This window comes from Primulina eburnea, chromosome 5, assembly GCF_022965805.1.
Source record: "Primulina eburnea isolate SZY01 chromosome 5, ASM2296580v1, whole genome shotgun sequence".
Classification (NCBI taxonomy): Eukaryota; Viridiplantae; Streptophyta; class Magnoliopsida; order Lamiales; family Gesneriaceae; genus Primulina; species Primulina eburnea.
The window spans coordinates 8,084,632-8,156,720 of record NC_133105.1 but is presented as its reverse complement, the minus strand read 5'-3'; the positions used below and the strand labels follow the sequence as shown (position 1 = coordinate 8,156,720).

The following is a 72,089-nucleotide window of genomic DNA, read 5'->3' as shown; positions in this document are numbered from 1 at the left end:
TGAGTGTATTTCTTCTTCTTCTCTGTATCTTGACTATTGAAATAGTCTACCCCTATAAAATGTGCTTTAAATAAGGTAGCCATTTTTCCAGCGATCTCACTAAGAGATTCTCCAGCTAGGACTGACTCCTTCATGTCTAATGAAGTCATTTCCCAAGCAATTTTCACTGATCCCATCAGACTCATTTCCAACAGTTTAATGAATCCTTCTTTGTTAAGATCGAGTGTTCCTGCTGCAATTCTCATAGCAGATGTCCAATCATCTATGAGATCTTCTCTGTTTTTGAAGTCTAATACATCAAGGTTAAGCATAACCCCGTAAGGATGTATAGGATCCAAAACAGTTTTCCCATAGGTTGTTTGGTGCAAAGGAATTTGATTTCTCCTTGCCCTTGTCCCTGCTGGGTGTGATCCTCCACCAGTATGAAAATCAGATTGAGATTCTCTCATGTTTACATTCTGAGATCCCACACTTTCCCTTGGTGGTTCTTGTGTAGATGACCAGGTGATAGCAGGTGGTGTTTCACCTACTGCTGTGTTCATCTTTAGATCTACTACTTTGAGATTTGCGAAAGATTCCGCAAGCTCTTGTAGATCCTCTAAACCAATCCTTTCTAAAGTTGTCATCAGATAAATTTCTTTTCTGAGACAGACTTGATTAGATTGATCATCTTTTCTTCTTCAGTCAAAGGTTTTGACACCACTTTGGCCTTCCCTTGTTGATGTAACAAAGGTTCAGTAACAAAGGATGGTGGTAACCAACCTCCTGAAGTTCTTCTACTGGAACTGGGTTGTTGTTCCAGTTTCTGAATTCTTGTTTGTAGGTCCTTCAAAGTTACATGAATTTCTTCTTGTTTCTCTAGGACTTTCTCAATTCGTTGAGGTACATAATATAGCATATTGCCATAATTTTGTACTGTCTTCTGAATTTCTCTAAGATCTGAAGAGAGCTTAGAAGAATCTAGAACTATCTCCAGAAACTTATTATTTTGAATCATAAGTTTACCTGAGATTTTACCTGAGGGTGCAGTAGCTTCCCTTTTTGTTTCTGATAACTAACAATAGTTAGATGACCTTGTTTATATTCCACGATATTGGAATATTCTTTGTAAATTATTTTTCTCGAACCGTAGTTCGGATTCATAATTTTTTCAAAATTCTCCTTCTCATACAATTAGTTACTAGTAATAATAAAATTGTATTTGAAATAAATCAACCTTTCGCTCTGATATCATTTTCGAAAGCGCGGGATCAATTAAGATTTAAATAGGGCTAAGGGTATTTTTGGGTTTTAAAATTTGTTTTTATCTCTCCAGAGAACTAGGACCAAACCTAGTTTGGTTTGGGGCTGACCACCAATTCTCCCGAATTAATACTCAGAAATAAATACTAAAAGAGATGAAATCCTGACCCCGATTGAATTAAATAACATAATAGATTACGTAAAGAAGTTGGTACTACACTACTACATAAAAGTCAATTGAATTAAATAACATAATACACCATATCGGCGCACCGAATTCAGATATTCTACACTATCACCGAGCCTATAAAAAGCCCAAAGCTCTGAGGAGAAATATCATCCGTAGATAATCAGAACATTTATCGGAAATGAGCTCAAATCCTCCTCCTCCTCCTCCTCCCTCTCAAAATTTTAGCGGCAAGCCGCGCACTGATTCACTTGTGAGCAGCATTAATACCTCGCCGCCCACTGCTACCAGCACTAGCACTGGAGGTGCTGCCGCTCGTTTGTTAGGAAATAATCAAGCTTCAACCACTCTGTCATCGACTCGCGGCCGGCACCCCGCCGCTGGAAATGCATCGAGCCTCCTCCGCTGAACTCATTGCCACGATATCATGTTATGTCAGGAGTGTGCGTGTATCTTTGAATTTCATGTGATATTGTAATGTCCTAATCTCCATCCATTTTGATTCAAACTTTTTCAAAACCGCAATACGACGGATTATTTCACCCTAACCCCTACAGGCAGTGCCTGTAGGGGTACATTCAAGGGCCAGAATTTTTTCTGGTCCAATTTTTTTTTTTAAATTTTTTTATTCCCCATGATATGAATCTCAACCCTTGATTTTGGGTGTGGGCACTGTCCCCACACCCAGGATCGAACCTTCCCAATACGACCGACCTGTCTTGCGCCTAGATCGGATCAAAACACACAAAAAAAAATAGTACAAACGGTGTGAAATTTCAATCGGATAAATACTAATTTCTTCTTTACTTGTAAAAGTAGCTTTAATTAAGAACTAATTCGTTAACATATTTTCTTAATATTATATAGATTATAGAGTATAATTTTGTTTTAATTTAATTTACATTTATGTCACCCTATATTATAATAAGTAAACAATGATATTTTCCAAGATTATTTATAGACATTCAATTTTTACATATTGAAACAATTCGAAATCCTGTGTGATCGATATAAATATAATGTAAATAAAAAAGAGATTAATTTGATTTTTTTTTTCAAGTCATTCAACAATGAATTAATTCGAAATCCATAGATTTCAAATGACTCAATCTAAATGGCAATATCGTAGAATTTTAACGGGGTTTGGCAAATTTAGAAAATTGTAGGATTAACTTTTGGAAACTGTTGACCCCTAAAATTTAAAAAATTTGCTCCTCTTTTGTATGTGGACCCTAACATGTGTTTGATCTTAATGATATCATAAGAACAAATTATTATGAGAGGAGAAGAATTATTAACCAATAAACATATTTATTACATCTCTATTATAAGTTTGATTAGGCCCCCAAGGACATAGGCCATGTGGTAAGGGCTTGGAGTGAATCAATGTTGGTGAGGGATCGAGTCTCGACTCCCCCTTTATGGATAATTTCTCCTACCAACCTCTTCTCTGGGTACCTGCTGTCGGTGCATAACCCTGATTTACCTCTCTTCACGCCGGAGCTTGGGGCGGCTCTGTGTGGGGCCCTCGAGGTGGGGTTCACCCTTTTTATTATAAGTTTGATTAGCGCATGCACGTGTAAATTATATTATAACTTCAAAAACCACGAACTAGTAATGAATCATGATTATCCGATTTCGAACAGAAATTGAAAACCCTAAATTTTTAAATTACGTGATCAGAAAACTGAGGTAGATAGGCAATGAAATTAGTTGCAAGTAATGAGTTCGGCGAAGGAGGCTTGCCGCGACGTACGAAGAGTGGTGCCGGCCGCGAGTTGATGATGGAAGTAGTAGTAGTCATAGTAGAATTCATAGCTACGGCTTACAGTAAATACTAGCGAGTCGTGACACATTCAATGTGTGTTATCCAAATAGAAAATTATCTTAAAATAATAATTTCAATTAAACATCAAGTGGGTCAGGGAGAGACGGTGGAATTGGGCCGGGCTAGGGAGGCGACAATTGAAAATGAAATAACTTTTATTAAAAATTGAAGCTGGTTGATCGGAGAGCAAGGCAGAGGTAAGGGAGCGAGTTGTTACTATTAGATTAGGTATAGTTATGACTCAAATTTATTTTCCTATATTTATAGTAGTATCGAGTGTATCTATTTAGGTGATAATAATTAAGTCGGGCTGTTAGGTCAGGAGTCCGGAGATGTTCGTATAATATGTTGATGTTGTCTTATATCCTTTAGATATCAGTCTGATTTTTTTCCTACCGTCGGTATTGTCCCAGCAGAGACTGTATAAATAATAATATTATCAAATTTATTGTCATTCAATCCATTGTAGATGAGAATGGTCATTCTCAATCCTCATTTTCAAATTTATAAAAAAAATTATTATAAATCTATATCTTAATAATAATAATATTTTATTACAATTATAGTTATAAAAAATAAAATACCAAAATAATAATCATGAAAATAATAATATTATCAAAACTAAAAATTGATTGAGGAGTTTTGTTCTTTATGCCACAAGCTTTATTTTGATACCAAACTTTTGCAGAAAGCTCGCGACTCGGTTTGCTGTGCAATTTTCGGTCGTTTTTTCTAGCGAGTTCACCACCTCTTGTCGACGAGCCTAACATTTAGATTCAATTTATAGCCTTGATTTGGCGAGTTCGAAGGTTGTCCGATGGTAGAAATTTAATATTTCGATTTAATTCAATTTTGATCCAAATATCACATTAATATTGATTAATTATTTAGTTATTGTTGTAGGTTTCGAAATTGTACGCGTTTGATATATAATCTGGCGAACATATAATTTATCGTTGAACTAATAATACGATAATTTAATAAAATTATGATACTTTGATAATTATTAGAATTTATAGCAATAATTCGAGTTAATAAAATAATGAAATTCGAATATTGTGAATTTTTTAGATAAAATTAAAAGTTTGGGAAATTAGCAAATTTGGTCACTTGAGTATTGGTTTAACACCATTAAAGCTAAAAATAATATTTTGTGACAAATTGAAATAGAAATGAGCGATTTAAGGCATTTTAACCGAATATTGAGATTTTAGGAATTTAAAATGCTTAAATAGTTGAATTTGAATTTTAGTTGAATTTAAATGGTTGAGTTTGGTATATGATAATAACACTATTTAAATTAATATTCAGGTGATTTATTTGAGTTGGCATTTTCAGGGTTTCGTGAAGATTTAAAATACTGGTAAATTTGTTGGAGTACGTAGAGATCAATTATTTTTCACGATGTCTGACAAAGACATCTGATGATCATGCGTAGGATTTGTTTACTATTTGTTTATTGATGTGATATAATATGTTGATTCACATATTACCAATTGGTAATTGATGTGCAAAATAAAATAAAATATTTTCTTTTGTCCATATACATTTTTATTTTAGTTAGACACATCAATACTACTTAACATATCATATTGAGCTTATCTGTTATTAAGATCCACTTATATTTCGATTGAGATTCGTTATATATGATATGATATGGTGTCATACATGGAGATGTTGGGCTACTTTGATTTGGTTCGGCTTAGGTAGTTGTTGGTTTCGAGGCTAGGCCATATCCCAAGCACGGTCCGCTGAGTCGTGGACCAGCTCGAGCATATATGCATGATTGTTCATATTGATCATTTGACTCATGATATCCTGATATCTTGCACCTATTCGTGCATAGTATCATTTCATTTCTATGTAATATATCGTGGCTTCTTGATGTCTCGTACTAGGGTTTTTAACCACGAGATAGGGTTGTCATGTCTTTTGTGCATGGACATGATAGGTGGTACATGTGGTTCAACCTCAAACGCTCGAGAGGAAGCATCAGAAAGTACCATAGTTCCTTGAGAGTGGGTTCAATCGTATTTAGGTACTGTTTAGTGTTGTCGTCTCTCAAATACATGTATATATATGGAGGATTGTATGATGTTATTATCGAGCCTTGTCAACTCTATGATATTTTTTGTTTGTATATGTCATGATTGTGTCCGACATGTACTTGTTTATGTTGTTGTATTCATTGAAGGCATATGTTGTTTGTTTTTGAGTATTTGATTTACTAGTATGTCTTATTTACAAGAAGGTCATGTCGAAAATTTAATATGTCCAAACGCAAATTTTTAACTCATTTTTTTGTTGTTTATTAGTTAATCAGGATTGCATGATAATAAATCGTGATTAGGATAACGGACCCTCACACAATATTTATAATGTTATTATTTTTTAATAATAACAAAACTTTTTAGTATTTTGAAATTTAATTACAAATTTATTTGACAATTAAAAATAATTTTATTTCATTCATGTTTCATTTTTTATATCAATCTTTTGAATGGAATAAATCTATCATTTCATTTACATTCTTATTCCATTATAAAGTTGATTTCATTTATAATTTATTTCATTTAAGAGGAAGAAATATGTTAAGAAATTATTATTATCCTAAAGTTTTGGTGATTAACAAAATCAAAACAACACTTAACTGTTTCAGAAAAACCACTACTATTTATCTTGTATAACATCAACAATTCAACCGCTTGGATTTGAACTTCTTGCAACAGAAGATTTCCAACCGGCTATTCCAAGATTTAAGATTTCCAATTGGCTGCTCCAAGACAGACTTCAACCGCTTCATTAAAGAGTTATTCATTGTTCACTTAATGAAAGACATTCTATGATCGACTCAGGACATTCAATGGTTTTGCACCGCTACAAGTCAACCATGTCCTGCAGCATAAAGATCTTCATTAATGTCAATCCCAGAATAGAAAGATTGCTTAAACATCCTACAAGTTCTGATGAAGCAAACGGTTACTACAAAGGATTTCAGCAGCAACTCTTCAAAGGAACGAGATTCAAAGATGCACAAGCAAAGAGAACATTAAATGTTTGCTGAAGAACATTTAAACTTGTTCCAGCTAATGTTGACACATCATTCCAATGCTACAGGTTTACGTTACATATTTTTTCGACCATTGGAATTATAGCTTATAAAAGATGGGTTGAAGAATGCAAAACATAGATCGATCGATTAAGCTTTTCAACCGTGCGATTGCTGTATCGTTAAAGCTCGCATACTTGAATATTTTGAGCGCACCTAAAGTTCATATACTTCATCGATCATCAAGCACTCACTCAACAGAAAGATATCCGATTATTCAAAGATCATCTTCATGCTACTAAAGACATATTGTTTTCTTTACATCAGTAACATTTGGTTATTTGATTGATTGTGTTGTATGTTGAACCGATGGTTCTTAAATATCCAGAAGTTTAAAGTGATTCTAAGAGTTCTAAAACAGGCAGTGTGATAAGTCCTGATCAGAGTGGACTGTTGCAATAAGTTTGTAAAGCAAAAGTCTTTTAGTGGAATGCTTCCTAAAGAAGAAGAAATGGTGACATAGGAGTTTTATCTTCGAACATCTATAAAAATCATGTGTCTTTACTTTCCGCGAATACTTATATTTCAAGATGTTTTTTGTTAACAAAACAGCTAACTGAAGCTATCATTAAAAATTTTGAACCGTTTTCGGCCTTTTTCAAGTGGTTCGTATTTCTAATCATTCGAGAAAAATTTTGAACCGCCTAAAAACGATTGAAAACAAATTTTAAAAACAACTATTTTTAAAGAGTTTATTGATCTCCCTCTAAACAATTTCTCAATCCTAACAAAATAACTTATAGAATTTTTTGAGATATGAAAATAGTTTTGAAATAACTTTTCCAAAATCATGGCATAGATTTTGGAAAACGACATTTAAAAAAAAAAAAATCAAAATAGACTAAAAATTTATGAATAAGTTATTCAAATTCAATGCTAAGAATAGCATAATTTCAAATCTCATGGAATCCTTCCAATTTCTGTAGGATTTCACAACATTAAATCAAATTCCTATCAAACGAAATTTCCATTAAAAAAAATTTCCAGCTTTTCAAACCCTAAACCGGCTGGTTTGGGGAAATTGTAAATGGATCAATACTATAAATTGCGTAAATTATAATTTTTGTTTTCATAATTAGTTAAATTTTATTATCAAAGCAATAATTTCACTTCTTATATATATATATAAATATATATATATATATATATATATATATATATATATATATATATATATATTTCATTATTTTTCATCAAAGATTTTGACATGACATCAAAATCAAATATTATTGATTCGGTAATAATAAACTATTATGAGTTAACTGAGCAAGAACCAAAATCAAAATCTTATCTAACTGATAAGATCCTTAAAAAAAAAAAATTTAGGTTATGTTTTAAATACACTTGATGATATCATTTTCTTTAAGAAATAGTTGACCAAAGTTGTTTTACAAAATTTCCGTTCATAATTGGATTATCAAATGTCTTATTACAATTCTACGTATTAATAATTTATATCACATCAATCAAATTATTAAAAAGTAATAAAATTATAATAATATCTAAAATATATTAATCAAATCAAATATATTTTTAAGTCAATGATACTTCAAATCTCACTCTTCTTTCCTCTTATGCACGAGATCTTTACTATTGAGAATATCGTTATGAAAAAAAGACAAAAGAGAAGGTGCGAAACGATTCTATTTAAATCAAAAAGCTAGTTCGATTTGCTTCTGGACGAACTCAGGTGAAATCTTTCATCTTTTTTCCTAGCTAGTGCTAGTAGGGAGTACACTCACTTTTGGTTTAAAAAGAATTTTGTTTAAAAATTAGAATTTCTGGTTTTTTTTTTACTTTTGTTTATATTTTTTAAAAAAAACAAAAATATTTTTTTAACATTTATCCAAAATGTTATAACTCTTTTTGAAATTCATCCTTACCGTTTGATTAATATGAGATAAATAATATGGAGATAAGTAATATTTTTAACAATAAAATATATAAAAGTTATAGTTAATATAATGTTTGATTTGAATGATTAATTATATTAAAGTTGAAATAATATGATATTATCGTTTTGTCCTTTTGAAAATATTAATAAAATATTTATAATACTATTTATTTAGGGTAATATTGTAATTTCAATTCAATGATTTGATTGAAACGGGATAAATGATTGATGATTTGATTGATGTAAGATAAATGATTGGTAGATGGATAAATAGTATGATGTCAAATATGATATTAGATTGAATAAAAATATGGATAAAAATATAGATAAATGAGTATGTCTCTTGTGAGATGGTCTCACGAATCTTTATCTATGAGACGAGTCAACTCTACCAATATTCACAATAATAAGTAATACTCTTAGCATAAAAAGTAATTTTTTAAATGATGACTCAAATAAAGATATGTCATTCTGTCTCATAAAATATGACCCCCGTGAGACGTCTCACACAAGTTTTTGACTAGATAAATAATATAGCTATCCAAACAGTAAGGTTAAAAGAGAGCACCTAATAGTAACTTTTTTCTATAATCAATTCAAAATTGTAAAATAATTAGTTTTACTAATTATTCTGTCTCCTCATCTTTCTAGATTTGTAATATTATATTAATACTAGCTACCGAGGTACACGCATTGCGTGTGTCATGAATATATGAGTTACTAAATTAAACATTCATGATATTACAACAGCATAACAACGAAGCATTTTGTACTTGAATCATGAAAGACAATGAATTCCAAAGCTTAAATAACTCCGTCAAACTCAATTTGTTAACTTACATGATATATGTTTTGATCATAAAAAATAATATTGTTTTGTAGCCGCAATATCATCTCATTTGAAACAATGATAAACTTTAATGTAAAAGAAGTAAACAAATAGTCAAATGATTTTCTAAAAATTATCATAATATTATCGAACTAAAATTTATTGAATAAAAAAACATCAAATTTGTCTCCTAAATTCAGTTAATATATTGAACAAAAACAATTAAACTTGTATTTATCTTTAGGCATTATATGCATAAGTTAAACTCTATCTGTTTTAGCGTAATAATAAAATATTCATTTTATCGAATCATTCCCAAGTACAACATAAATATGCAAAAGAAATAGAACAATCTATTAAAACGTGATATAAAAAATTGACATGACATGACATGACATACCAATAAACCAAGAGTTGTGGGCAATGAATACATCAAAAGAATGGAAATATAAATCTAAAAAACACGTATCCGGGCAGTACCTGAGCAGTATGATTCAAGTACAAAATGGTGTAATACACCAAGATAGCCCGTCTCCACGATCCCCACATCATGATTTTATCAATGAGATACATCCACAATAATATCATAAATTCATTCAAATACCATAACAATATGAAATTTTTGCCTAATTGCTTAGTCTATAACATCTCATAAAATTTCAGTTTACATGCCTTGAGAATGTTTCCTATAACTTAACCAAAACTCACCAAATTTTCATTCTTCTAATTTTGTTGAAAAGCAAACAAATTCTATCACATTTAGTTGTTCAACGCTTAGTGAAATTATTTGATTAACAATGTCGAAAACAACCCATATCATCACACATATGCAAAGCAAAGCAAAATAATTTTCCTCTTCGACACATATTGGTAGGAAGTTGATAACATTCTCATGCTTGATCAAAATCGAGTTATTCCAATTGGAAGTGCAAGACATCTCAAAGTCCAACTCATCATCGTAGAGTTATGCCAAATAAAATCATATAACTGGCCTAAATTTGTCCTCAAGAACATACTTGTAATCTTGTACGCCCTATTTATATGAGAATGCATATTATCTGGGAAATTGGGCAAATATCATTCATCACTAAACCAAATTACGTGATTTCGGTGTCATTTCGATTTTAAAGATAAGACAATTCTCTACAACTTTCATTGGAATCATATTTCCAATGTTCCAGAGTACAATGCTCATTAATTTTTTAAAAAAAAAGTAAGAAATTTGCACTACCACAAGCTTGTTTCTGATGTAGGACCAGTTTCAGTAATATGAGCATATTTCTTTCAATTTTAAACCAAATGATGTTAAAAATTGGCATCAAATCGAAGCAACACAGAGCAGTAGAAGCTTTCTTCAGACCATAACTTCAAATTCCATAAGTAAATAAAAGTTGCAGTAGCATGAAAAAAGACTCAATATGCTCTGTTCCTACTACTACAGAGTATGACTACATGTTTCAGCATAAATTCAAACCATATGCACAAATAAGCTTAGTTTCGAAATATAAATCCAACATTTACCTATATATCTTCAATAATTTCAGGTTTATAAAGACCGATAAGACCACTTAAATCGATCAAAATTAAATTATTTCGTTGATTAATTCCGTCAATCATGAAGTAATGCTCCTGGTATTTTTAATTACAGCATTTGACAGTGTATTTTTATATTCTTTTCATAGAATAATCAACAAACTCCAAACATTATATTCTAACTAATATTGAATTGTTGCAACTATTTTTTAAATTTGAGGCTACATAAAACCTGAACACTGAGGAAAGAAGAATTTCATAAGCGAACCTGTTTCAACTGACGTACTTCGCAATGTTGCACTAAATCTGCAACTCACAATAAAAAAAACACAATCAATAACATTTAAACCAATCATCTAGAAATTTAGTGCAATGAATTACAGAGCACATAGTATCCAAAGGATCACAAAGAAGGTTGATTAAAAGTATGTAAATTGTAGTTATTTACTGCAAAGTAAATATCCAGAGGATCGCAAAGGGGGTTGATTAAAAGTATGTAAATTGATCATATTTACAGCAAAATGTGAAATTTAAAAAGCAATCACGCTAGAGTTAATGAAATACAAAAGTTGCAATTCAGTTCATTGAACCTGTAAGGACCCAAAAAATTATTGAAGTAGATTGACGAAATTAAGCAACCGTAGGGTGTTGCGATGAAGTGGTTTTGGAAGGTGTAAATTATTGACTTTTTTTTATCAAGAAAATAAAATAAAAAGAAATGAAGCACATTATCTGGTGACCAATAAACCAAGAGTTATGGGCAATGATACATCCAAGGAATGGAAATATAATTCAAACAACTCTTAAGAAAACGTATCTAGGCAGTATGATTTACAAAATGGAGTAATACACCAAGATAGTCCGTCTCCACGATCCTCACATCAAACTTTTATCAGTGAGATACATCCATAATAATGTCATAAATTAATTCAAATACCTTAACAACATCAAACTTTTGCCTAATTGCTTAGTCTATAACAATTCATAAAATTTCAGTTTATTATGTGATTTTTTCCCATAACTTGACCAAAACTCACCAAATTTTCATTCTTCGACACATATTGGTAGGAAGTTGATAACATTCTCATGCTTGCTCAAAATCGATTGATTCCAATTGGAAGTGCAAGCCATCTCGAAGTCCAACAATTCGTCATCACAGAGTTATGCCGAATAAAATCATATAACTGGCCTAAATTTGTCCGCAAGAACACGCTTTTAATCTTGTATGCCCTATTTCTTTGAGAATGCATATTATGTGAGCATTATCTCTTTCAATTTTCAACCAAATGATGTTAAAAATTGGTATCAAATCGAAGCAACACAGAGCAGTAGAAGCTTCTTCAGACAATAACTTCAAATTCTTTTAATTTTCAACCAAATGATGTTAAAAATTGGCATCAAATCGAAGCAACACAGAGCAGTAGAAGCTTTCTTCAGACCATAACTTCAAATTCCATATGTAAAAGTAGCATTAACATGAAAAGACCTAATATGCTATGTTTCTACTTGTACAGAGTATGACTAAATGTTTCAGCATAAATTCAAGCCATATGCACAAATAAGCTTAGTTTCGCAACATAAATCCAACATTTACCCATACATCTTCAATAATTTCAAGTTTAAAAAAACTTCAAATTCCATATGTAAAAGTAGCAGTAACATGAAAAAAGACCCAATATGCTATGTTCTTACTGCTACAGAGTATGACTAAATATTTCAGCATAAATTCAAGCCATATGCATAAATAAGCTTAGTTTCGCAACATAAATCCAACATTTACTCATATATCTTCAATAATTTCAAGTTTGAAAAAACTTCAAATTCCATATGTAAAAGTATCAGTAACATGAAAAAAGACCCAATATGCTATGTTCCTACTGCTACAGAGTATGACAATATGTTTCAGCATAAATTCAAGCCATATGCACAAATAAGCTTAGTTTTTAATTCGGCGACTATGTGCCTTCATCTGTGTGTCACAAGTTCTCTTTCGAGTATAATTCTTTTGACAAAGGCTATGGATCCTTGGAAAGAAAGTAAGAAAAGTGAGTATGAGAACTACACTCCGCTTATATTTTCGTTGGATGCAACAGAAGATATTTACGGACAAAAAGATCCATGCAACCACAGCAAAGAACATGGAGGAAAAAAGGGCAAGTTGAGTAGCTGGACTTTGTGAACGAAGTGGGTGAAAAAAATATCATACTACATCAATGAAAAACCCAACTAAAAAGCTACAAAATACATTTCAAAACAGGGAAACCAGAACACTGGATTCAAAATAATGGGGATCTTTGAAATTTGATTTTCTTTATTTTTTTTTTTTTGGTTCTACCAAATGTTTTTATGTCTCTTGGAGGTAGTTGAAGGTGGACTGATCTGTGGCACAGCAAAAGAGTTGTCTTCGCTCAATCTTCTGCTGACTTTGATGCTATTTTTAGTAAATTCCATCGCTTGCTCCTTTAATACATTCCCATTTGGGGCTCCGAATGAAATATCAATTGATTGAAATGATTGATTTTGCGTCTGATGCAAAGATTGGGACACTTGAGGGACCCAAATTCACATTTTTCATGCTGGAAAAGAACACATGCTGCCCTCAAAATCAGTATCCAAGAATGGCAGCACATCGTTTTCCAAGGTCTGAGATTTCAACAAAGTTGAACTATTTTCCCAACTATGCAAATTCATGAAGAAATTAGTTTAAATTTCTATTAGGCGAATATGAGAAGGGGCAGCAAAGCAAACTTTGTCTTCAATAATTTCAAGTTTAAAAAATATAAAACCACTTAAATCGATCAAAATTAAATTATTTCGTCTTATCACACCAACACACACACATAAAAGCGAATAAAAGAAAATAATACGCCGTTATAGCAGTAATCAAACTAAAATAAATTAAAAGAGGAAAAAAATTGAAATCTGTTAGAGAAAATGTGAATAAAATGGAAATGTGGTTGTCCCACATTGGAAGCCTAGAGGAACTTGCTCCTCCTTATTAGTTTTAGTATAGACTAAAGGTTTGGGCCCCAAGGGGTACCAAAGCTTTTAGAAGGGGGGAGACGCTACTAGGCTAGGTCTCGGTGAATTAAACACACATGCGTGCGCCCGCCCAGCTCGGCGCGGTGCGTTGTGATGTGGTCTTTGACCAATATTAATCTTTTTGGACCAAAATTATTTGAAGGAATAAATTTTGTTGTCGTCCGAACAGAAGCTGGTGCGCCCTTGCACGTGTTCATGCGCGGATGCACACGAACAGAAGGCAAAATGATGTATTTTGTGCCACACTTTCTCATTTTGTGCCACACTGGTGCGCCCTTGCACGTGTTCACTTTCTCTATCCAGCCGCGCGCGCCACACTGTTTTTCAGTGTGCGCAGACAGAACAGGGCGCGCGGGTGTGCGCGCCTTGCTGTGCGGAAGAAAAACAAGGCGTTCTTTCACCGAAACAACATGTCAGTTCACCAAAAATTGCACCTTTGTACGAAAGGTTGTGCCCATTCGAGGTAATCTTTGATGCTCTATAAATATCCCTTAATTGCATTCATTTGGACGCTTTTTTTTTCATCGAATTCCTTCTCCATCTTGCTGCAGATTTTCGTTCATACTCACTTGAAAGTTCTTGCATTTCTTTGTTCGACGAAATCGAGAGTTTGTTGTGCTGCTACTCTTGATACAAGTCGTTGTATCTTAGAGACGATTGCCGTTAACGTGAAGCACTTGTATACGGGCAATATCGTCTTGCGGATAAAGGATTTATCCTTGCCTCGACTGAAAGAATCGTTGCTGTTAAGAAGTTTCAGAATCTTAGAGAAGAACATCACTCAACAACAAAATCACCGTAGGGTGTTGCAGCCAAACCACCGTCGCTATGGAGGAGGCGCTGGAGTTGGCGCGTTCGAAGGACAATAAGGAGAGGATGGCTGGCGTCGATCGTCTCAACCAACTGCTCGAAGTGTCGAGGGATACATAAACGGCGTCCGAGGTGACGTCACTCGTGGACGTATGTTTAGATCTTTTGAGAGACAACAATTTTCGAGTTTGTCAGGGTGCTCTATACCAGCGCTAACCTCGACCGTCGTGCTCTCCGGCGACCATTTAAAACTCCACTTCAATGTGGTTGTTTTGGAAGGGAAGAGGCGGAGTCGATGTGACAACAATTTTCGAGTTTGTCAGGGTGCTCTACAGGCGCTGGCCTCGGCCGCCGACTCCACTTCAATGCGATTGTTTTAGAAGGGAAGATGCGACAATTTGAGAGATATATTTCACCTAGATGTGGAAATTGAAGAAATGAAGTTTGTCTTGTTTGGCACTTGTGAGGGAAGAAATAATCTGAAAAAACGTGGAGAGGCGGGGAGGGTAATTTAGATAGATTAAAAAACAGACCACGACACCAGCAGTTACTCTAATAGACTTAACTTTAATAGATAGTAAAAGATAAATAAAATAAAATAAACTCCATTCTCCAACGTGCAACGGCTACAAAACAAAACAAAAGAAGTTTCAAAATTCAAATTTGAAAGGCAGCAAAGAAGAGAGGAGACGAAGAATGGAGGAGAGCAGCGTCAATTTTGTTGCATCAATGGAGCCGATGTTAGATCCAGAGTCTCAGTTTCTGGTGTCGAAGGAAGAGACTGGTCACGAGTGGGAGCTCTTCAAAGAAAATGTCCGCCCTCTGAAGAGAGGTCGCAACGTCAATTTGCTCAACCAAGCCCTAAAATTCCATTCACATTCCCATTTAAAGAAATCCCTACTCCACAATCGAAGGTACGTTGATTGAACCTTGTTTCTTCCCCTTCTTCGCCATCTTCTTGATGATTAGTGTTCACAATTCGACTGGTGTGATCGATTAGGAGGTTGATTGAAGCGATTGACCAGTACGAAGGCGACGATCCACTTCAGCCATGGATCGAGTGAGTATCTTTATTCTATTAATGTTGGTTTCTGGTCTAGCTTTTCTGATGATTTTTGGTCATTTGAGTCATCGTTCCTCGTTGGTCGGACACGGACGAGGCCCTTAAAGAGGAATTTAGCTAACTAGTTGCACGTTTTATTGGGATGTTATAATATTTATTTCTGATTTCATCTTTGAGAAGTGGTTGGTGAGGGATTTAATAGACTGACTGAAGCTTCTATTGTCGTGGAATTGGAATGTCTGATACCCTGATTAGCTTCTCCTTAGTCCTGTATTAGTAATCAGCTGGCTGAACCGCTGAATTGATCCAATTAGTGAATTATGTTATACCCAACAAATGACAAAAAAATCTTTATTTTTTTCTAGCTTCTCTTTAATAAGATGGCGGGCAAACTGTTGAGGAATTTTTTCACAATCGAAAGCAGAACTTGCTTTATCTTATTTGAAGAAGCGTGCAATAGTCCTTAGGTAAATCAAAATTTGTGTTACTGTTAGTTAAAGTGAAAAGGTTAGATGCAATAACTTAAATGAATGCTGTGGATTAATCATATAGGCAATATCATGTGCTCTAGTTGTTGATGCGTATTAGATTTTTGATTCATGCCATGGAAGTTAGGTCAAAGTTGTGCTACTCCCAACTGAAAAGAAACAATGTCACTGTGAAGAAATTTCCTTTTCCTTCTATTTTGGTAACCAAGTTAATTTTAATTGATCCCTTTAAAGGTGCATCAAATGGGTTCAAGAGGCTTTCCCTCCGGGTGGTGACTATTCAGGACTTGTTGTGATTTATGAGCAATGCGTTCGCACTTTTTGGCATGAACATCGGTATAAGGACGATCTTAGATACCTGAAAGTTTGGTTGGAATATGTGAGTTTCTTCATCTTTGCTTCCATTCGCCATTAACTATTTGACTTTACTTATTATGAATTGTTAGAATTGTTTGTTTCATATCCACTTGTTAGTGCCATCATAATCTATCCATGGCATCAAGCTCGTTGAATATTTTAGGAACCGTAATTTCTGCTTCCAACATCATCAAATGTCAAAAAAAAAATATGCATGATTGTGAAGTGTGTACCTAACTGAAATTTGAATGCAATTTAGTACTTTTCACATCCTGGAAATTGGAATGCCTTCGAGTTAATGAAATTGCTTGGAATTCGATTTCAATGTTGTTTAATTGTTGTTGACATAAATTTTTTAGATAAGTATAATCAATGTAATGAGTAGATTGCTAAAGTATTTTTAATTTCTCGAGATTTATGTACGGTGAATAAGAAATCAATATTTATAGTGTAGTGCTTAAAATAGGGAAGTGTTGATTTAACTAGAGATTTAGACAAAATTTGTCACCGAAGGTCTTGAGCTCGCTCAGCACCACTGGAGTGTCAGAGAAAGAGGTCTGATGTTGGTACAAGTTAGGCTGCTGTTTCTTATTTCCAATCCTATTATGCCATGTGTCAATCGCAATGTGACAAGGTGCTTGTAAAGAGATTTCCACATAACCAGTAGGCACAATTACTATTCACCAAAAGCCACTGAGCAGTACATTTCAGATGGCAGCCATGTTACATCCGTTAATTCTGTTGGTTCATAAACATTTTGTGTTGTGAAATACTATTGAGTGAACTAACGAACTAGGAATTCATTTACTTACACACTTACAACTGTAGAGTTTAGAGTTATAGCAATGGAACATTTACAATGTTTGGTAACTATAGGTGCAATTGCTTCAAACTTCCAGACTCTAGTATTCTCGTGTGTCATATGTCGATTTAATGGTACTGACTAATGTGTAATTGTGTATCATGAATATGAAACTAACTTGTGTTAGCAAACACAACTCTGTATCACTTGAATAAACTCTGGTTCAAGTAGGTGGAGCATGCCATGCCAACGCCTCCAATTTTGTTCGATTTTTTTTTTGTGAATTTATCACTTGGTGCATGGACATGAATGATAGTTACTGTACTACTCAAATGGTAAAGCAGGCTGAAAATTGTGTAGATGCTGAAGTCATATACAACTTTTTAGAGGCAAACAAAATTGGACAGACACACGCGCAATTCTACATATCATACGGTTTGCTCATGGAACACAAACATAAAACTAAAACTGCGAATGACATCTACAATCGTGGTCTATCAATGTAAGTTCTTTTTTGGAGTCTATCAGTGCTTTTATCATAAGTAAATATAAATACTTAAACATTCCTTAGCAGTCGTTTGGAGGAAGAATCTTTTTGTGCTTTCTCTTCTTAAAACTTCTTGTTTGTTATGCAACTAGAGAAAATCTTCAATAGGTTTTGTGGCAGGTCATTTTTATAATTATCATGAATATAAAGATGATAATGTAAGGTATGCAACATAGTTCATGATGTATTTGTCAATAAAGCTAATATGTATGGAGACATGATCATCTGTCATAAATAAGGTATATGTGGATAAGGAATTTGATTGTTTAATAATTTCTCAGCATTTTCTCACTGATAATGTAATGTAAGTCACGCAGTTATAGTTTTGTTGATATTTTATGGAGAGTCCTTCTGACTGAATTCATTTTCCTTTAGGATTCTCAATTTACAAACTGCTAGATAGTGAGTTTGAGAAATACTTCCTACTCGAGTTCATTTATTTTGATATTTTAACATTGATAGTTTGATTTTTCTCTTGGTATTTGACATCTTGATTCAAGTCATTTAGTTAGCTGTAGACTTTTTCTGAATCTCGGAAAAGTTGGCACAATCATCCAGTAACTGTAATTAATAGTTTCTGGTCAAGATGACTAGCTACTGAATGCCTTGTTTGTTGCAAATTATAAGTTCCTATAGTTTAACACTGCATAATATTCTTATAAACAAACTTCTAGTTGAAGAAAATTTATCATATTCCTGTTACAATTTCCCTCCCTTTAAATCGATGCTCAGTTCAAGTATGTGATACATTTAAAATGACTCATTATGTGTATGGATAAGAGTTAAGTCAGCTCCTACAATCACTTTATTCCAAGTCCAAAATGATGTTTTTTTTTTGTAGTTATAGTTGTTAACAATTATGGTAATACTTCATTGTTTTTCATTCTGGCTACTAGGAATGCTCAACCAGTTGAAAAATTGAAGGCAGCCTACAAGAAATTTCTCTCTCGTTCAATGAGACAAATGAAAACTAAAGAAGTATGCAAGTCCTTGCCTTTCTTTGTTGTCTGCTTTACTTGGTGCATTTGACAACACAATTCCAATTAATAGGAGGATGCAATGGGAGACCACTTACCAGCTCGGAGTTTTGGAACTGTGTTGGCTAAAGAAGCAAGTAAGATATTTATCTTTCTGACTAGTATAATTCGGGACAGCTTGTTCGGTCTTGCTTGCTTATGTTTTCTTGTGACAGCAGGAAACCAATCTTCAGAGAGTTCTGATCTTTTCAGAAAAAAATTGAAGGTTGACAGGTTTGTACTGAATTTCCATCCTCGAAGGTCTTCATACTAATTTCGATATAGATGCCCAACGACTGCAAGTTAAGTGTGAAAAGAGGATAGCATTAGCAGCACAGCATAATCACTCTAGACTTCCCCATCCCTTCTCTATGATCTTATGATTTTTTCAAACTGGCGTGGAAATGAAGGGCTTAAATTATTCATGAAGAGAAATAAAGCCATTGTTCTAATGACATTCAGTTTCCCAGAACCCCTACTAAAAACAAATTAATATGAATGACACTTGCACAAAATAAAATTTCTTTTGTGGTTGCTGAGAAGCCCTGCCTTTGTGTTTCAAGCTATAGATTCTTCAAAATTTGATGAAACTATAACATGTTGATGCTAGCTTATTATTGTTGTTACAATTTTCGTTTAAAGGGCTCATGGAAACACGCTGTCAATTTACAAAGACAACAGCAGTGGTCCAACATCGGGTCATCAGGTTGAGATATCACATTTAGACATGAAGCAATGGCACTCGCTTGGTCCTCTAGCAGAAAGAAACAAAGAGAACAATGCAATTCCTTCTAAGTGGACATCGAATAAGGTTAATAATGATTTGTGTCTGCTTCATGTATCATGTTATTTAATATCTGTATTTAAATATATCAAGTGATTTTCTACAGATTCCTCAGAAACCTGGTCAAAGAACGGGAAGACCAGCTCCAGGCCCATGCATTGAGATATTTGTGGATGAGGAATGCTTAGAGTAAGACCCAGATATAAAACCTGTACTTTACAAGCACTCAAATAAATCCTTAATCATGAAAATGAAAAAAATTAGTCAGTTGCAAGTCACGAGTATAAAATATTTAGTCCTTGTTCTTGTAGTCTAATCCTTAAAATGATGGTATAGGTTCTTTATTCATTAGTCTCATGTTTGCTGACCCACGAAGTGAACCATCTCTTGCAGACAAAATAAAGCAAACAATGAGAGCGAAAAGTCTTCAGTTCTGCATCTCCAGCCTGGAGATGGTAAAGATCTTAAGAAGTAAGGAGAAGCATGCACTATAACTTTGAATTTGTTATCGCATATGAAAAGACGTGCGAATTTTTCAAAAAAAAAGCTGTCAAGTTTCACCCCCTAAATTCCATGTTCATCCCTACATATACGTATTTTCATACCCATGCACCCACTCCTTTGTATGTGTTGTATGCTGACTTTTGTGTTGCTCTTCTGTTTCAGGGAAACAGAGCTATTGAGGGAGAATCCATTACGCAATTTCCCTCCAAGTTCTCTTCCGCGGTGAGCATTAGCAGTTCATTCATGTATTGTGTTTCTTGTAATTTTATAAGAGCAGCTTACCACTCTAAAGCTTGCTTTGATCTGTATTGTAATTTCCCTATGGTTTCTAGGGAGAAAAGCTTTTATATTTTCTTTTCATCGTTGTATCGAGTGAAACATAAATACATAACTTTCTCGGTTTGTTTTCCATACAATCATGAATTTATTTGATCTCGAATTCGGCTCGTTAATGTGTTTGTTTTGATTTTGATTCTCAAGCTCTAAAAGTCTGAATCTTGGTTGAAGCTTATTTAATAAAATTTATCATGTTTAAGTTTATGCTTAAATTCGATGATTTAGATATACATCAAGTAGCACGTGAGCAGAAAATCTATTGACCGTATTATCAAAATAATAAATTGTATTAATTATAGTTTATATAGACGATTAATTATCTCTTGATAGTTGTATTATTTTATTTTCACCAAATATTTTATGTTCTAACACAGTATGATATTTTAAAATTTAATTTTAAATGTTTGAAAACAATGTTAGGTGCATTGTAAATCATTTATTTATAATTTTATGTTCTAACACGGTATGATATTTTAAAATTTAATTTAAATGTTTGAAAACAATGTTAGGTGCATTGTAAATCATTTATTTATATATTATAAACTTCTTTCAATAAAAGAGTTGATTAAGCCATACGTAAAATAAAAACAGCAATATAATAATAAAGATTATTTATATAAACCGAGTCCGTTCCATTATCACTTGTATGTTTTTCCTTTTATCACATATGGGATCACCATTTAAAATGTTATTTTTATTATTTTCAATTTTGTCAGGTTCAAATCACACGTGCAAAATATTTATTTGGTTATGTTAGTATAAACTATTGTATCGATACACGCGTTTTCGTACAATATTTTTTATAATCAATTTGATTTATATTTAAATGATGATCAAAATATAATTATAAAAATAATGAGAGATGACGCTGTAATTTTGATATATAAATTTAAAAATAAAAAAAAAAAGAAAAAAAAGACTCAGAAAATGAACATGCAACTTGATGCTTAAAAGATAAAGATTTTATCAACTGAATTATAAGCGACTTATATAAAATTTTAGCATTTTATTGATATATATGTATATATATATATATATAATTATTAAAACAACTCAAGTTTAATAAAATAATGAGTAGGTCTTATGTGAGACCGTCTCACGGATCATAATCTGTGAGACGGGTCAACCCTATCCATATTCACAATAAAAATTAATACTATTAGCATAAAAAGTAATATTTTTTCATGGGTGACCCAAATAAGAGATCCGTCTCACAAATACGGCCCGTGAGACCATCTCACCCAAGTTTTTACCTAAAATAATATAAGATTGCATAAAAAACCATTCGACGTAAATTCAGAAAAAATAGAAAACTTTTATATTTTTAGCTTTTAGTATTTAAAAATTAAAATGAAAATAATAGAATTGATTTTGAAAATAAAAAATACTTAAATATAAATAATAATAAAAATAAATTGTAATACAGCGTAGTATTAACCCTAAAGTAAACCCACCCCATCATGTGAATACTGAATGCTGATTGGTTGAGTGATGTTGTTTAGAGGAGAGATAATTATCATATACAATACGGAGCATGTGGTCCAATCTATCAAGATCTACGGGACCAGATCAATCCCCCGTCTGAAGAGGGAGGCAAGTAGAAACGACCGTGAAATTGCCCAAACGCGCCTTCCCGTCTATAAAACGCACCCCCTAAATTCGAATCATGATCAAATTCATGGATTTTGGGTAATTTTTCTTCCCTTCTGGCTCAGCGGGTATGATCGAGACTGGAGTTACCGATAATGAGCTAATTGGTTGGGAAAATTTGTTGGATAACGTCCCAGATGATTTGGGTTTCGATTTGTTTGATGACCCGGGCGCCGCCACCGCCTCAGCTGCAGGTAGTATGGATTCTTGTTTTTCGATCGAGGACATCGAGCAATACCTTATGAATGACGAGTCCAATTCCGATAAACCAGTGGAAGAACGCCACGATGCTTTGACGGATGATTTTTTCTCGGACTTGTTTTTGGTTTCGCCGCATGGGTCCTGGTTTGTGTCGGAGAATCTCTCTAAGGATTCGTCCTCCAGCCCTGAGTCGGTGGTGGCGGAAGAAGAGAGAGAGGACAGCTCCGGTGAGAAAAACAGTTTGTTAGCCAGCCCTGACTCGGAGGTGGTTGAGGCGCGAGAAGAAGAGAGAGAAGAGGATTGCTACCATGAGAAAAATTATACGCAGATCAACGAGGATAAAGGTGGTGATGACGGAGAAACTGACGATCCCGTTGACAAAAAACGCAAAAGGTATTACTTTTCTCTATCGGGCTGAATATGTTTGCCTCTCCTTCTTTTCTGATTTTGATTTAAAAAAAAAAAAACATCGCGTGTATTGTTGCTTGATTATGAACAGTGTGATTATTGTTATTTTTATCTGTACAAAAATCGATGTAGGTTCCGTAATTATGAATGAAACGGATTCATGCTTGTATTCTCTGTGTTCTTCGGCTTCTTCTAGACTTTTTCGTGGAAGTGCTATTGTTTTTCGAGCTCCATCACTCTGTATATTGGAGTGTAACTTGTTGTATTGAAATCCCTAAACTTGGTGTATGTGAATTGTAGGCTAATCAGGAACCGAGATGCGGCAGTGAGATCACGGGAAAGGAAGAAGATGTACCTGAAGGATCTTGAATTGAAGAGTAAGTACTATGAAGCCGAATGTAAGAGGCTTGGAACTTTGCTCCAATGCTGTCTTGCTGAGAATCAAGCATTGCGGCTTTCCTTGCACAACAGTAAGGCATATGATGCTTCCAGGAACAAGCAGGAGTCTGCTGTGCTCTTGTTGGGTGAGGACTTTGAATTCCAATTCTACGATTCTCCTATTTATATTATGATACTGATAGGGCATACTAGTTTCTGGTGATGTCATGCTTTGGTTTTATGTACACCATTAATTGTGTGTTAATTTATGAATTGATGTTTTGCTGTTTGTCTTGCTCTTTGCCTGAATCGGGAGTAAATTGTATTTACCCTCCTCTTTCTTTAAAATGTGACTCTTTACTCCGATTCCTAGTACTAGAATTGTATCATATTTGCTTATCAGAACAAGCTCATTCTGTAATACCAATGCCTTTGATTTGTAGTTCGATCGTATAATAAACCATAGTTATATGTTGAACTGTTTCTTTCCAGGTGTGGTTGCACTGCCCCTTTCCCTCGACCATCAGTTCACTTTTGTGCAAATTTATGTTTTCATCCTGTTTCTTGGATCGTTGGTTGTTATGCTCTGATCATTTGTCTGCTCATATAACTCCTTTCTTAAATTTCATGTCTGTATTTATCCACCCTCTTATAATGGTAGTTATGTTTAATTCTCAACGGTGAATTCTGCAGAATCCCTGCTGTTGGGTTCCCTGCTTGGTTACCTGGGCATCATATACCTTCTAGTTCTGGACAGCCAGTTCCTGACAAATCTGGAAGTGGCTCTTCGCGAAGAAGTGGACGACGAAGAGTTGGAAAGCGTCGTGACAACAAAATTGGTGATGGAGCCGTGTAAAATCCAACTGTTTGATTTATTTATGATGAGCAAAAGATGCAAAGCTTCAAGATCAAGGATGCGGTTAAGGATCATAGAATCCAGCAGTTGCCTTCTATCCAAGACTCCTAGAATTCCTGTTTTTTCACTAGTTAGTTAAACCACCACCTCTCCCCCACTATTCCCACCATTTTCTTCTTAGCTGTAGATAGAAAGTTCACAAATAACTGCTTCTTGTGTGGGTACGTCGGGAAACATGTTTTTGGCCCGTGTTTTTCAGTAGTATGCTCCTTTTTGGTTTTTAAATATGCTTTAGTGATTCGAACCCATGTTTCACTTTTTATCCTCTTGGTTAAATGCTGGTGTTTATCTTTAGTTGACACAGTCCGAACTAGTGGTTTTTCTGCCCTTGAGAATGCTCTCAAACATCGGATGCATTATGCGCATGTCCATCTGTTGATTATTTATTGAAGTTTGATGCATGCTGCCTTCACCCAAATGTGCCAGTCGAGACCGAGCAACGTTTCATTCCATTTGTTGAACAGTGCATGTTAGTTCATAGTTAAGTTTATTTGAAGTATGATGAATTCCTCGGACGTTTGAAATTGTTTCAAGGGTAACCTTGAAGGGATTGTGCCATATTTTAATCATCTGATTATTAGTCAAATGTTCATCTACTACTCCAATTTGAACGTGTCTGGGGCTTTGCCGCAGGCTTCGTACTTTTGTATAACATATAAATATTACATGTTTCTTTTGTATATCTCGTGCTTATTGTATACAAAATTATAACTAAACCAATTATTTATATATAATATATACTACTAAAGATATTATATGATATCATATATATGCATTGCATATGCTTGATAATGATATTAGATAAAATATCATGGGTCCATTGCATTATTATGTGCTTATGATAAGTCTTGTTTTTTTCGTTCAAATTTATCGAATTTTAATGCCACGTGTTTTCTTGTGTGTGTGTGTGTGTGTGGATCAATCAGCAAGAGCCAAGACGTAGACCCTTTGCCGAGGAGACTGAAATTTTCGGCCACAAAATCTTGATATACATTAAAATAAAGTTCTAAAATATTAAAAATGTGTAAAATTAGATATTAATTAAAATAAAATTTGGATCCTAGTGGAGATGGTTTCTGTCTGCAACTGTATACTATAGCGATATATAGAATAGGATGTTAACATACATTAATAATAATTCCTTATCCGTTTGGTATTTTTTACTATAAACAAAATCTTGTGTGCGCGCTACGATTTTCGCAGTCAAACCTTCGATTTTATTGAAACTAATATTCGATGCAAGAGTTATGTTTGTACAGTTTGTTTTTTGTAATTAAAAACAAATAAAGGTAAAAAATAGTTAAATAAAAAAATACATATGTGACGTTTTTGTAAATAAATATCCATCAAATGAAAAAAATTTAAAATGAAATGAAGATGTAATATTTTCGTAACTAAATAATTGTAAGGTCCATAGGCCTACTCCTTTCGGGTCATGCAATCACAGCATTATTGATAGTCCATGACATCCTACTCACAGTCATGGACTATCACGAAAACTGTGATTGTGGGACCCAAAAAGACAGGCTCGGAGCCTTACAATAGTCATCGAATGAAAATAATAATAATAATAATAATAATAAAAGAAAGAAAGAAGTTGTGATATTTTGTAATTAAACAGTATATAAATCCACTGAAAAAATCAAGATGAACTTCTAATAAAACAATGAAAATAGTAATCTTTAAAAATGAAAAATAAAAATATTCTTTTTCGATGTTGTGTGGTCCATTTGTCGAACTTAGAATGGAGATATTTTGATCCTCGAAAAGAAAAAGAATTAAAATATTTTACTTTTTTTAAAAAAATATATTGTGCTTTTCTAAGCATATAATACAATTTATTTATTTTATTGTCTTAATTTTCTGATTTTCTAAAAATTGTAAAAGTCAATGTATGATATTTAATTTACTGCAGTTAATTTTTTTCCCCCATATTTCAAAAATCGATTCGGCGACCATAGAATATTTGAAAACTTTAGTAGACATGTATATAATCTTATCAAGAATTATATATTATCTTATCAAGAATTTGGCATATTCTGTTGGAATTATCCCATTTAATCTATACTATTTTGTTAGTATGTGTGTGTCTATATATATATATATATATATATATATATATATATATATATATATATTATTATTATCTTATAATAGTCCATCATCTCGGAATAACAATTTTTTGGATTCATGGTATAATTTTGAACAAAAATATTTTACTAAAATTTATTTGACTAATTACATAAATGAACTAATATTTCAGAATAGGTTTCTTGTGATACGGTCTCATTAATCTTTATCTATGAGTAGGATCGGCCCTATCGATATTCACAATAAATAGTAATACTCTTAACATAAAAAGTAATATTTTTTCATGGTGACCTAAATAAGATATATGTTTCACAAAATACGATCCGTGAGACCGTCTCACATCAGTTTTTGTCAAATTTTCATCAATAAAATTCGTATTTTGAATCTATAATATCAAACAATTTGTGACAAAAAATAACATATGTTGTGATATTTGCTTTTCGATATTAACATCATTTATATCAAAATATTTTAAATACAAAAATTCATTTGAGACTGTCTCACGAAATAAATTAGTGATATGGACTCCGACCCGACCCGAAAATACTAATGTTCATTTTAAATATGAACCAAGTCGATCGTCTCATATGATACCTACTCACCTCATCGGTTAGCATACATATGCATGTATGTAAGCAGTGGAGACACGAGTGACACCTTTTTATGCCAAAACGTGAAATTTATTACAATATCTTCACAGCACGAGGGAAAAACATGTAAATTATGGTAAAAGTGATTTGCTCGTAAAATATAATTTACATATCGCATAGAAATTAGAGGGAGAAAAGCTAATAAAGTGGTATAATAATTACTTGGAAAAATCATAGATTGATTGAAAAAGGAGATGTGTGGGTCGGTTAAATTAAAATGACTTGAGAAAGTAGATTTGTAAATTCACATGAATTTATGTTTTAAAAACGAGTTTTAAAATTCATTCGGGTTCATGCATATTTACTTTTTTCATCGATCATTATAAAACCGAACACTTGTCGTTTTACCAAAATTTATAGTTGATGGTAACTGTGCAACTCAAATCTTTTAAATTGCACATCAACACAAGCACCGCATTTGATTGTCTAACCAGTAGTGACTCTAATTACACACAATAATCTCTAACTCAATAATTACAATCCTTCCAATCAATGTAAATCGAACTTGTGACTTTGACTATGATATCAATTAAAAGATCGAACGCTTACAGTTTTATCAAAAACTATAACTGGTGGTAAGAGTGCATCTCAAATCTTTTAAATCGTACAAAAACATAAACATCACGTTTCGATTGATATATCTCACACATAGAATTATTGAACCAAACAATCATGTAACTTAGTTTACATAATAGTAGTAATTTAGCCTTAACGGTATCATTACGATTACTAATAAGACATTACTATATCTTATGGTTTATTATTATAATAATAATATAAAAAATCTAATTATATCATAAGATGTATTGATTTAGTTAATTAATATATTAAAAAAATCGACATAAAAAATAATGTTGAGTCGGATATTCGTCTTATAAAATTAAAAAATATGATGTAATAATAAATAAATTGAACATTAAACATCGATTAAATCAAGGGCAATTTTGAGAAAAATACATTTGCATATGATTTACTTAAGATTCAGTACCTATTAGTTTTTTTTTCTATTTTAGTACCTGACAAAAGATCATTTTAGTTTTTACTACATGTTTCATACCTTTTTACCTTTTTACCCTTGTAATTAATAAAAAAAATTATATAAATACCTATTTTTGTTGGTTATCTTCTCTTTTCACTCATCACCAATGTATTTGGATGACATTTATTTTTAATTTAAATATTTTTTATTTAAAATAAATAAATTCGCAACTAATGATTGAACTTTTTGAAATACTTAGTTTTACTTACGAAATACTTAATTTTAATTTTAAAATACTTGATTTAGTAAATGAAATATGCATAATGTGTATTAAAATACTGGATGTTCGAATATGCAACGCAAATTAACTAAATGTTCTCATTTCCATCCAAGATGCATTTGGATGACACATTCATTTCATTTAATTATTTTTTTTATTGTTAAAAAACAAATTGCAACTAAGCATTGAAGTTTTTCAAGTACTTATTTTTACTTGCGAAATACCTAATTTCAATTTTAAAATACTTGATTTGGTAATGAAAAACTCATAATGAATATTAAAATATTGAATATTCGAATATGCAACGTAAGTTCACCAAATGCTCGCATTTCTATTCAAGATGCATTTGGATGACATGTTCATTTCATTTAATTATTTTTTTATTGTAAAAAAAAAAAACAAATTTGTAACTAAGCATTGAATTTTTTCAAATACTTACTTTTACTTGCGAAATACCTAATTTCAATTTTAAAATACTTGATTTGATAAATGAGATATCTATAAAAGTTAATAAAATACTGGATATTTTAGTAGGCAATGTAAGTTCACAAAGTGCGCGCATTTTCATTCAAGATGCATTTGGATGAAATGTACATTTCATTTAAATACTTTTTTATTTAAAAAAAATAAATTCGCAACTAAGCATTGAACTTTTTTCAAGTACTTAGTTTTACTTGCGAAATACTTAATTTCAATTTTAAAATACTTGATTTGGTAAATGAAATACTCAGAATGAGTATTAAAATACTGGATATTAAAATATGCAATGTAAGTTCACCAAATGCTCGCATTTTCATCCAAGATGCATTTGGATGATATGTTCACTTCATTTAATTATTTTTTTATTGTTAAAAAAACAAATTTGTAACTAAGCATTGAACTTTTTCAAGTACTTAGTTTTACTTGCGAAATACCTAATTTCAATTTTAAAATACTTGATTTGGCAAATGAGATACTCAGAATAGGTATTAAAATAATGGATATTCGAATATGCAACGTAAGTTCATCAAGTGCTCGTATTTCCATCCAAGATGCATTTAGATGACATGTTCATTTCATTTAATTATTTTCTTTATTTAAAAAAAAATTGCAACTAAGTATATAACATTTTGAAGTACTTACTTTTATTTGCGAAATACCTAATTTCAATTTTAAAATACTTGATTTGGTAAATGAGATACTCAGAATGCGTATACTGGATATTCGAATATGCAATGTAAGTTCACCAAGTACTCGCATTTCTATCCAAGCTGCATTTGGATGACATGTTCATTTAATTTAATTGTTTTTATTCTAAAAAAACAAATTTGCAACTAAGCATTGAACTTTTTTAAGTACTTAATTTTACTTGCGAAATACCTAATTTCAGTTTTAAAATACTTGATTTGGTAAATGAGATACTCATAATGAGTATTAAAATACTGGATATTTGAATATGCAACGTAAGTTCACAAAGTGCTCGGATTTCCTTCTAAGATGCATTTGGATGACATGTTCCAGAACTTTTCAGCAGCTACAAAGCTTTGAAAGAGAAAAATAAGCTTGAAGCGAATATTTGAAGATTTCCAGACAATGTTCTTCGAGAGAATAGCCTCTGATAGGAACGAGTAGCATAATCCGTGGATTTACAATTTACATAGGAATATAAAGTCGGATACCCGTCGATAGTCATAGTCCAGTAGGTCGAAATAAAACGACATGCAATTCACCCTTGATAAATAATTAAAGAGATTTAATTACTTCATTGAGTTGAATTAGTTTGACATAGCTTGAGAGGGCATGTTCAATTGGATAGGAAATCTCTTTGAAAGAATAGATCATTGTCGAATGAATTAAGTAGATTAGCGAGAAGTAGGTGAACCGAGATTCTCAACAAATTCATTTCTCATTGAACTTTAATCAATCTTTCTAGCTTATTTATTTCATCATTTAATCCTTGAACCATTTCATTGAGTTTTTATTTAATAATTGTAGTAGTAAACAATCATCTGAAGTATCGCTGCTAAAAATTGAATAACTGATAATAATAATAATTGAGAAATACAGTCCTTAAAGGAACTATATTCATACTCTTGTACACTATATTATTACTTGATATCGTGCACTTGCGATTATTTCTACCTTGAATATTATTAATTTTTATTAAGAATTTTACAATAAAAGTTTTGTCCGATCACTAAGCATTGAATATTTTGAAGTACTTACATTTACTTGCGAAATACCTAATTTTAATTTTAAAATACTTGATTTGGTAAATGAGATACTCATAATATGTGATATAATACTGGATATTTGAATATGCAACTTAAATTCAGTCATGGTTGGTTTTTTCAACTAAGATTTATTAGAATACTTATTCATGTCATTTAAAGAAATGAACATAGTTCATTACTGATCCGTGGAGTAAGAGTAAGTTGTTTGTAGATCAAAATAAGCACTTACCTTTAACAAAAATATAGTAGCATACTTGTCCCGTAATAAAAGTAAGTTCTTTCTTTGTATACCGAAATAAATTGTTATTTTTATTTCATGAAGAGTGATGAACAATGTATTTGTTAAAATTTCAAATGCATTGAAATTGCATCATGATGCATATTAGAAATATCAAGTATTTTATTACCTATTCTGAGTATCTCATTTATGAAATCAAGTATTTTGAAACTGAAATTAGGTACTTATCAAGTAAGCTAATTACTTTAAAAGTTTCATGCTTAGTTGAGAATTTGATATATTTTTTTACAAAATAGATATCACATGAGAAGGATATGTCGTCCAAATACATCTTTCAAGGAAAGACCAACACCTGGTGAACTTACGTTGCATATTCGAATATCCAGTATTTTAATACACATTATGAGTATCTCATTTATCAAATCAAGTATTTTAAAATTGAAATTAGGTATTTCGAAAGTAAAAGTAAGTATTTGAAAAAATTCAATGCTTAGTTACGAATTTGTTTTTTTTTTACAATAAAAAAATAATTAAATGAATTGAACATGTCATGCAAATGCATCTTGAATGGAAATGCGAGCATTTGGTGAACTTACGTTGCATATTCGAATATTCAGTATTTTAATATTCATTATGAGTATTTCATTTACTAAATCAAGTATTTTAAAATTGAAATTAGGTATTTCGCAAGTAAAAATAAGTACTTCAAAAAGTTCAATGCTTAGTTGTGAATTTGTTTTTCTTTTAAAAATAAAAAATATTTAAATGAAATGTACATGTCATCCAAATGCATCTTGGATGGAAATGCGAGCATTTGGTGAAATTACATCGCCTACTAGAATATCTAGTATTTTATTAACTTTTATGAGTATCTCAATTACCAAATCAAGTATTTTAATACTGAAATTAGATATTTCGCAAATAAAACTAAGTACTTGAAAAAGTTCAATGCTTAATTGCGAAATTGTTTTTCTTAGATAAAAAAATAATTAAATGAAATGAACAAGTCATCCAAATGGATCTTGGATGAAAATACGAGCACTTGGTGAACTTGAATTGCATATTCGAATATTCAGTATTTTAATACCTATTCGGAGTATCTCATTTACCAAATCAATTATTTTAAAACTGAAATTAGGTATTTCACAAGTAAAACTAAGTACTTGAAAAAGTTCAATGGTTAATTGCGAATTTGTGTTTTTTTTAAAAAAATAATAATTAAATGAAATGAACATGTCATCCAAATAGATCTTGGATGGAAATACGATCACTAGGTGAACTTGCGTTACATTTTCAAATATCCAGTATTTTAATACCAATTTTGAGTATGTCATTTACTAAATCAAGTATTTTAAAATTGAAATTTAGTATTTCTAAGTAAAATAAAATATTTCAAAAAATTCAATACTTAGTTGTGAATTTTTTTTAAAATAAAAAATACTTTAATTCAATGTAGATGTCATCCAAATGTATTCGAGAATGATAAGTGGAAAGATAAGGACCAACAAAAATAGGAATTTAAATAATTTTTTATTAGTTAAAAAGTGTAAAAAAGTAAAAATACTTAAAATATGTAAAAACTAAGTTGATCTTGTGTCAGGTATTAAAATACAAAATAAAACATATGAGTACTGAATCTTAAAAAAAATGACAGATGCATTTTTCACTAAATTACCGGTAAATGGAATATATATGATGATAAATAATATCTTCGTGACATTTTTGTCAGTAGGTTTGGTGAGTGAGTGTTGCGACGCAAGAAAGAAAGAGGAGCAAATGGATTCAGATTTCGGAAACGAGAGAGAACTCTCTGATCTGCAAAAGCTTCGATCTCAGTACCGACCCGAGCTACCCCCTTGCCTTCAGGTCTTAATTCTCTCTGTGTGTTTTGTGTTTTTTTAATAAAAGTTTCGGGGTAGAGATATCATCGATTATTACACTGCAAATGCTACATTTCTGTTTAGTTTATGATTGGACTTTTTGCAGAAAAGTTTGTATTTTTTTGGTTGGTTTGGAGGATTGATTTTGGAGTTGGCGGAGATACTTATGCACGCGCTGGGGATGAATCTAGTCCGAGTTTTAATGTGTTTTCACGAATCTTAACGTCGAGGATATAGATCTATAGTTGGATCTCCTGTACTGTTTTATCTTTTTTTTTTATTTTCTTTTTTTCCGTTCCTGCCTTTTGATGCCATGCGTGTCCTTGATTTTGTGCGGCATCGTTCCCTGAATTTATTTTTGTGTTTGGTTTAAAAAGGACAGTAGTCACTAAAATGCACAATCTTTGAATCCTCAGCGTTTATGCTTCGGTCATTCACTGTAGATCCCAGGAGAACTTTTTTCTTTCCGAGTTTCTCTCTGGTCTATTTTACTGGATAATTTGGAAATTTTAGGTTCAGGGTTTAAATTATTGCCTTCGTAGTGCTGATTCTGTCTGCCTTGTAGTATTTTGTGCCAAGGCTAAGAATTTATGCGGGCGTGTTTCATAACCTTCATAACGCACACATCACTAACAAACATCCCATGTGCAAAGTTATGTCAATATGAACCTTGCTGTTTTCTTCAGTTCATTCATGTGGACATACAACATGCTAACAATAGACTACGAGTAATCTATCTACATATTCCCTGTAAACTATAGATCCACATAGAAAGCACATTTTCTTTGTAAACCACTTGCGCCATCTAGTTGCTGCCTTATTTTGCAGTAATTCTTCTGCATCAGTTTTATTTGCATGCAGAAAAGTTAAGTCGTAGTTTTGTCCTTATATATATGTTTTTTGCTGAATCCCCTTATGCAGATATCGCATGTTACTTTTCTGATTTGTAGATCGTTTCCGTGTGATTTGCCTAATTTTCAGCATCTATCATCTTATTGTGACTTAAACAGGGAACTACGGTGCGTGTAGAGTTTGGTGATGCAACGGCAGCCGCAGACCCCTCAGGCTCTCACACCATTAGTAGGTCATTTCCTCACACTTACGGTCAACCCATAGCTCACTTCTTGAGGGCAACTGCCACGGTCCCTGCTGCTCAAGTAATTACCGACCATCCCGCTACCAGGTATACTGCATCAGTGCATTGGAATTTGGAATTGGTGGTGCTTTCCTGTTAATTAATTTTTTCCTGTGCTTGTCATGTTTTAATTCATTCAAAGTTATCCATAGCGAGCCTCCATCTGCTTAAGCTAAGAGAAAATTGCCATGAGCTAATTTTCTGTAACTTTTTTTCAGGGTTGGAGTGGTTTTCTGTGGTAGACAATCTCCCTGGAGGACATAATGTTATTTGGGGTCTTCTTGATGCTCTAAAAGTTCATAACCCCAAAAGTACTTTGCTTGGTTTTTTAGGTAAGGAGCTTCATTTCTTCCCTAAGACCGATGTTGCTCCCCATCTAAAACTTTTAGGAATGGAATTCTATGCCTTTTGTCTCCTATGATGTATTAATCTCTATCAGCTTAAATTATCTTAGTTTTGATGAGAAAGTGATTTTTTCTATTGTATGAATTGCTGAATCATTCAAGTAGTTATTCTATGTTTCCTTCTTGTCTCATGATGCAATTTGTTTTTTCAGCTGATTCATGTTGGAACCATTTTTGTGTTTTATCAGGTGGTTCTGAAGGTTTGTTTGCTCAGAAAACTTTAGAGGTCACCGATGATATTCTTGCAACCTACAAAAATCAGGGTATGCGAGGGTTATAGGCAAAAAATATCTTCTCACATTATTTTATTCTTGGAATAAATTATATCATAATTGATTTTATTTACCCTTCGAAGGTGGTTATGACTTGCTGGGACGGACGAAAGATCAAATTAGAACTACTGAGCAAGTCAATGCAGCACTCAATGCATGCACAACTTTGAAGTTGGATGGTCTTGTCATCATTGGAGGTATTCTTTTGTTGTCTCTTAAGGTTCCATGGCAATCCAGAATATATGTACTACAGGTTTGCTGATACAACCCCTTTTTTCTTTCGAAGGAGTGACATCAAACACAGATGCTGCCCAACTTGCAGAAACTTTTGCAGAAAGAAAGTGTCCCACGAAGGTATATCACTTGATTGTTGTTTGATCAGTATAATTGCTTGGTCCAGTTTTATTATTTAATTAGTTGCTTTATCCACCTTTCTATGTGTCATGAATCTCTTCTAATGTGATGTTTCGGGTGCATGCACGTTTCTATAAATCTCAAACTGTGTCCTTTCACCTGCTTTTTAATTTTTCTTAAGCATTTCTGATATAAGTGTGATAAAATTCTTCAGGTGGTTGGTATTCCTGTCACCTTAAATGGAGATCTTAAAAACCAATTTGTTGAGACAAATGTGGGCTTTGACACAATATGTAAGGTATTATATTCATCTTCCCCGAATGTAGTGTAGCTTATTGTATCTCTCTGAAGGTTGTGGGGTTCAGCAATGTGATTGTAAAGCGAGCTTGTGGATTTTACCATATATGGTTGTTTTATACGTTTTCTTATCGTTTCAGAGATACTCAAAATATTAGATCTGAACAATTTATCTATTTAATCAAGTGTTAAATGTTGATAGTATGCTGAAAAGTGTGTACTCAATCTCCTCTGCACATGGCATGCGTTCCCTTGAAATTATCTTATTTGTCTGTGACCTTGATGGATAGTTTTATACCTCTATAATATGTGTCAAATCTCTATCTTTGAAATATTTCAATTCTTAAAAGCATACTTATTAGTATGTGAAAAGTATTTCTTCAATTTCCTTACATTATCTCAACTGTTGTGCTCTTCATGGATAGTTTTATACTTTATAATATTGGTTACCTCTTATCTTTGAATTTTTTTCCTTTCATATAAGAAATTTTGAATGACCTTTAATTGTGTTCTCTGATTACAGGTTAATTCACAGCTGATAAGCAATGTCTGCACTGATGCCCTCTCTGCAGAGAAGGTAAATGATTCATTTCATATCCTGCATCCGTTTTTTAGTTTCTATCAGGAAGGTCTATGGAATATTCTTTCTTTTACCTATGAAAAAAGAAATTTTTCGAATATTTCACTCAGTTTTCAAGGATTTTCTTATTAAAATTGTTTTACTTTTTACTTCTTATTCTTCTTTATTGTTCCCACTCTCTTTATTTGCAGTATTATTATTTTATTCGGCTAATGGGGCGGAAAGCATCGCATGTTGCCTTGGAATGCACCCTCCAATCCCATCCCAATATGGTTTGTATTGATTTATTGTCATGTTGATTGAAATTTTTGTCAGAGCAATGCGTTCAATTTTCTTCATGCTTACATCATAGAGCTTTGATCATTCTTTCAGATTATTCTTGGTGAAGAGGTGGCTGCATCAAAGCTTACACTCTTTGATATTACAAAACAAATATGTGATGCAGTTCAAGCCAGGGGTGAACAAGGTAGCATTCATTAGGCATCGTAACGATCAGTTCACATTGCCTGCTAACTGGTTCTTGTTTCAGATAAATTCCATGGTGTTATACTGTTGCCGGAGGGGCTAATAGAAAGCATTCCAGAGGTTTATGCTCTATTGCAGGTCAGGAAAGTTGATTAATTTATTATTATGATATTCTTCTTCTACTCCCTGATCCTGAATCTGCATCAAAATATTGCATCTCCCAGGAAATTCATGGTTTCCTCAAGCAAGGTGTCTCTGCTGATAATATTTTTGCTCAACTGTCACCATGGGCTTCTGCTTTGTTTGAATTCTTGCCACCTTTTATAAGGAAACAGGTACCTCATCATTTTCTTTGTTTAGTTGATTCTTGCAGCTTATTAAATTTTCATCATCTTACTTATACTGAAGTTTATATCATGTAATAGCTTCTTCTCCATCCCGAATCAGATGACTCTGCTCAACTATCTCAGGTTAATTGAACCTGCTCATTTATGTCTTTGCAAGGTGATATCCACAAATTTATTTGGTTTTAATTAATACTGTTATCTTATGTTCATAGATCGAGACAGAAAAGCTGCTGGCTCATCTGGTTGAAGAAGAAATGAACAAGCGATCGGTAAATTGTCTCTGCATTCCTCAATTTTTTGTTATGATAGTTAATATTTGCTGAATGAATTATCAGTCTTGGGCAGCTGTCTCTACATATTTTTATTATTTCTTCATGCTATTATAATTCATCACCAAATTAAATGTTCGTCAGACTGATGAATGTAGAATTTGTGTATGTTCAGGAACAAACCTTGTGATGTTGGCTGTTGTAATTTGCTCATATTTTGTACATTTGTATACAGCTTAATGTATATGTTTAGAATGTTTACACCTGCTTTTCTACAATACTGAACTGTCTCAGGGTCTTATGTTATTCTTATAAGAAAGGATTTGGCTGCATGAATTGTTGATGCCATTCCACACTCAGGCTAGAACTCTTTCTTATAGTCTCTTGTAAATATGGAAATTAATTTGGGATTTCCTTCTCACTTGACATTTTTTTCTTTTTGCGTAAAACCATTATTTCCCAAGTGAGACGATCCTGACACTTAAATCGTGATTAATCCTTTTCTGCCTGAGAAAGTAATATAGTTAATTATTTACTATTTCACTTGTTTGTAGATATAATGGGCTTGTTTATTCCAGAATATCCTACCTAGCAGATTAATTTTTTTATGCCTGTCATTTTGTCTGTACAGAAAGAAGGAACTTATAAGGGAAAGAAGTTCAATGGTATATGCCATTTCTTCGGTTATCAAGCTCGAGGTTCATTACCATCAAAATTTGACTGTGACTATGCCTATGTAAGTATTCAGTGAAATAAATTTAACTATATCCTTGCGTTTATAAGTAGTAGAGGTAAAGCTAAGTCATGAAAATGGTAGTAGTATTAGTGACAAAAACCAGGGCAATTCTTGGACTACGCCACTGCCACATTCCTGTCTGATATGGTGATTGCGTGTCTCTTTACCTACTTTTGAGTCTTGAAATTTGTTACGCAGTGCAGACTTTTGATTTAATTCTAGAGATAATTTTAGGGAGGATAGAAATGTCAGGATGGATTCCTTTTCTGTTGGTTTCACCTCTCATTTTCTCTTCCAATCAAGTTTTTGTATTTTGCAGCCAAAAAGTTGAGAAACTGAACGTCATAATAATGTTATTACAGGTGCTTGGTCATATTTGCTACCACATACTCGCATCTGGATTGAATGGTTATATGGCCACCGTAACAAATTTGAAAAATCCCGTAAACAAATGGCGTTGCGGTGCTGCTCCTATAACTGTAGGTTTCCTATTTCTTCTTCGAGTTATACACACAACCATTATCCAATAATAAATTTACTTCCACCTGGTTTTTTACTTGTCTCCAGGCTATGATGACTGTTAAGCGTTATGGTCGTGGTCATGGGGCTTCAACCCTTGGAAAACCAGCTCTACATCCTGCCACTGTTGATTTGAAGGGAAAGGCCTATGAGTATGTCATATTTTTGTGACAATTTACTTCATGCTTGGTTAAGCCAGATTCGAAATAATTATATTGAATTATCTATTTTGATTTCATTATTCAAATAATTTTTGTTCATTTTCTGTATGGTTGGTAGCTTAGTGGTGCTTTGCTGTTTATCGTTGTTTGTTGTACTTGCCAGGTTGTTGAGACAAAATGCAACCAAGTTTTTAATGGATGACGTATATAGAAACCCAGGACCCTCTCCAATTTGAAGGCCCTGGGGCCGATTCAAAGGCTGTAACCCTTTGTGTTGAAGATCAGGATTACATGGGTCGCATCAAGAAATTGCAGGAATACCTTGACAAGGTCCTATACTACCCCAGCATAGTCATTGAGCTCAAATTGAATCCTTTAATTCATTATCAATTCTTGAACGTTGGTTTGATTGCCCCCCTGCTACTGTTCCAGGTTCGTTCGATAGTGAAACCTGGATGTTCTCAAGATGTTCTTAAAGCTGCTTTGAGTGCAATGGCTTCCGTGACTGACATTCTTTCTGTGATGTCCTCTCCTTCAAGTGGGAATACTCCCTTCTAAAGATCTTTACTTCTAAGATATTTCTCCTGCTGCCGCAACACCACCTCTCCTTCACACCCCTCTATTCTTTTTCCTCCGTCTCGGTGAAATTTTTATGCAGGTTTTAGACGTATAAGACGACTGTGACAAACACAGTTTTGATTTTATTTTTCAGTTTCTTCTGTTGCTTTGTGTAAGATCGAAAAATAAAGCGAGGAATTTCTTTTGCGGCTAATGGGAAAGTTTGGACTTTGTCCTCTTTAACTCGTTCAGAACTTGTTCTGCTTCAGGCTAGTTTCGATGTTCTGTGCATTTAAACCTAAACCCTTCTTCTATATTTATAAATGTATATGAGAACAAAATAATTTGATGTTCTGTTTGGAATTTGGATGTAATGATTTAGATCTAGTGGAGGATTTCAAATCAATCAAACTTCAAATGATTATATTGAGGAGTTGATTTGAAGTTGTAGGAAAAAAATATAATTGAATCATATATGATATTTCAAATCTTTAATGCTACTTTTGAGCCAAATGGACACGTTGAATTTGAGATGTAAATTTCTTTCAATCCAAATACAATTTGAAAGATTTTAGTGATAAATAAAAAAGAGAGCTTTGAATATGTTGCTGTACATAGATTTTGAGATCTCAAAGTAATGGTCTGTGTAAATGAACTGGTAGCACGGTGTGAGGCAATATATATCTACTCCAGTCTTCTATTAAGGAATTATTACTATTATTCTAATAGAAACTAGCTGAAGTAATCATTTTGGTGTATTTGGTACTAAATTTGAACATGCACCAAGGCTTTGGTCTCCACAAAAAACATGAAGAGTCACTAATTTCTGTAATTGAAGAAGGATATTTATGCCATTTTGATATTAGAATTCCTACTAAAATTCTGCATAAAAATATGCCAACATGGTAATTAATACTCTAGCTCCTACAACTGTAAATAATATTGTTGCCATTGCTTACTCCAGCTACGGCCTTGGACGATGAATTTGAGCCCCGAGAAGAAATGCTTATTATTATTTCGTTATTATAGGTTGTAATGGTGGACAAAATCACCCCAAATGCTTCATTTGGTTGGCGCTTGTGCCACTCTTGCCGATTACTATTCCATTCACCAGCCCGAACCATCCATCATGCACGAACTACCGATGCTTCGGTAACAGAACAATGCATGTAAACCCAAAAAGACGAGGTGCGATTTACTGAATCAGTAGCCACAAGAAGAACGTTGACCAAAAAGTTAACGCGACGGAAGCCAACAAATAACACCATAACATAATGACTGAGCATTCTGTCTCTCCAGACCCAAATAACTGGGTTATGGTACCTGAGGCCGTGGAAATCGATAATTAAGCGACTCTTTTAACAATTTGAGTCGACTGTTTTTGTAAATTAAGATAGATATGAGGTTTTTAATAGTTTCTAGGGAAGTGGTAAACTTTAGTTATAAACCACAACGAAAATGAGAAAGGGAATGCTTGAAGATTTGATGTACCTATGTTCATTGCAGGAGGGAGGGCAAACTGCAGCAAGAGAACGAACTGATACAATAGATCATCATGAACTAAACCGAATCGAACTGCCCCTTTAACAACACCAATGCCTATCAGAGGCATCACAGCATATCGAACAACAATAATGCTGAAAATAATAGATTTCTCAATTCCTGAACCTTTTAAGCCTGATAGAAGAACCATGAGTCAGTCTTCAGCAAAGAAAATTTCCAGACAGGATCGAGAAATGATCGACTTTCAATGTTTATCATACATATGACATACCCTTTAAAAGGTTTCCTCCCATGATCAGTGTAACTGCTGGAATGGCTCCATCCCTGCATTTTAGGACCGACCAAAGAGTACACACTATAAGTTTATGAAGAAGGGACAGAAAATATGAATCTAGTCATCAAGTATATATAACACAGCTTCTATACCCCAGTAAAAGAGCAGTATCTTGGAACACACGGAGAGGAGCCGTATCACCAATCAGAAAGTTTCTAATTTGAGGTACAAGTCCAACAATAAATCCAACAATCTGTACAAAATTAGAAGACAAATGCTATCACATAACTAAGTTACATACAAATGAGTTCCATGATGCATATCAAGGAAAGAAAGAAACATACTGCTCCAGTTGTTGATGGAGCGAGCAACCTCTTGAGGTTCATCTTTTTAAAGAGCTTTTCTAACCGATGCTTTATTTTATCTGAAACTCCTACCTGCAATTGAACTTCAGATATCAAAACCTTAATACTCTAAGTCTTCTTAAAGGTTTTTTTTAATTGAAACAGGGCAGGCCACAGTTATCTTGCAAATACAAAGCGGTAGCAAGCTGCTCTCTTAGCTGCATTTTGAATCAATCAAAGGCCGACACTAATGGTATGATTTGGTATTACATTCGTTGGTGTCATTCGTGTTTAATGTTGTAAACAATAATATGATTTATGAATCTGCTACTCTGTTGAGGGAAGCGATATTGTGCAACTTCGAAATGCCATGAAGTCCTTGGGATTCTCTTCCAATTTCGCAGTGGATTCTTTTTCATTCTACCTTTTTTCCCTATCCGCATTTCTTCCATTAAAGTCTTATACACTTAAAAAGAAAATGCATATGGGTCTATTATTGGCCTTCAGAAGAGTTACAAGCACAAAAGTCCAGCACTAAAACGTATCACTTAGTTGATTTGCTTGAATATATAGAGATGACATGGATGATACTAACATTGAACATAAAATTTCAACATTTTCCATGATTTCAACGGCATTTAATACTTGCTCCTTGTGAAGTTATGAAGATTCAAAGAAACATTGGACGATTACCTGAGGCGTTTTATTTTCAAATCGATCTAGTGGCAAAGTCAATCCAGTTTCATCTGATGAAAGTAAAGGTTCGGTCCATGTCTCTCCAGATGACATCGAGCTTGCTTTTGGAGAGTTACTTATTTCAACTTCCATCGATCTCTTACTTGATGATACGCGGACGATGTTGTACACATAAGACCACAGATAAATTGCCCCAATCTAAACCGGAAGAAGAATAAGAAGAAACATAATACCATTTCAAAACTAACTTTACGGAATACATGACCTTTAAGAATCATCGTTGACCTATTATCAATAATGATTGTTCATGTTTCCTAACAAGCAAGCGTTGTTAGCTGAAAACTTACGGCCATCGAAAGAGAAGCATAAGCCATTCCATATGTATGGCAAACATCAGGACTTCCGAATGGGCTTCCCTTCTCTTTACAAACTGCTGGAATTATGATGAGAAGCAGGTTCCCCAAGTTCCCTGATCATACAAATATAGTGAACATATCAGGTTCCGGTTAAATTATTCGATATAACAGAAATGCGAGCCTCAATTGTTTTCTTCTTCTTTTTGCCCTTATCACATACCTCTCGTGAAAACTATGACCCAATCGGTTCCTTTAATTCATCGGAAACATAGTAAAAATAATTTTTAAAGGATGCTTTCTGAATGCATTATGCATGAACAATGTAACTCAATGCCTTTTGTTATCTACTAACCATTAATCAGTGTATCATTTAACATAATGAAGGAAACATCAGTGACTTGCAAAAAGAAAACATTAAACTTCAGTAATGTTACTAGTTACTACAACTGGTGCCTATTTATGCTGTGGCAGAGCCTGGAAATCAACTTAGGGGGATCATATACAAAAAATATACTCGACTACAGAAAAGTTTACCCCGGCGGGGGAGACTATTTATTTAAAGCTCATTAGAAGTACCTGCAGCACAACAACCTATAACAAGCCCTCGGAGATGAATAGGAGCTCTCGTAACTTTAATGACCACCCATCCGAGGACCGAACCAATAATGAACGTGAAAAGAATATTAAAAGGCATGAACCACCTGCAAAATCAGCCAGACTTATATTCGAAATCGATAAAGCATGGAAGTAAAAGGACAGAGCAAGATTGCTTCTGACAGCTTAACCATGCTTTCATATGTTATCGTTTTGGCTAAGTTGCTGTAGACGAGTGCCGGATTGAATACATAGAAAACAACCTGTCCACAAAAGACACTGAAATTATTTCAAAGAATCTTATGAATAATGTTTCATGGATATATCATAATAGAAGATAACTGAAGGCTGTGCTCAAACATTCAAGACGAAGATCAAATGCTTACATTGTTCATATGCTTCCTTGCATCATCTCCAAGAATGTTACTACTGTCTGAAGCAAGATATGATCCCAGTCCAGTCACCAAAAGCACTTTCAGCATAGGAATCGATGAGGCAATGAAGAGATCCAAAAGTCCCATTTTGAAAATCACACAATCTCGGATCCTCCAAGAAATTATGTTTGATTAATTGAACTTCGAGAATCAAACGTGACCTGCTGTTTCAATGCCAGCAACTCAGTACATGCACGGATGATTCTTGAATTTCAATCAAGAACATTTAAAGAGAATTCACTTGCACTGTTTCTAAAAGACTAAACTTATACACACACACACACACACACACACACACATTTAAGAATAGGTGTTTCCATTCACAACACAGATTTTATACTTAGAATTTACCATTTCCATTATCAATTAATCAACTGGAAGACACCAAAAGGCCTGTCTTTTTCAGCTTTTGCAGATTCTAGTGCATCACGATCTGCTCTAATTTCCTCGAATTCCTTCTCTTTTTCTTTCTTTTATTTTTTCATTTTTTTCCTGGGCCCGTACACAATTATTGCCCGGCGATGGTAATCAAACATCACGCAGAAAAATTACAATTTTTGAATCAAGAAACGCGTTGTAAACACCCAAAAAGGTGGAAAAACGAAGAGAGAAATATGCAGAATTAATGAATCGACCCTTCGATAATCAACACATTTTCACGCGGAATAGAATAATTATCATGCATAATAGAATCAATTACCAGCCAAGAATCTATCGAAGATGAATCGGCTCAACGTGCTAGCAAGCTTCTGTAAAATTTAACGAATGCTGCCAAAATAAAATTCTGTACAGTTAGAAAGTGACGGGGAACAATCTGCATGGTGGGGTTACCATTTATTTATACTAGTACAACAACGCTTGTGCTTGTACGATATATTTTTATAATTTATTTGATTTATATTTAAATGAGGATCAAAATATATTTATAAAAAATAATGAGTGGCTACATTATAATTTTGATATATGAACTAAAAAATAAATTAAAAAAGAATAAAAAAGACCCAAACAAAAATTGAACCTACAACCTCATGATTAAGAAACATAGGTTTTATCCACTAAATTACATGTGACTTGTTTTTATTTTTTAACACTTTATTAATATATATAATTAGTAATGTAGAGAGTGGGGGTGAAGGATATTTTAGGTATTTTAAAAAACAGACCAAGGAAGTTACTCTAACCTACGCAGCCTTAATAAATAGTAAGAGATTTATGAAATAGTATATTGTGAAACGATCTGACGAATTTTTATCTTTGAGACATGTCAATTCTATCTATATTCACAATAAAAATAATATACTTAGCATAAAAAATAATATATTTTTTATAAATGACTCAAATAAGATATTTGTCTCACAAAATACGACCCGTGAGACCGTCTCACACAAATTTTTACATTATTTATATAGATTATTATACCGATGCACGTATTACTGGCTCGTAATCAAAATTATAAAAAAATAAAGAGAGATAGAGAACATTTTTGGTGAATTTATCTATAATGGAGATGCAAAAAATAAATACACATATTTTGGTATCGTTGACGGTTTCTATCCTATCCTCAATTTTACAAAAATAGAATAGATGTAAATATATGTACTTTGTATTTATTTGTGAGAAATTCTATGAAAAATCAGGAGGAAAAAAAGACGAGAAAGAACGAATTTTTATTTATTTTTTAATTACCAGGAAAAAGAAAAGACAAATATTGATTCATGGGAAACAAACAAATACATGCATGCATCAGATTGGATTGGATTCTAGCGTGCACATAAATTAAGCAGTTAGGAATCAAAACATACACGTAAACGCATGCACTGTCCCTAAATATGACGTACGTGATTACGTGGAGGTATTCAAATTTCTTTTGCCAATTGCTATTTCTTTGTTAAAAAGTTCGAATTGCTATCTAATTAGTTGGCTGTTCTCTTTTAGATGGTCCACTTTGGATCGATGGATTTGAAATTATTGTATTTCGATTATGATTTTATTGTTTACCATGAAAATAGATCAAATATTAAATCCACTCGTGACTGTGTGAACTTGAAATCAATCTTAACTAACATGAAATATTATATAAACACATAATAATGAATTTAACATTTATAATCTTACCTCTCGAAACAACAAAAATATATTTAATTATATATCAAATTCATAAAATTAAAATCCATGGAATTAAATACAACCTATCGAATTTGACTTGTACTCCTTTGAGATTTTTTTTTTTATCTAAGCCCATACCAACCACCCCCAAAATCATGTAGGGCTAAGGTTACTTTCCATCAAACATCATGTCGTCTTCCATCATTTCAACACGTTACTCTTTTTTGTCCACGAAAACTCGGAATCTTTTTATATTGTCTCGTTTATGTTTCGAGAAATTTGTCTTTAATCGTCGATTTTTTTTGTGTTCAGTTTTTGGATATTTTTTTAGTACCACTATTTTCACATGAGTGTACCACATTTTGTATGACATAGTACGACAATTTTGTGGATAAAAAGTGAACCCAAAAAAATGTTTTGATTAGAGATTTTTCACCAACTTCCCTTTTATATTTTCTAAGATAGAATATAATTTTAGTATTATATCATTGGGCGTTTTTGTCAGACGATGATACTTATTCATCTTTATTTTTTTTTAATTAGACGGAATTTTAAAATTGTCACATATACTTAGGGATGTAATTGAGTCGAGTCGAGTTGGTGCGAACTCTTGAATGTTTGAGTTTTAATCGCTTATAATCGAGTCGAGCTCGAGCTTTATTTAACAAAAATATATACATGTCTCACGAGTTTATTTGATCTTCTATCGAGCCTAAACGAGCTTAATAAATATAGATTTTAAAATACTCATTAAAATCGAAATTATATTCTTATTAAAATTTGTAATTTTATATTAACAAATAAATTTAATAGATTGTTCTATATTTTTCATAAGTAAACTATAAAATCGATAAATCAAATATCAAAAACAATTATTTTACATCTAAAATGTGACTCACGAGCCTACCAACAAACTGTTCACGAGTTAACAAACTAAATATAGTAAGATTTGAGTTTGGTCGTTCGTTTATCTCTCTTATTAAACTAGCTCAAACAAGTTTATGTCGAATCGAGTTTCAAATAATACGACTTGATTCATTTACATCTTTACATATACTAATTTCTCACTGAAAACCGAATCATCCCCAATTCCATTTACCAACTCAGCATATCTAGTTTATTCTTGGACCAGAGGTCAAACCCACTTCGTCTGTGTGCCATGGTAGCCCTTGGTTCAGCAAATTGCCAACCGCTAGGTTTGCAGGAGCTCTATTGAGACAATTGATTGGTGATCCGGCTAATTTCAGTGTTCTCCGACGAGATTTGAAAGATCGATTGTCCAATTTCCGAATCTCCGATTCGATTAGCATTCTAAAAACACCTTTTTCAAATTATTTGGTGTATTTTGTTTTTATATTGTAAGTGTCAAAACTGACCATTCACTCAGGCCTTTTGTTGTCGGTGTATATAATAAGACCAAAGTCTACGATTCGTTGGTCGTATATACCAATAATTCATTCAGCCTTTGACTATAAATTATTTCCACCTAGAGTTTTTTTTTTTAATTTTTTTTAAGCGTGGAGTTTACAAATGACCCAATTATGGGTAGAACGGATTGTCTAATTATAGACAGTCCAACATATAACAGTGGAACCCGATACCATGTTAAGATTGAGACTTGGACCTAACTTAACCCCAAAAAACTAGCTCAAGAAGGAAAGATTGTCCAACCCTATATATACAACACCAAGATTATTATCCAACCGATGTGGGACAATTAATAAGTCACGATTTTTGAAATAAATAATTACTTCTACTTTTCCAAATAATAATTTCTAGATAGGTTTCCCTTTTGGATATTTTGAAATTGCTGACACGTATCCCCCCAAAACGTGCGACCATGATTAAGATTGAATCGCCACCACAAATCCATGGTCATGCAAGACCTCATGGGACGTCCATGTCCGGACTCGTATATAGTTCGGATAACTCAATTTTTTTTATGTATTATATCAGGATTAATTTGATATTACTTTGGATAACTCAATTAAAAATAAAAAAAAATTCAAAGAGTTTAAATTTCTAATTCGGATTGATTACTAATTATGATTCTATCATTGTCCATTTGTTCGTGACTCATTCTCGCTAGCTGCTTTATCAAATATGTTGAGGATGTTCGTGCTACGACCATGGACACGAGATTTACTTATAACATTAGATAAGATTTACTGATATAGTTTTAAATAAATTATAGATAAAGTAGAGAAAAAATCGAAAAATGATAGATAGATGTACACAAATTACAAAAAATTCACGTCAATAAAGTTAGCTAACAAATATCACGAGGGATAAATCTGTAAAAAAAAAAACTTTGATATCAAGTTGAAATATCAAAATTAATTAGTAATAAGTGTTCAAGTTTAATAATATAGTAAATATGAATATATTTTAAATTCAAAATCAATAAATTTAGAAAAAAAATATAATAATATGTTGTATTCATGGAATTTCTAATTATTTTTTAAATAACATAATGCTACGGATGTCAAGATTTCCCTCTATTTTTTGAGCGTTGGGTCTGCGAAACTACCAACCGTATTGTATTTGTGCAGGGAGTGTTCTTCTCACGTAGAACACATCACTTACCGAACAATTTCTCAAGCTTTCCCAATCTTACTTTCGCCTTTGCCATTTCTTTCAATTTTTACGCCCACAATTCCTCCTCATTTCCCTCCAATTCAAGAAACTTGAAAACACAAGCCCTGGATTTGGGTCTGAATTGCGCCACCAAAGCACTGCACTCTGTCGCGGCCTCTTGTTTCAGGCGAGTTTTTTCGCCTGTTTCAGCTGTATTTGATGTGATGTGTGTTGTTTTACGTTCCGTATGTGAATCTTGAGTTAAGTATGACATAACGATGTTTTTCTTGGCCGGTTTTTTCAATATTCTTCCACTTATTTGATTGTGGTTTTTTTTTTTTATCTTGTCCATGCGCGGCAATTCAAGCTGTTTCTTAATTAAAGAAAAGGGTTATAGACGGCGGTGGTGGCTGGCGGATAATAAATTTCGATGGAATTGTGATTTGTTTTGTTTGGACAAATGTTTAGAATTTTTTTTTATCTTGTGATTTTACTCATGGGTTTTTATTCTCCACTCCCCACATACTGATTTTGAAAAGTTTCAACATTGAAAACGTCTAATGGAAGCAATATCGATATTTTGGAGTAGATATCAAAATGGATAAGAGTGATATAGAGAAGGAGGACACTGAAAATCACCATCGTGATTCAGGAAGTTATGTTAAAGAGTCAGAAAATAACAGCAAAGAAGAAAAATCCACCCATGCAACTGCTATCGCGGAGGATGCAGAGGAAAGTGAGAAGGGAGAAGAAGCTCCCTGTGAATCAGAAGTTATTAACACTGCTAGGAGTCGGATGGGAATCCAAATTAACCCGAAGAACGAGGTCCATGAACCCATGAATGCTGAGGGATCTTTTGATGGGCAAATGAAAAACGAAAGAAAGAATGATTTGGGGAGTAATGTTCAGGAGTCGGAAAACAAACAGGACGGTGGAGAGGAGAATAATATATCAAGAGATTTTTCAAAAGACAATAAAATTGTTTCGAGTCTAATGGAAGGCCAAACTAGCCCCAATAGTGAGGCCACTGATAACGTCAATGCTGTGAATAATTGTGGTGAAGATAGGGAGCTTATGGGTAAATCATTGGCTATTGCAGTGGAACCAAAGGCCGCGGAAATTGTTGTTGCTGGGAATAATTCTAGTGAAAATAAGCAGCTTCCTACTAAACCATCATCTAGTGAAGATCTTTTAAGTCGGAGATTTAATGAGGATGAAGAAATGGAAGACGTAGCAAATGTGAATGAGGGTGAAGAAGTTAAAGATGAGCTGAAAGAACAAAGTAAGGAAGCTGCATTCAACGATGGGAATACGGTCGAGACCATATTTACTCAAGCTATGCTACCTCCGGTAATATAATAACCGTGGGATTATAAAAGTAAAGTTGTAAAAGTGAGTGTGATTGGGGATGTAAAGCAACGAGAATCTCAGATTTAAGTTGGTTTTTCTTTGTTTCTTAGATGGCAGAGGATGATGATGGAACACCGGATGAACAAGCAACATTTATGAAGGAACTTGAAAGTTTTCATCGGGAGAGGGCAATGGACTTTAATCCACTGGAAGTTAACGGAGAGCCGCTAAATTTCCTAAAGTATGTTGTGCATTGATTTGTTTATGAGCCGGTTGTCAGGTAAAGATTCATTTCCTTTCTTCGTTGCTAGGTTATGGAGATGTGTGATAAGATTGGGAGGCTATGACCGGGTATGAAATGAAGTTCCTCATTTTTCTTACTTCGGCATACTTGATAGTCCATTTTGTTATTATCTGTTATTAGAGCTAACTTTCAGCCCGAAACCCAGTAATCAAAAGGCAATAAGGCGGGTGCCTAAACTAAAGAGTCAAGCCTCAACGAGTCTCAGTCCTTGTGCTTAGACGCAAGTTTAGGGAGAGACCCTTTAATGAAGTGCTTTGCTTGACCTTCAAATGTGTGCCTTAGCATGCGTTAAAGGCTCGAATGTAATCTTCTATCAAATAGATAATTTGTAGAATGTTATGCCGAAATGCGTCTTATTTCTATAAGAACGTGTATTGCCTTCAGCAGAGTACTAGACCTCTTTACACCAGGCTGCCCACATGCCTTGATGTGCCTTGTGCTTGTAAAGTAGTGGAGGAGCCAGTACTTCAGCTTTGGACGGACTACAGCTGCATCTGTTATCATTTTCCCAATAGCAAGGCATACTACATCGACCACACACCATATTCAACTTCATTTGTGTTCCTTTCCATATTCACCCTTCGTGTTTTCCCGCACTTTCTTCCTTCTCTTACTTTTTTCATATATCAGTGTTTACGTTTACACTCACACACAACACAAACCTATGAAATAGTTCATTTACCACAGTAGATCCCTCTGTTCTTCTTGACTTATTATTTATGCCTATTTATGCCATTCCTTCGTTGAAACTTGAAAACTATTATTTAAAACACGCTATTACATGATGTATGTCAGTCAATAAGGGTGAGTAAATAATAATAACTAATAACATAACTTTCTTGCTGAAGGGAACTTTGTGAATCCAAGCTAAACTTTTCTGCCAATACCAGTTAAGGGATAACAATTTATGTTTCACTGAACTTCTTATGAATCTCTAGCAGTTATTGACATAAGATTTTTGTTATGCATCATGTACATTATCTTGCTGGAATTGTGTTGCAATGATGATGCCTTTTGATTTCTGTGTTCTGGTTGGGCTGACTTTTGTCGCAGTATGGGACGGCCATTGTAGATATTTTCCATTTTTATGTGCTATATTGCATCTTAAGCATTTTGACATATTTCTGTGGTAAAAACTGGAAAGTACCATGTGCCAAGTTCTAGGAATGCAAGTACATATCCATCATCCAATTATCTGAAATGTTTGGCTCTGTGCAGTAGTTGTGATCATGGTTTGAGGGCATGGTCACAGAGGGCGTCACAGAAGCTACAGTTGTAGTTTTATTGGCATTTCAATGGAACAGTCCCAGTGACTACGTGAATTTTGTGGGAAAAAATAAAAAAAAAATTGAAATTGTTCTGGAAAAAAGTTATTTGATTTTTCATTAGAAAAAATTAGAAGAAGGCTTAAAAATATTATTTTGAGAAAACAAAGTCATCCGCCAAATACCAACAACTTAGCAAAAAGAACGTTCCATGATGGTTAAAATTTTGATATCATTTTGCAATGCTGAGAAAATTTTAAAAATCTGTTACATCTCATAAAAAATAAAAATGTTATGTGATAGCCAATATCATTCCGTGACACAGAAAAATTGGCATGATAAGTTAACAAATGCAGTTACAGAACCTTGGTTGTGATTCCAGAAACAAAATTTCGAGGCATTATTGTTTTCCATGGTCTTGTGCTGGGTCAATTGAACTTAAACTGGCTTTTGGAATATATATGGTTGCCTTTATGCAATTGAGATTATCTCTCTTGCTCACAGCTTGTCTCATTTATGTATCTTATACTTCCACAATCCTGCACTGCCAATTTTTCTCATTTATTTTGAGAAAAGAACGAAACATTTGTTGTCTATGTTAGTAGAGACTTCAAAATGGGTTGGCTCTGCACGCCAAATAGACTGGTTGGGTTAACAATTGCTCAACTAGTCCCAAACCTCCAAATATGACTAAAAATTGAGGGGAATAGACGGGTTGAATTGATAATTTCCCAACCCGCAGGTTGTGGGCAGACCCGTTTTGACAGCTATATGTTATTATTAGTTAGCTCGTTATTTGCCATTTGACCTTTGAGGTGGAAATTGTTTGTTAGTCCTCTTAATAGAGAAAAAACAAAGTGCTTATTGGAACTGAGTAGAAAATTATTGAAATAATATTTTTATTGAATGAAGTCAGATCTTTTTGTTTTTTCAGTCACATGTAATTTTTTTTATTGGATCCTTGCTGTTTTGCCTATATGTTTTCTTTGCCCTTTCATTATCTTTACAATCTAACTTACATGTCATTATATACGAGCTTTAGGCATTCTCTTGACGGAATGAACGAATGTTGCGTGATTTTCGCTAGTAATTTATTGTTCTCATGATGATTGAAAAATTAATAATCTCAATTTATTTAGAAAATAAAGGCTTAAAGTTTCAATAAACTAAAACAAATTAAATAATGTAAACTTTCAAGGACGACTTTGGGTACAGAATCTGAGATGGGTCTTAGATACAAGATTTCACTCAAATATCATTCATGTAAATCATAGCAACTGATAAAATCACCTATTCCAATCTATAGGCCGAAACCCTTAAATGTTATTCGTTCACTATCTTGAGTGCCAAGTAAATTTATTATTCTAATGTCGATTTCGATATCCTTATAAAAATCAAGCATCAAAATAATTTAATCAAATTATATGATTATCTTTCAACGACTCAAAATAAATTGTAGGCCTCCTAAACTCTAGAACAATCCTAGGTTGTATTTTCCAATACTCCTATTCAAAATCTCCACTCCCGAGTGTCATATTTCAAATATATTTAATATTTAATCTATGAACAATAAATTGAAGGTAAACAAAACAAAAAAAACATAAATAAATTGTAAGAACAAATAATAAGGGACAAAATAATACTCGAATATGAAATTCAAATCAATAAGTTTATAATTAAATACATAGGCATAATATCTCCCTTCTGGCAGCATTTTTCTGGTTTGCTTTTTTTGATTTTCGTGCTTTATTCACTTCTTTAGGTCCTTTTCTCCTATAATATGACCATAAATGAATATTAGATCAAGTTTGTGCTTAAAATCAATGGAAAACATTAAATCTATGATATACAAACAGGACAAAAATGAACTCGAATATTCTAATATTTTGCATGCAATTCCTAACTCTTGGAAAATTTGGATGTATGATTTTGCATTTGTTTTTCCTACTGGTGAATTATTCGAGGCACAATCACTTTAACTAGCCTTGGAGACCTTGCACTTTCATGCTGCTAACTCATAGAACTTTGAGCTATAACCATAATATCTACCAACTAGCATGGTGCTTACAATCTTCCAGCAAAAGTCATGTTATGCTTTCCTACTGGACTAGAATCTCAACATTCTTGAAATATACATTTGGTACATGCACGGAAACCTAATAAAAAAATGGTTTTTGGCTTTGAGCTCAGTCCTTATGAATTTTTGTGGATCTGTAATTAGGTAACTGGATACAAGTTGTGGAGGCAGGTTGGTGAGTCATTCCACCCACCAAAGTAAGGCCGTCTTTCGGAAATTCATGACAATTCTTGTTTGCATGTTCAGAGTTCTCATCTCATTTAATGGTCAGGCGAGGGTCACTAACATTCTATAAAACTAATACAGTTCTTTAAATTAATTTTATTCGAGTTACTTATGTTTTTGAATTGCTAGTGTGTGCTTCAAATGGTTGCGATGCATTGCAGTTGGAATAGCTTTCATCAATGTTCGATGATGTAGGACATAAATTATGGTCTGCTATGAAATTTAAAGGGATATATTTAGTGTACTTCATAACTTTAGCTCTGATTTTGCGTGAAAGGAAAACATTTTTGAATACTTTGTTTTCCACTTCTTGAGGCTTCTGTTGGCATTCTTGTACAGCCTGTGAGTAATCAACATAATTTGTTGTTTTCGTCAGCATTATGAGAGAGGTTATGAAAGTTGGTTAGTTGATCTCATCTTTTCTTCTACAGGTCATGCACAACAATTTATTGGGCACTCCAAAGTTTCTACGAAAAGGTGACAATTCGGGCTCAACTTTCATTTGTTGGTGCAACAATGCTTTGATTTGCATCCATCGGTAGTGGCTGATGTAATTGCAGGACCTGCCTCATTTTTTGAAATTGAGATTCTCTTAACTTTGAAATTTCTGGTCTGCTAATAAAATTGTGAAAACTAAGGATTAGAATCCCAGTTCCGGGTTTACCGTACCTTTTTAGTAGTATCATTTCCGTACGATTCACTTCAAAGAATAGAGTACCTTATATCACTTAAAATACTTGGAGATAAATATGAGTTGAACGAAAATCCTGTTTGTTCCTAGAAACTTATGAAAGAGATAAATTAGAGCAAGGAAACTGTATTGATTGGATAAATATATGCTGTAACCGGTTATCTTGTTTGCCCTGAGCAATTGGGAAAGGGATTAAATTAGAATAAAATTTGCGCATTCTTGTATAGTGCACTCTAGCATCGGTTCATATTGTTCTATTATTTCTGATTTAAGTCCTATGCTTTTCTTACATTTGATGACCTAATTTCCTATCCACATGCATAGTATGTCCTGGAATATGAAAGACACAAGACACAAAGTGGAAAGCTTCAACTCCCAGAAGTACAGCCCCCTGAACCTGAAGCTTCTGGTGTTGACAGTGAGGTGCGTTTTTTTATCCTCTAATCACATGTTATTTTACCCCAAAAAGTGGAACGTTGCAGTTTTCCTCGGTTTCTGTTTTTCATGATGTCTCACATCTGATCAGGTAGAGTATCTAGTTTCTTATGTAGCTGTGCAGAAATATTAATGATATTTTTGTAGAATAACATTGATGAAAGAATCAAATATCCGTTGATAAGATAATACACATGTAGATTATTGTCCTGTCAGTATCTTCTTTCTTCTGATTTCTGTCTGTCTTTCTTTCTTTTTCTTTTTTTTTTTTGAGTCTCTCGTGCACCCACCCTGCAATGCTTCCCTTCTAGAGTCGGAAACTGAATTTTTTCTATGTATTAGGTAATTTCATTGTTGTACATTTAGAAATCCTAGTAATATCTCAGGGAATTGGATGTTTCTTAGGCTTTAGTGTATCAAGACATCTTTTTAAGGTAAGCTGTTTGATGTGTTGCTTGTAAAGGATATATAATTCATACTGATTTGATTTTGGATTGAGATTCAGTTATATATGCAAGAATTTTTGGTGGTTGGAATCGATAATCATTGGGAAAACCCCGTTTTGTTGCAGAAGAGCCAAACATCACTCTTGCAATTTCTGTATATATTTGCACAAAATAAGTTTGTATCATCTTTACTGAATTCCCTGATTTTTTGGAGCTAATAGACTGAATCGGAAATTCCATCTCGGATTCCTCACGGTCATGCCTCAAGCAGGCATTGTCGTGCTGCTCTTCCTTCTTTTCCGAGGTGCCTAATTTGTTTGAAGTTGCGGCAGTGTTCGTCTTCTCAGCCTCTGCACTCGCTTTAGCCTAAATTCAGCAATCAATTCATATAGAAATTATCTTCTTTTGTTGGTTGAAAGGGGAACTATAATCTTCAAGAATGTGAAAATTGATGGGAAAAAGTGGTGGAAAAAAATCACGGGGGTACATACTGGGGAGAGATGGAGCAAAATTGGTGGAAAGAATTGACTGAGATGGAAGGAAATGTTTAAAAAGGTTAACTGAAAAATTAAAATAATTTGTAATGATATAATGGTAATTTACTATTTAACCGCACTAATTATTTCATGTTGAATCGCATACACCATATTGTTACTCAATTACTATTTATCATCCTATCATATCATTTTAATAATCATACTATTTTTTTTCTTTCGCCACACCATCGCACAAACCTAACAGTGCCCAAATGTATTCCAAATTACTACTTAATGTGCAAGTATAACTATTATGTTATCATCTTTCCATGCTTGTATGGTGTAGGTTGATTTGTATGCTCTTATCTGTTCTTGTTTGTTAATTTGGCTACAAAAAATTGGTTGTGTCGCAGGAAATTCATTATATAATCTTCCATTTTGATCCTCTTAAATAATTCCTCAGGGAAATGGTTATCAAGGATCTGGGTCAGAAAGGGATAGAAGAGACAATGCCTCTCGTTCTATTCAAGGTTCGCATGCCCACCATTCAGGTCACGGTGAAGCTGGAGAGCCGGTTATGAAGGTTTGTGGTCATTGGCATCCGAAAGCACGCCTTTGAGCTTGCTATTGTTGCATCATGTGAATTTTTTTAATTTTATTATAATTTTATAGGGCAAGAATCCTGGCAATATGGCAATTTGTGAGAAAAATATCAAGAATATTGGTAAGATAGCTTTTAATTTTTTGAAATGGATGATGCTCTTCAGATAAATATTTTGGAAAATGTAGATGTAAATGAAAAGTCTATTGTATTGTGACCTCAACCTGATGTATCATATTGTTTCGGTTTGTTAATTAACACTAAAATTGATGTGTGGACCAGGCTCAATAAAACGGAAAAAACCAAATGATGCGGAAATCAACACATCTCGAACTGAAACATCTAAGCAGTTAAGTTTGGGTTATGATATATTCATTCCTATTTTTTTGGTGGTTTGTTACGAGTGATCTGATTTTGTTTGGAGGTTATAAGTTCATCTTTTGATTTTGAGTAAAATTGATCTATTAAAATGCATGTCATGAGCTGCAAGAGTGATTTGATTAATCCTTTTTCATGTAATAATATATTTTTTGAGGTATATTGATGTAGCAGATTGATGTGTTGTCTCTGATATGAATTGAGATCTGAAATAGATTTGATACAAGTGCATGGATTTGGGTTTGGATTTGAAATGGTTGTAGCACATCAAGCTACCAAGCTTAAGCTGTTTCTGGCTGGTTGTCTTGATCTTTTAGTAGTTGTGTCACAGTGAAGATGATACTTGTATGGCTTGTAACATATTATTATTAATTCGAAGTGGTGCTTACAATTCACAATGTATGCTACATGTGTACGATGAAAATTTTGTGTGCTAGATATTCATCCATAAATTATTGCAAAACTTCTTCAAGTGTATTAATTCTCTTGGTCAATTGAATTCTCTAAAATACTTGTATAAAAAGTGGTTGAAAGTTTGGATTATGCTTGCTCCTCTCTGTTTCTTTTTAATTAGGTTCTGGAGAAGCATACCCTAGACTTCTATTCCAAACTAACAAGCCTGATACAAAGAATATGTTTTAAACTAGTAGTTGATGGTGTATTGCTTGTTTGTGGCACCGTTGCTGCAATTGTACTCGCCTTTTGAACTAATTTTTTCAATCAGAAAATTGAATCCTACTTGTGACAATGTTGTCCATTTTTCTATCATTTTTCAAAGTACTATTTGTTGGCAGGCCGCTGACACCAGTTGTTGATGTTGGCCCCTCAGCTGATTGGGTGAAGATTAGCGTACGGGAAACTGTATGTTTGGTTCCAACTTTTGACTTTCCTTTCTTCAAGATGCGCTTATTTGCAACACGAAAAAAAATTAAATTTGTCTTGTTTTGGTGTGCAGAGAGATTGCTTTGAAGTTTATGGCTTGGTCCCCGGGCTTTTAAGTGAAGAGGTGCGTACTAATGGCTTTTCTTGCAAAATCACCTTCACCTTTAGGTGGCTATCGGTCCCCCCGCCCGCACACAAACTAGAATAGAATGTCACACCCTCTTCATGTTTCTACTGTTCTTTAGTAAAAAAAAGTGCTCACGTTGTTGGATCCGTAGTTTCTCGATTTTTTTTATATGCAGAGGATATCTTCTTGAGTGGAAATAGTGAAAGAAAGCTTGAAAAGAAAAAAAATTGGTGAAAGAGGATAATAGTTATGTCATTATGTGTATTACCCATATTAATGGGTTTTGTCTGTAACTGTCTATTTACACTGGGACCTGATCATGGAGTTTCAAAGGAAAACAAATTTCATACTTGTGTGGTTCTTACTTCCCAGGTTTGATGGATATTCCGCTTACATCTCTTCTAAACTATGTATTGGTTGGAGATTAAAATGGGGATTCTCACTCAGAGTTTCAGAATGTCCTCAGTAACCGAATTTTTTGGTTTGATATTCTTTCATCGCACAATATTTGTTGCGGCCATGATAAAAAAATTTGGTGTTCCCGTCCACCAACAAGCAATTTACCTAATAGCGTGGCTTTTGTTTCCCTCTGTTAAGGGCTGACACGAATTGCATACATATATTATGCTTGCAATTTCTCAGTTTAAAGCTGTCAAATTAGGACTTAGACACCGAATCATATTTATGATTTTTTTTTTGGTGTGCTTAGGTACGAGTTCAATCGGATCCTGCTGGACGTTTGGTCATAATGGGTCAGCCTCAACAAGTTGGTGATCCTTGGGGAGTTGCACCATTCCAAAAGGTAATCTCGCACTTCATTTTTAGAAATCTATGTTATATCTTAGCAACTTATTAATCTTGTATGGTTCCATTTACGAATGCAAAGTTCGTGCATTGTTTCTCATTGACTAGATTCTAAAGTTAGCAACTGGACAAAGTTGTGCTCGTTTTAAATGATCAATAAATTTATTGACTTGCTTCAATGACAAAATTCAAAGGAATTTCAAATCCATTCTGTATCTAGCTGCTCAGTTTCAATAACAATTGCACTTGATTTTAAATACATCCAATATTGATGTCATTTGAAATATATTCCTCAAATCTTCCCATAAATCAAATACATTAGTCCAAATCAAAGTCATCGATCAAAGTGCAACCTAAAATGCTTGTTCCTTGTCGAAATGAAATAAGATTATATTGTTTATTACAGTTCATAATTTATTTGAGCTAGAATGATTTGTTCCACATTTTCGTTTGTTTTCTCACAATCTGTACTATTTGCATCCACTGTATCTGTAATATCCTTTGTTTTGTTGCAATGTTGAAGAGCCAAGATGTAGAATTAACATTTTATTCAGATTATTAGCTTTCCTGTGAGGATCAATCCACGACGGACTTCTGCGTTCATTAGCATGCATGGACGTCTCTTTGTTCGCGTTCCTTTTGAGCAGTCAAAGAAATGCAGCTAAATATTCGACTTCTGTAAAGATTCAGCATTTTTCCTTATGATTCATGAAACTGCAAAAGCATACCCAACTGATTGCAGAAGCTTCTGAGTTTGTAAATGTGTGTGACTAGTATTGCACCATGAGCAGATTAAGTAGGGTTTCAAAGGTCTTCCTGAGTTTAGATCAATGATAGTAAGAAGGCTATGGTGGTTTTTTGCTTTGATTTGTTTTTTCCAATTTAACTTCAGCTTTCTGAAATGCAAGACGAATGTGTATCGTTTGTGTTACTTTTGACTACTTGACAGGATTACATGATCTTTTCTGCTGCCAATTTTCTTGGTAAAGTATGCGTGTTCATCCAAGATTGTTAAGCTGGAAATAAACTCAAATGGCTTACTTACGGCGAGATCATATACTTTTATTCGTTTCTTTTGAAAATTTGGTGATCTTGATCGAAACTTTGGTCAAAGTTCATCTTAAAAAATGATCATCTCTAACTGTACTTGATTGTTTTCAAAATACATGAGAATATCATTTTTTTGTAAAAAAAAAATATTTTGCTAACTAATCTTTATTTGTGAGGACGAAATACGATTTTTTTATTTTATTTTATTATAAACCACAGGTTCGGTTGGTGCAAGATTTTGGTAAATGAGGGGGCAAAATACAAATTTCTGAATATCCCCAGGAAGATGGGATGGGATTGATTTGTGTGGATAGCATTAAAGAAGAAAGTAAAAGGAATGAGTCAGAAGTGGCAATGTACATTGAAACGTGTGCCACTCATTAACACTACACAAACATTACTATGGAACTAAAAAGTTCTGGTCCTCTTTCTACATACCCTCTTCAACCCTAAACCACCCCCACCCATATATACATATATGGAGATAGATAATCTACGTTAAGAAACTGCAAAACGATAAATTTCACATAGAACAATAACCTCAGATTGAACCTAAAAGAGATCATTAGACGCTGAGTCTACTGTCGACCACACATGTATAGATAAATATCTACTATTATATGTAATCGTAAAACAACACCCTAACGGCGAGATCTCATTTCATACTACAAAACACTTTTCTTGTTCCATCTATGGCGTTTTGCTTTTACCCGAGGTTCTGAATCAATCTTGTTGTCACTTTTCTTGTTCCATCTATGGCGTTTTGCTTTTACCCGAGGTTCTGAATCAATCTTGTTGTTCAAGGGCAATTAGACGAAGATAATCATGCCATGTTGTAGGATATCTTCTAGATATGGATTTTTAACGAACATGAGTATTATTCTTTTTCAAGAAGAGACGTGTATTAAAAAAATAGACCTCATGGAAAAAACAATTGTGTTACAATGTGTGTGAAGGTATATTAAGGTCCATTTTTCTAAAAAGATATGAGATTCAATAAAAAAAATTCAACTAAAAAGAAAGTAGGAATGCCATATCTAATCAATATGCGCAAGAATAATCAATAATCGTATCACGACTATAACCTAATTACTTGGAGGCTATTTTCATATTTGTATAATGTTTGTTATTTTCGAAAACAATAATAAATTTCTTCTATAAAAATATGGAATTTATGTCTAATAAATAAACAATGCATTCGAATCCATTGGTGTTGTAAGGTACATAAATTATAGTGGTAATTATATAACCATCAGTTATATGTAAGTGGAACATCTTCCCAGCCAGCGGCGTAAACCGGAACATCTTCCCAGCCAGCGGCGTAAACCGATTATTCGAAAATAGTCGTATTTTGTATCCCTATCTTGTCATGGAGGATTCCCAGTCCATATAATCCAATTCATTCTCTAATGACATTGAATTTGCTTCACAAACAGGTTTACTATAACAATGAAAGTTAAGGGTTGATGAGATGCTACCCTTATACCATCAGTATCCTAATCGTGTATCCAACCGTTCATATCTTAACATATGAGCAACATTAACGGATATCGTTAATTAATGTGGTAAAACATACGTCATTAGATCAACTGTTATGATAGTGTAGCTTGAATTGAACCAATTTTAAGTATCATGGAGAGATATCGGTCTCAGACATCTCACATTTGATGATTGAACTAATCATACAGGGAGAGCAAGCAAAACTTTGATCTAGTTAGTTTTACTATCTTTTGTCGAGGGTTTTCAAATTATCCAATGCTATTTTCAATTATCAAATATTCTAAACATAGAAACACAGTTCTTGGAATTTTCAAATGAAACATTCATGAATGGAACAAGAAGACACATATAATATAGATATATAGATGACCATATGAATGGATATATATATATATATATATATATATATATATATATATATATATGAAAACACACATAAATACATGAAATAAGAATCTGAAAAGGCAAGTTGAGTCCTACAAATGACCAAATTTACGAGTGCGGAATGTAAAAGATCGATTTTGCTTGGATACTACAAAAGAGACCTCTGATTAACTGACCTTGGAAATGTAATGGCTTCAGATTTTTAATTCTTGTGCTGCTGGCTGCCATTGATGGCTCATCTTTCTTCTCTCTTTACACTTAAAAATGGAAAAACCAGACTGAGACCTGACATAAAATCCAGCTTCAGCTTCACAAAAGAAAATGTCAATTTGCAATCACAGCATCTAGTGTAAAATTTGTAGTACAAGAAGGTGCAGTAAATTGATGAAGTTTGGAAGAAATCCCTTAAATTACATGTGATCCTCGCTTAATTTCTGGCATTTCTAAGCTGCTACTGTACTGATACGGAAACCTGAGAAAAAGAGAACAATGAAGCTAGCTAGCTAATCACCCGATATTGAATCGACATTTCTTTCAAGAGTTTTAAAGATGACCGTGTTAATCAAAAGGGTGGCCTCGCCGAGCTTTCGCTACCCCAGCCGAATAGATTCACGGAAAATGGGTAATTTGCGCCGGCCGCGGGGGCAGCTGAGGCGCTGAAAAAGGAGCTACCACCGCCTCCAGCGGCGGTGCCACCCTCACTGACATGACCACCGGCTGTAACACCGGATGACTGGGATGCATCGGGCTGAGACTGGGCGACTGTGGCGGGGGCCGCAGCGTCCTCTTCTTCTTCCAAAGGTAGACGTTCAAACACCGCATTTGCAAACGAAGTTGCTATCAGAACAACTGGGCCCGAAGCTAACAACGGCCCCACCACACTCCCTCCAACAACTTGTCCCTGGCCACCAGACAAGAATATGGATAGCCCACCAGCACCTGGCGGAGCAGGCGGCGGAAGTACCGTACCGGAAATCGAGAGAATCTCGAAACGGCCTTGAAGCGTCACCACGCTCCCCGCCGGAGATGCTGGCTGGCGCAGGGTCACATTAGACACTGTCCCACTGCCGCTGAGGATGCAAACCCCACGCCCCCTTTTTCTGGCATAAACAGACACGCTCTCCACAACGTCGTTGCCAGCACAGACTTCCAGAACGTGGGACCGGAGAGCATTGGGGCTATCACGCGTGACGAACACAGGAGGCTTGGGCTTGTTCTTGGAACCAGGCGGCCTGCCGCGAGGGCGGCGGTTGACGGTGGGAGTACCCCCGGAGCTAGTGGTGACCACAGCGTCCGGATATTTTTCAGGCGAAGAGGGTTGGATTTCCGAAGCAAGATTTTGCTGAGAAGGGTTTTGGTGCAGGTGGAGATCTGGGGCCAAGAGATGATGCTCGTAATTACCCGCCATTAATCCCACATCTGTATTCCTCTCCCACCAATTGTTTGCCAGCTCTGAATCTTTCTATCTTTCACCAGAGGTCAAATTGAACACGGAATTGAAAACGTAACCCTTTGTGCTGTTTCCGCACTCTACTTATCACACAAGAACAGAAGATTGGATGAACTTATTACATCAGAGCAGAAGCGAAAGGGGCATCGAACAAAAGATCCAAAGTGGAGAAAGCAAGTACTATTGACTAGAATCCAAGAACTGATTAGACAGCATCAGTCACAGTACTATTTCTATAATAGCTACTAAATCTCAACGCTGCTTCGTAAAGGATCAAATTCCAATCCCCACTTGCGCAACAAGCTTCGGACACGATAAAAAAAATCTCACTTCAAATCCCTCCCATTATACAATGAACCTTGTTTTATCTTTTTTATCCTGGATGCTCTTAACAGATCCAGCAGAAAACTAGCGTAGCTTCGATCTTTCTTCAAAATATACCGACACCAAGAAGAAAATCTAACTAGCTGGGCCTGCAGAAGCTATATATATCTGTGATTAAGATGGCGAAGTTTCTTGAATTTGGTAATAAATGAAGAGACAAAGAAAAGGGAGCCGGAAGAACGATATATTCTGAGCTGACGGTGGTGAAATGCCCTAGGAGGTGGAGATTAAGCAGAAGCAATGAACAAAAACAAAGTGACAACAAAATAAAAAATGAGGATAATTTGAGGGGAGAATGCAAGGGAATTCCACTTTTATATATATATATATATATATATATATATATATATATATATATATATATATATATATATATTATTTTAAAAAAAAATTCTTAAGAAATCTATTCACAATATTTTTCTCTCAGATAGAGTCTCACTTTATATTAATTTATATAGATTTGACCATTTTATTATTAAAAAATATATTGTTAATTATTTTCATATGATTAAACAATATATATATATATATAATTAGTTGCTAATATTATTTCCAGTCATTTCAACTATTTAAAAAAATATTCTTCTCAGATAATTAAACACTGTTTTCTTTTTTAGAAAGATAAAACTAGTTTCTGCATCTAACTAAAAAATATTTTTAACTCCAAATCTTTACCCGTTGATTTATATCTAAAATAAAAAAAAAAAGTTCATTTTTTCCCAAAAGCATATATTCCTTCCCTCCATATATTTAGAATTATATATGTTTTCAAATATATTAAAAATGCAAAGAAAAATATTATTTTACTCTTGTTTTATGAGTTTTTTAATATGATATAAAAATTTGTTAGATATAAGTATTTAATGAATAAGACTAAATTGACGAAAAATATAGAGAAAATATTATTAAATATAGATAGCTATCATATACTTGGGTCAGATAAAAAAAATATGATTTTTATATTTGAGACAGATGGACTCATGGACAAAACAAACGCATGAAAGAAGGAAGAATCGACAAGTATTACTGAATCAAGAACATGATATTTTTTGTTAGAATTAATGCAAACCATAGTGAAGCTAGGCCCAAATCGATGGAAAAAATTTGCGTGAGACGGTTTCACAGGTCGTATGTTATGAGACGAATGTCTTATTTGGGTCATCCATGAAAAAGTATTATTTTTTATGCTAAGAGAATTACTTTTTATAATGGGTCTCATGTAAGACCGTCTCATGGATCTTAATCTTTGAGACAGGTCAACTCTACTAATATTCACAATAAAAAGTAATACTCTAAGCATAAAAACTAATACTTTTTCATAGATGACCCAAATAAGATATATGTTTCACAAATACGACCCGTGAAACAGTCGCATATAAGTTTTTGCCTGATTTTTATTGTGTATATCAATCTATAGTCTTAATTAATTACTTTATAATTTTTGTTCCATTTTAGTCATTTTTTTTATGGAACGACAGTCATATCATCGAAAATGATGACGTGACACAAAAAAAAAATTGATGTTTCATGGAAAAAAAAACTTATGTACTATATTTGAGTATTTACTTAATTTAACATGTAAGCGTCACTTACCTGAAACAAGACTTATTTCGGAAGTGCTGGTGACTTGCAAATTAGGTTAGGTTCCAACTTCAATCTTGCACACATATACTGAAGAAATCCATGCCTACAAATTCTGACTTAGTTCACACTTGGAAATAATTCCATCGTGCCTGTTTCCTCACGCCACCAACTTTTTCACAAAAATACAAATTCTGATCGCTATATCTAATCCTTTCTATTCATGTAATTTGGGTCAAAGTTCATCCGGAAGCTCAAATTGAATCATCAAACTAGGTGCACACGATCAAATTAAATAAAAGAGATGACAAAATGATTTATGCCCTTCAAGCTGTCCCGTCCCCGTGACATAAAATATGTGAGTTGAATTGATAATTTTTCGATCCATCAAATAGGCTGATATTCAATTTACCAGCATAATTTTTATTGTGGGTTGATTTAAACATATTTCAAGTATGTTTTGCATTGTTTAGGTTAAAACATGAGTTTTAATGAGAAGCAACTCATTGTGGATTTAGGTTTTTATCATACTTATTTGGAAATATTTGTGTATCACTTTTGTGTTTGCAACTTTTTTTGAAAATATGGTAGATGAGGTAAATTTGTTTAAAATCCTCGTAACTTAAATTTGTATTCAGTCTCTGTCAGAAAAATGGTGTGTTTATACTCGCTAATCCACAACAAAATATGTTTGTACTTCCTGAGCCCACATGTTTTTTATCAGATAAAAATCAGTACAAAATATTAAAAATATTATACTAATATATGATATTTAAGTACTAAATGTTTCAGATATGATACTAATATATGATTTTGGAGTATTCAAACATGTATAACAAATACTAGTATCAATGACATATTTTTCTTTCCGGATTAAAAAATCGGTGCAAAACATTTAAATATGGTATTTGAGTACCAATTGTTTCAGATATGGTACTACATATGATTTTTGAATAACCAAACATGTGATTATACTCAAAAATATAATATGTTATATTATATCTAAAATTGTTAGTAGACAAACATCATATATTAGTACTGTATTTTCAATGTTTTGTACCTATTTCATTCGAAAATACTCAATAATACCAATATTTGATATATATATATATATATATATATATATATGTTTGGATATTCAAAATTCATATATTAATATCATATCTGAAATAATTGGTACTCAAATATCATAATTAATATCAGATTTTGTTATATTTTATATCAATTTTTATCTTTAAAAAAAAAAAACTTGTGAGTTTAGAGAGTTCAAACACATTTTTTTCTATACCCAAATATTTTTTTTAAAGATTTTTTTAGTGATTTACCGTGATAGATGGGCTAACGGTAGTTTGTCCCATCCCCACCACAAATAATAAATAGTGCGGGCAAAGATGTAACACGCTATGGGACCACGTGGACATTGTCAGTACGTCGGAACTTGATCCAAAAAGACTAAAACCTATCTTTTTTTCTTTCTTTTTTCTTTTATCTATATATTTACATTTTTTAAAATAACTAATAAATAAATAAATATCTTATCGTTATTCTTTATTTTAACTCCAAACCCAGTATAATTTAAAAAATTATAATCCATTTATTTAAGTTATACTTACATTTTTTTTGGAATGGACAAATTAAAGTTTTATTATTATTACAAATACAACGTGATATATATATATATATATATATAACAAATTAAAGTTTTATTATTATTACAAGTACAACTTGATATATATATATATATATATATATATATATATATATATATTTATATATATATTTATATAAATATCACGTTGTATTTGTAATAATAATAAAACTTTAATTTGTCCATTCCAAAAAAAATGTGTGTGTGTATATATATATATATATATATATATATAATGGACTGAGGTGGTATCATTATTTTATATATAACTAGGTTTTTTGATTATTACATGTATTAATAAAGTTATTTTTAAAAAATGTCATTTTATAATTAGATATTATAGTGATGGGAACGTGTTAGATTTGACAATAAATTATCATTGATGTGTTCGAAAGAGAATTTGATACATATGCTTTCAAAAAACAATAAATATTTTATGGATATAATATAATATAATATAAAAATATATATGGGTTCTTATTTATATTATATAGTACTGTATAGCTGCTATATAAATCTAAAACATTTTTTTAAAAAAATTATATTAGATTAACCCTATCAAGATTTTGTCGTTGGATCATAAATTTATTGAATGGAATTAAATTTACTCTATTTTATCCGCATTCTCTACAAAATATCTAACTAATTATTTCAGAATGATATATCATTCGATAAAAAATGTGATATTATTCGATAAAATCGAGTAATATAAATAAATAAAAGTTATTTACACTGAATTGATGCCTAATACTTTTATACATCTATAGATGTGTGTGTAAAGTAATGCGGTAGTCATTTTGAACCAGAATTCTTGCCTAACCCAAACAACGACTTTCCCCATTCAATTATTAGTTCAAACTAGTATTTCACTCTTGAAATGTAAGAAGTTTTATTTTGCATAATTAATGATTAAATTAGTAAGTATTAGTGTTTGAATAATTGTTTAAAATTATTGACTACTATAATTAATATATTTAAATTTTATCAATTATTATATCAAAATATTTATGTCATTTAATATAACACTCAAATAATGATAACAATATTTAGTCGTTAAATTGATTTCTTTATCTTGATTAAGTGAAACTGTACTTAATAAAAAGAATAGAAAAAATATTTCAAAATTCATATATTATTTTTTTTTATCAAAATTTTAAATAATAAATAAATATTTTTCACAAAATTCAATTTTTTAAATATTTTTTTGATGAATAAATTTTGATTAAAAATGTAATTATTTTTTGGACGTGGTAAAAATATTTATATTAAATTTCTATTACGATAAATATTTTAATGTTTTATTAGATACATAATAATAATAATAATAATAATAATAATAATAATAATAATAATAATAATAATAATAATAATAGTTTACAGACCTTATTTTAAAAATTGAAAATTGTTAATATTATATAGAAGCTTTTATATTATATTTAGTATGATAGAAAATAATAGTTATAAAATATATAAAAGTAACATACAATTTAAAAAAATAATCGAAATAAATCGAACGATATAATCTAATTTATATTTTGAAGAAACCTCATATTTAAATTTGAATTTTAAAAAATAAATCGAAAAAATTCACATTTAATAAGTATTTATTTTCTATGCAGGTAGATCGTATCAATGAACTAATCAGAGTTCAAACGCCAAATATTTTTTTAATGATATATCTCACTGGTAATGCTGAACATTGCACCCATTTTTTATTTTTATTTTGATCAAAAATTAATTGTTTGAACGTGATGCAGAAACCAGATTGAATAATTTATGCGGTTTATAATAACAATTAAATATATCATAGTAACACAAAATCATATCCCAAATTACATGAATTAATATAATAAATGTAAACATTTAAAATTCGTTTATATTTTAAATGAAATTCAGTTTTAATTTGAATAAAGAAAATAAAAAAGATATAATTCATAAATTACATATGAATTGATATAAAAATAAATTAAATTCAAATTTAAACGAATTGACGTAATCAATGAAATCAATAATTGAAATTTATATTTTCAAATGTCTTCGATTCATATTTGAATTTTTTAAAAAGAAAATAGATAATTTTATATAAAAAAAAATATCAATAAAAATTATATAATATTAAATATTTTCAATCATTTATCGATTTAAAAAAATCCGACAATTATGTTGCCTCCAAAACAGCTCCTCCCCATCCACACAAATTTCTCGCCACCAATTTTTATATTCTCATACTATATATTATAGTTTAATATGAATTGATCCAAATATAATATATTTTTTTAGTAAAATAATAACAACAATTTAATATGATATGTACCCGACATGGAACTGCTCGATATGGAGGGCAGTCCCACAAACAATGGAAATAATAAATTGATCCCACATAAATCATATCCACTATTAAGATGTGTTTGTTAATTTTCTCAAAAAGTAATCTTCACTCTATAATTTTTGTGTGAGATATAATGAGACGAGGAGCACATGAAAGTTAATTTTGGAAAATATTTTATGTATTCAAACACGCATGTTCGAAACAAACAAAGTAAGATACAATGTTCAAAACTTTGATCAAACGCTGTGTTTAGGGCGACCAATTTCATGTGTTGGGTGCAAAAATTGCCTTTGTTGGGTAGAGCGATCGAACCGTGGTGCTTGAGCTGCTATGCGGTTTAAAATATTTGAGTTGCACCATTACCACCAGCTATAGCTTTTGGTAAAGCGACAAGTGCTCGATCCTACAATTGGTATCAGAGCCAAAGTCACGAGTTCGATTCTCATTTATTGGGAGGGAGATTGTCGGGTGCAATAATTGTCCTTGCTTGGTAGAGCGATTAAACAGTGGTGCGGTTTAAAAGATTTGAGTTGTACCATTACCACAAACTATAGCTTTTGGTAAAGTGGCAAGCGCTCGATCTTACATTATGTAAGCCACGTCGTTTACTTATGGGATCAAGACGGTGAATGTTTGAGACGATAAATTGAAATATAAGGATAACATTGTTGTTTTCAAATTCAAATATCGTAAAATCTGAGTCAAATACATGACGTTGAATCTGCTTGGTTTGTTCACTTCACGCAATTATGCGTTGGATTGATTTATACTAAATAGGAGGAAACACTAATTGTATTATCCATAAAGACATAAATCATCATGTAATGTAGTCCCACCTTTGATGTTTATACAAAAAAAAAAAAAATAGTACATGGCCATTTTCAAGAAATTTGCCATTGAAACAAAATGGCTAGAGGACAACCAAAAACAAGAAATATTAGAGAGATGGTGTAATGATTGATTGACCTTAAATGGAATGGTACCATGAATTTTACCCAAATACACAACGGATATACATGATGAATTTATGGGAATGGGGCCAATTCCAATAAATTCAAGAAATGGGACCAAATAATCCAACAAGTGGAACAACTGGTGATGTGCATAAATAAGTCCAACCAAAGATATCACATCTCAAAACTTTGAGTCATCTCAATATCCAATATTTGTTCCCACTTGTTCTAACAATATATATACATGTACCACACCCCCTCCCATGCCCCCAAAGTCATCTTTTCATTTTGCTTGTGATGGTGATGAACCCACATGCTTCAATCATGATGCTATCTCTTGCTTTTTTTGATTGAAAATTTTATATATTTTTTTTGGGTTTTAAAATTTAAATTATAACGAGTCATTAATATTTACTAGTGGATTAGGCACACGTATTATGTGTAACATAATATTATATATTTGAAATATTATTTAATCAATTTATAGAATGAATATTGGACATTTATAATTTGATAAGAATATTATAATTAATGTGTTCGTAAACATTGGTGTTTATGACAAATATCTTTTTGCTGTTAAACTTAATTTCAATAAAAATGTAATAATATTATGGTAGAAAAGAAAAGTTTTTTGTGTTAGCAATACTAACCGTAAACAACAGTTATATCATTGTGTGTCATATCCGTTATTTCCCACTTTTTTATTTAAATAATTTGAAATTTGAAAAAAAAAATATTTTTGAATTTAGAAGTTTTCAAATGCGTTGGTACGGTTAGCAGATTTATTTCATCCTACTCATATGGACATTGCTCACATGATAAGATGGATGACCAAAATTTGCCCATGCATATATAGGACCCACTTTTTTTTTTTGAAATTGTATGTGTGGTAAGATCTTACTCGTTGAAATGAAGTTAGGGTAGTGCCCATACAGGTAGGATCTCATCTACCCGGTTAGGGCTTCAATTTTTGGGAAAGATTTCAAACGTCGGATTTACGTGGTTGGAATTATTATACGTGATACTGAAAAAAAGGGTAACAAAAAAAAAAAATTGGTGTCCTCCTGAAACAATTTTTTTAACCCTTCTCAACTATTATAATATATATTTATTTGTGTGTGTGTGTGTGTGTGTGAAACATTTCTATGCACGATCTTGTGTCTCTTTTTTTCTTGCTTTAACATTTTCCTACTAGAAAATGGAAACATTTAGCTTTTTGAGGCTTGAATTTCGGAAAGGCGTTCTAATAAGTAACAGTAATTTTATATTGTAATTTAATGAATTTTATCAATAATTATCAAGGATTGCAAACGTTTCGAAATAGTTATCCTTCGATATCGAAAGTTATTTACTCGAATAATAATAATAATAATAATAATAATAATAATAATAATAATAATAATAATAATAATAATAATAAATCGAAAGTTATTAAATGATTTTTAAAATCAAATCCTCCAGCTAAATAAAATCAATCTATCCAAATCTAAAACGCATCCAAAAAATCCATGCATGTTCTTGAGTTTCAAAATGATATTTTTCTTCGTGCTAGAATCGCTGCTTTTTGGATGTGCATTAGGTAAACTATAGGTGTGCAACGGTCGGTTTAATTTGATTTTGATAAATTTCGATTTGGTTTTTGGTTTCTCAAATGGCTAATCCGAAAACTAAGCCATTTAATTATTGTTTGGTTGGATTTTTTTAATCTCGATTTGGTTAATTCAATTGGTTTTGATGGTTTAATTAATAAAATCAAATAATAAATGAACTTATGTGTTTTAGAATAAATTATCACTAAAAATTCAACTTTTATTTTATAATATCTAAAATATCAAAGATCTGATAATTAAATAAATTAATTATTTAAAATAAATATAATAAAAATATAACAGCATAAATAAATATAGTAAAATGATTTAAAACATAAATTTAATATTTTGTACTACAGTTTATAATCTCTTGATGTATAAATATTATCTATTTTAACATACTATTTATACAAATTTCAAATATTTCAATATATATTATATATAAAACGGACAATTAGGTTTTTCTAGTTTTTAAAATTTAGAAACCGAATTCACCCGACCGAAAACCGAAATCACCCAAATTTTCTACTTTTTCGCTCTCTCAACATTTAACCTTGAGACATTCTCGTATGAGTTTTTGAAAGACAGTAAAAAAATACATTTTTTATGTCAAGTGTTACTTATCACTGCATGTATGGACCAGATCGATATATATCATAAACAAGTGACCAACTCAAACTAATAATAATCTAATAAATAAAAAATACTATCATTTGAAAACTAAGCAAAAGCAAAACTTCATCAACTTTAAAAATATCTTACCAACTCCTGAAAATATTTCAAGATTATTCCAAAATGTTAGAATTTGAAATATTTTAATTTCCAAAATTTATTACGACCTCCCAATCAAATTATAGTAAACATTTATGGGCGTGGAAGGAATTAATTTCATTTGTTTGCTTGACTACTGCCCTAATTCCAAATTAAATGGCATGTATGAATATGACTTCAAACATTGACTAATTAATCAATATGTTCGGTGTAATAATTGTCCCTGCTTGGTAGAGTGATCGAACCGTGGTGCTTGAGTTGCTGTGCAGTTTAAAAGATTTGAATTGCACCATTACTACTAACTATAGCTTTTGGTAAAGCAGCAAGCGTTCGGTCCAACACGATCAAATAACATTATATTATCCAAAAAAAATTATGATTACATTTTAATTTAATATTATATTATTCATGTCAAAAGTAAGCACAAAATGAGTATTCTATCTACTTACACAAATTTATTTTAAAATATTTTACAATGATTAGTTATATGGTGTCACGTTCGTGACATGGCAAACATTTATATTTATATATAATTAATTATAAACAATATTTTATCTATGCCTTACACGGATTCGGGTAGTTATATTTGCAATCCGTACATTTAACTTTTTAAGAATTTAGGGGGAAAAGTAAATATTTAATTATAGAAAATATTAATATTGATTACAAAATATCGTTTTAATTAAATTAATTTATAAGATTTTCACGTGGTGATGGAAAATATATTGATGGAATCACTTGTATCACTTAAACTTTTAGGTTGAAATTTGGTATATATTTTTCGATATTTTTTAAATATAAAATTTTGAATATGAATATATTTATTTTGTTGCTGATATTTTAAGCCACCGGACAAATTATATTGGTTAGATCATATGGGCTCACGGATCGGCCCGTACACCTTGGGCTCAATATATTATATTTGTACATACGTGTGTATATATTTGGGCTCACGGATCGGTCCAAATAATATAGCACTCCTTGGGCTTTGTGCACTTGTTAGATATCCTTACAAGACCAATTTGTGATTGAAAACCCAAAAAAAAAAAAAAACATTTTAAGTTATGATAAAATCAAACGACATATATAACTCTTGGTTTGTCGATTTTTGAGTAAAGTGATGAACATGAAAATTTATATACTTTATTTTTAT

General features: G+C 32.6%; 5 protein-coding genes and 1 pseudogene across 15 annotated transcripts; 4 read left to right on the top strand and 2 right to left on the bottom strand.

The window, feature by feature from the left end:
- Nucleotides 1–15,110: 15,110 nt before the first annotated feature.
- Nucleotides 15,111–20,483, top strand: LOC140831715 (mitotic spindle checkpoint protein BUBR1). Of its 2 annotated transcripts, none has more exons than XM_073195464.1 (11): nt 15,111–15,388; nt 15,475–15,534; nt 16,260–16,404; nt 17,529–17,686; nt 18,628–18,709; nt 18,782–18,845; nt 18,927–18,981; nt 19,390–19,558; nt 19,638–19,720; nt 19,925–20,002; nt 20,198–20,483. In XM_073195464.1, exons 1-11 carry the CDS (start codon nt 15,171–15,173, stop codon nt 20,259–20,261), a joined length of 1,176 nt encoding a protein of 391 aa, XP_073051565.1. In that variant the 5' UTR covers nt 15,111–15,170; the 3' UTR covers nt 20,262–20,483. The 2 variants fall into 2 exon arrangements, with proteins under 2 accessions (XP_073051565.1, XP_073051564.1); XM_073195463.1 differs by having other exon boundaries at nt 18,924–18,981.
- Nucleotides 20,484–21,994: 1,511 nt separating this feature from the next.
- Nucleotides 21,995–24,336, top strand: LOC140832877 (uncharacterized). 2 transcript variants are annotated; one of them, XM_073197149.1, is made up of 4 exons: nt 21,995–22,418; nt 22,488–22,615; nt 22,931–23,154; nt 23,702–24,336. In XM_073197149.1, the coding sequence occupies exons 1-4, from the start codon at nt 22,092–22,094 to the stop codon at nt 24,001–24,003; spliced, it is 981 nt and encodes a 326-aa protein (XP_073053250.1). In that variant the 5' UTR covers nt 21,995–22,091; the 3' UTR covers nt 24,004–24,336. The 2 variants fall into 2 exon arrangements, with proteins under 2 accessions (XP_073053250.1, XP_073053248.1); XM_073197147.1 differs by having other exon boundaries at nt 21,996–22,615.
- A 7,739-nt stretch (nt 24,337–32,075) lies between these two features.
- Nucleotides 32,076–38,595, top strand: LOC140832875 (pyrophosphate--fructose 6-phosphate 1-phosphotransferase subunit alpha-like; annotated as a pseudogene).
- A 494-nt stretch (nt 38,596–39,089) lies between these two features.
- LOC140832876 (protein PIN-LIKES 3-like) lies at nt 39,090–43,378 on the bottom strand. Of its 4 annotated transcripts, none has more exons than XM_073197143.1 (11): nt 43,254–43,378; nt 42,506–42,717; nt 42,303–42,382; nt 42,102–42,226; nt 41,517–41,638; nt 41,167–41,367; nt 40,474–40,566; nt 40,282–40,382; nt 40,127–40,179; nt 39,844–40,029; nt 39,090–39,675 (listed from the first exon to the last, which is right to left on the bottom strand). In XM_073197143.1, the coding sequence occupies exons 2-11, from the start codon at nt 42,638–42,640 to the stop codon at nt 39,548–39,550; spliced, it is 1,224 nt and encodes a 407-aa protein (XP_073053244.1). In that variant the 5' UTR covers nt 42,641–42,717; nt 43,254–43,378; the 3' UTR covers nt 39,090–39,547. The 4 variants fall into 4 exon arrangements, with proteins under 4 accessions (XP_073053244.1, XP_073053245.1, XP_073053246.1 ...); XM_073197144.1 differs by having other exon boundaries at nt 42,506–42,714; XM_073197145.1 differs by lacking the exon at nt 43,254–43,378 and adding an exon at nt 42,905–43,214.
- Nucleotides 43,379–47,177: 3,799 nt separating this feature from the next.
- LOC140832874 (AT-rich interactive domain-containing protein 5-like) lies at nt 47,178–58,071 on the top strand. 3 transcript variants are annotated; one of them, XM_073197140.1, is made up of 14 exons: nt 47,178–47,423; nt 47,826–48,586; nt 48,697–48,827; nt 48,898–48,937; nt 52,377–52,429; nt 52,889–52,934; nt 53,473–53,571; nt 54,969–55,088; nt 55,178–55,229; nt 55,389–55,466; nt 56,293–56,345; nt 56,440–56,490; nt 57,203–57,295; nt 57,852–58,071. In XM_073197140.1, the coding sequence occupies exons 2-14, from the start codon at nt 47,834–47,836 to the stop codon at nt 57,960–57,962; spliced, it is 1,680 nt and encodes a 559-aa protein (XP_073053241.1). In that variant the 5' UTR covers nt 47,178–47,423; nt 47,826–47,833; the 3' UTR covers nt 57,963–58,071. The 3 variants fall into 3 exon arrangements, with proteins under 3 accessions (XP_073053241.1, XP_073053240.1, XP_073053242.1); XM_073197139.1 differs by having other exon boundaries at nt 47,180–47,423; nt 55,389–55,455; nt 56,279–56,345; XM_073197141.1 differs by having other exon boundaries at nt 47,180–47,427; nt 47,893–48,586; nt 55,389–55,455; nt 56,279–56,345.
- A 1,051-nt stretch (nt 58,072–59,122) lies between these two features.
- LOC140832873 (AT-hook motif nuclear-localized protein 27-like) lies at nt 59,123–62,361 on the bottom strand. 4 transcript variants are annotated; one of them, XR_012118173.1, is made up of 3 exons: nt 60,646–62,361; nt 60,408–60,516; nt 59,123–59,788 (listed from the first exon to the last, which is right to left on the bottom strand). XR_012118173.1 is itself a non-coding variant. In XM_073197138.1 (2 exons), exon 1 carries the CDS (start codon nt 61,637–61,639, stop codon nt 60,794–60,796), a length of 846 nt encoding a protein of 281 aa, XP_073053239.1. In that variant the 5' UTR covers nt 61,640–62,361; the 3' UTR covers nt 60,290–60,703; nt 60,786–60,793. The 4 variants fall into 4 exon arrangements, 1 of the variants encoding a protein (XP_073053239.1); XR_012118175.1 differs by lacking the exon at nt 59,123–59,788 and having other exon boundaries at nt 60,290–60,516; nt 60,646–60,703; nt 60,786–62,361; XR_012118174.1 differs by lacking the exon at nt 59,123–59,788 and having other exon boundaries at nt 60,290–60,516; nt 60,743–62,361.
- Between the last annotated feature and the right edge of the window lie 9,728 nt (nt 62,362–72,089).

Coding starts and splice junctions, on each gene's coding strand:
- LOC140831715 (XM_073195463.1), top strand. CDS start 15,171: ATGGAGGAGAGCAGCGTCAATTTTGTTGCATCAATGGAGCCGATGTTA. Junction 16,405..17,528: donor TGAAAGTTTGGTTGGAATAT/GTGAGTTTCTTC, acceptor ATGGTAAAGCAG/GCTGAAAATTGTGTAGATGC. Junction 19,721..19,924: donor GTGGATGAGGAATGCTTAGA/GTAAGACCCAGA, acceptor CATCTCTTGCAG/ACAAAATAAAGCAAACAATG.
- LOC140832877 (XM_073197147.1), top strand. CDS start 22,092: ATGATCGAGACTGGAGTTACCGATAATGAGCTAATTGGTTGGGAAAAT. Junction 22,616..22,930: donor GTTGACAAAAAACGCAAAAG/GTATTACTTTTC, acceptor TGTGAATTGTAG/GCTAATCAGGAACCGAGATG. Junction 23,155..23,701: donor GTCTGCTGTGCTCTTGTTGG/GTGAGGACTTTG, acceptor TGAATTCTGCAG/AATCCCTGCTGTTGGGTTCC.
- LOC140832876 (XM_073197143.1), bottom strand. CDS start 42,640: ATGGGACTTTTGGATCTCTTCATTGCCTCATCGATTCCTATGCTGAAA. Junction 41,639..42,101: donor TATAGGTTGTTGTGCTGCAG/GTACTTCTAATG, acceptor TTGTATGATCAG/GGAACTTGGGGAACCTGCTT. Junction 40,180..40,281: donor GATACTGCTCTTTTACTGGG/GTATAGAAGCTG, acceptor CCTAAAATGCAG/GGATGGAGCCATTCCAGCAG.
- LOC140832874 (XM_073197139.1), top strand. CDS start 47,834: ATGGATAAGAGTGATATAGAGAAGGAGGACACTGAAAATCACCATCGT. Junction 48,587..48,696: donor CTCAAGCTATGCTACCTCCG/GTAATATAATAA, acceptor TTTGTTTCTTAG/ATGGCAGAGGATGATGATGG. Junction 48,828..48,897: donor GAGCCGCTAAATTTCCTAAA/GTATGTTGTGCA, acceptor CTTCGTTGCTAG/GTTATGGAGATGTGTGATAA.
- LOC140832873 (XM_073197138.1), bottom strand. CDS start 61,639: ATGGCGGGTAATTACGAGCATCATCTCTTGGCCCCAGATCTCCACCTG.